General features: G+C 35.5%; 1 protein-coding gene across 2 annotated transcripts; it reads left to right on the top strand.

Annotated features, from left to right (window-relative positions):
• The first annotated feature begins 16,806 nt into the window (after nt 1-16,806).
• Nucleotides 16,807-40,029, top strand: LOC141507570 (von Willebrand factor A domain-containing protein 5A-like). 2 transcript variants are annotated; one of them, XM_074215351.1, is made up of 18 exons: nt 16,807-16,962; nt 19,827-19,878; nt 20,003-20,205; nt 20,557-20,779; nt 20,955-21,130; nt 21,425-21,539; nt 25,008-25,174; nt 25,446-25,534; nt 25,896-26,040; nt 26,986-27,065; nt 27,354-27,468; nt 28,118-28,282; nt 28,762-28,862; nt 29,080-29,324; nt 30,038-30,187; nt 36,228-36,364; nt 36,739-36,865; nt 39,247-40,029. In XM_074215351.1, exons 2-18 carry the CDS (start codon nt 19,836-19,838, stop codon nt 39,324-39,326), a joined length of 2,361 nt encoding a protein of 786 aa, XP_074071452.1. In that variant the 5' UTR covers nt 16,807-16,962; nt 19,827-19,835; the 3' UTR covers nt 39,327-40,029. The 2 variants fall into 2 exon arrangements, with proteins under 2 accessions (XP_074071452.1, XP_074071453.1); XM_074215352.1 differs by lacking the exon at nt 30,038-30,187.
• The last annotated feature ends 32,060 nt before the right edge of the window (nt 40,030-72,089 follow it).

A 72,089-nucleotide genomic window follows, 5' to 3' on the forward strand; every position in this document is an offset into this window, starting at 1 on the left:
GTGGCTGAACAAGTCCTTGGGGAGAATTGTTGGGCTAGGGTGCTCTTTGAGGTTTCTTGGATATAAAGTTTAAGAGATTTCAATTAGGGTAACTACAAGATACCTTCTTCCCCTCCTAGTTCCTATATGTCTAATAGGCCTTTACCAACTGTTATTTACCTTCAACTTCCATGGTGGTCTGAGTGATGCTTAAGTTTATTATTTATTATCCCAGACACATCCCCTCTAGAGTCTCTACTTCTGCAGTTTATTTCCCTCCAAAAGACAGATGCTTCCTGAGAACTGGATGAAACTCTAACCCCAGTCCTGGGTATGAGTGGTCAGAATGTATTGGCTGGAGAGAGGAGGGGATGAAGTGGGGTGTATATGAGGAAGAAGAGCCAAAGAGAAGAGTTGAGAGATCAATCTACCTTTGGGCAAAGCAATGGGAGTCACACTATTCATTAAGTGTATCTGTAACCTAGGATGGTTGATGGAAATACTCTTTAGAACTTAAAGATTTACATGGATAGTTCCCTATGCATAGGTTTGTTCATTTAGGAGACTAAGAAGGGAACCAAACTTGAAGGAAAAGTAGATGGGATATATGGGATCATTAATTTTTATGGACCTGTGTGAGCTAGAAGCCTTTCCAAATTTTGTCTGCCCCTTTCTCAGGTACCCTCACACTGGAACTTTGGGTTCCAAATTTATTCTCTTCTGTAACAGTGTACTAAGATGGGCCACCATCTTAAAGAGGCTCTGCTGTGGAGACAAAGCTCCAGTTGGGACCAGAGAGAAGAATAGGAACTTCTAAAAAGGAAGGCAGTGACATGGATCTGGGTTTGATCTGGTAAAGACTCTACCTTGGGGGAAAAAAAACCTTTCCGCTCATAAACTAGGAACTTACTTTTCCTTCAGGATATTACATCACTAATTTGTCTAGGGTTGGAAATGAAGGGATTGATTGCCTGATTCTTTTCTGTTACACTTTTTAGTCTTTCAGTGCAGGGGAAGGACTCACAGATAATGAGGGACCTAGAGTGGACACAAGAAGTTTGGAAATGCTTATAGAAAATGTTGTGGAATATCAAGAATTCTAGACAGCTTTGTCTTGACTCTTTTCACCTCCCTTCTGCCAGGCTTCTTAGCATTATTCCTCTTTTAGTCTCATAGATGCCTCCCAGCTATCCTAATCCTAATTCATAGGATTGTTCACTCCTCTAGTTTCAAAAAGATTATACCTCTGAAGTATTTGTGGGGTTAGGAAACATAAAAGGCAAATTTCCTGAATGAGGAAAGAAAAAATAGCATGACTCCAAGGGGCGAATATAGCATGAGTAATAAAGCATCTTCTTTTAAGCATAAGAAATGCTTAATGAATATTTGCTGGAGCTAGAAAGACTTGGGGGATGACAGAATGGGAGTAGAGGTATCTAGATAGTATAGTGGATAAAATGGTATTTCTCTTTCTAGCTTTTGCTGCTGTATCTTGCTAGTTTCAAATATATATATATATATATATATATATATATATATATATATTTAAATACTGAGGATATATATATATATATATATATATATATATATATATATTGAGGATTTATGCAGATTTATTTTATATCCTGGAACTTTGCTAAAGTTGCTAATTGTTTCTAGTAGATTTTTAGATGATTTTTTTAGGATTCTCTAGGCATACCATCATGTCATTTGCAAAAAAGTGAGAGTTTTGTTTCTTCCTTCCCAGTTTTAATTCCTTCAATTTCTTTTTTTTCCTCCTATTGCTGAAGCTAATATTTCTACTCCAATATAGAAAAGTAGTGGTGATAAAGGGCATCCTTATTTTACTCCTAATCTTATTGGGAATGCCTCTAGCTTATCCCCATACCATATAATGTTTGTTGATGGTTTCAGAAAGATATTGCTTATCACTTTAAGAAACAATGTATTTATTCCTATGCTCTCTAGTGACCCTTGGAGTTTTATTTTGAAAATAAGACCTCTTTTAAAGAGTAAGAGCAAAAACTGACCTTAGGGTCAGGAAAAACAGTTTTTGCCCTACCCTGTCATTGTGATTTTGAGAAGTTTCTTCATATGAAGAAAAAATCATTCCTCAATCAGAGATAGTGTGATAATAATATTGAGGTTTATTTTCCACATCCACAACAGCAAATTCCTACCAAGCAGGTAGAGCTGACCAATTTACCAAAGGCTTAAATAGTCTTTGTTTCTCACTGGGATCCTATCCTGTGAAATGCTCCCAGACTTAGGGAAGCTACTGAGCAGAGGGATTAATTAATTAGATGTCGCACTATAGTGGGAATTTAGAAATGAAAAAAAAACCCAATAGAACAGAAAACAGTAATCAAGACAAACATCTGGAAATGGTTTCCTAATCCTGATTCTTAAAACAGAGTTGTTGCTAGTCATTAACTCTGTGATCCAGAACTTAACCTGGTATCCAATACAGTAGGGAAATAATAAATTATTATTGACTATCTGCTCTAAAAGACTTCTATTGAAATCAGCATAAGCAATTTCTGATATTGTCTGAGCTGTCCCCATACCAAGGAAATTCTTTTTTTTTTTTGGTTTAGATTTTTGCAAGGCAAATGGGGTTAAGTAGCTTACCCAAGGCCAAGGAAATTCTTAATCATGACACTTGTAACACTTTATCAGTACATTTTAGGAGTCACACCTGATGATTTTATTTATTTATTTATTTATTTTATGCAATTATATATTTACATAGATAGTTGTACATTTATATATTTTATACGCTAGAGTCATAGATTAAGCTCTTCTCTACTGTGCAATATGGACTTTGCTGAGAATGGAAATACTTCTTGCTTTCCCTTTCTCTCCTCTCACCCCCAAGAGACCAGAAAATGTAAATCACAAAGGGAGAGGTCATTAGAGATGATGTGAAATAATAATAATTTCTTATAACTATATTGTGATAGAAGATTAATTACCTTTAGAGAATACTAAGGCTTCAGATCAGGTTACTTTGCCTTACTAGTAAGAAATTAAGCCCCTGGTGTGTTAATCACAAAATCTGGGGAGATAATGCCTAGGATGTAAGGAGACCACCCTCCCAGGAAAAGACAAAAAAGAAGAATTCAGGAAAAGAGATGAAAATGATAACTTTTGTAGATCAGTTTTGGTTAAAGATATTGAGCCAATTCCCACACATAGGCCACTAAAAATGTTAAGGATTTTTCCCATTTCCCAAATTATACAAGACTCTGCTCACTTTCTTATTTTCTTGGTGATCATCATGGGATGGTCCCCATAACCTATGGGTTTTGTTTGGTAAATCCCAGAGAATAAAACTTCATGTTTAATATATATTTTTCTGTTATGTTTGTTTTAACCCTATGTTTTGAGGTCCTTATAATTTCAATGTTCATAATTTTGGTGCCACTGATGGGATCTAGTCACATGTTTATAAAGAAAAAAAGCCTTTTCCTCTTGGCAACACTACGAGAAGGGATCCCTAGAAAACCAGGACAGAGTTTGAGCCTTGGCACAGTGGTATTATCTGAAAGTGAGGGTTTTTTTTAACTTTTCAAATTTAACTGCTTTAGTTTGAACTATTTTTGGTGGGCTTTTTTTTTTGAAGTTGAAGTTTCTCTTGGAGGTTACCTTTGGTTTCTCACAGGTTGAGAAATGTGGCTATTCCTAGTTGGGTGGTTGATGAGGACTTATTCCTAGATCTAAGTGTGGCATTTCTTTGGTGAAGTGGCCTAATAATTAGAACTCTGGCATTTTTTTGATAAAGTGCTAAAAGTTTGTCTGACAACCTTGTCATATGCCCAGTGTCTATAATATATGTTTTTGGTTTAGTATCTTATTATGCCTTTTGATGTCTGGTTTTATGTATACTTAATGCTGTTTGATTGTTTGCTGTATCTGATCATGGGAAAATCTAAATCTAGATTTAGAGAGATACAATACAAAGGACACCTACCTTCTATATGACTAAGCGTTATGACTAATGACCATGCATTTTGTTAGTAATGGTGTCAGCTAATAAATGATGATCCCAAGTTACGTTCATCAAGATGGGGATCCTTAGAAAGAGCTAAATTCAACTGTCTAAAAACAAAATAAATTTTAGAAACCAAAAAGATTTTTAATAAGACTGGAAATATTTCTATCACTGGTTTAGTGAGTTGCTACAAAGAACAAAATGCTGAAATTTCTTCACTGAGGACTCTATAAAAAGTTTTAGCTCCACCTGTTTCTTCTTTGACAACAACCCCTTCCCTTACTTAACCACCAGAGACTTCCAAACTTACTCTCTAAAAGGTCCAGCTTATTTTCATTTTTCATCTTCTGTTCCCCCTCCTTATTCATTGCCCTCTTTATCATCTAAAGATTCTGGTTTTGGGGATCCATCCCATCTGCAAACCTGGATCACAATCTAAATCCTACTAAGACCCCATTGTTATCTGTGCCCTTCTATCCTACCCTTCCTAGTCCTAAGGAATTATCTGCCTCTTTTCTTCCTCCTCCTGTTGAAAATCATCCTCATTCATCATTCACCTCTTCCTTCTCCTTTTCATTCTCGCCCTCTCTCTCATTCTTCTTCTCTTTCTTATCCTCTTAGTTTCCTTACTCTCATTTTTTGTCCTCTCCTTGTTCTAATCCCTCCTTTTCTCCTCCCTCTATTTCCCGTTATCCTTACCCCAATGGTATTCTCTCTTCTCTTTGTTCTCCAGTTTCTTCCCTTTCCTCTTCTGTTTCATCTCCTTCTTATTCCCCAAATATGAATCCCACCATTATCCCTTTTTTTTGTCCTGAAATTTCCTCTTCTTGTATTCCTATCTCATCTCCTTCTTATAGTTCTGCTTATTCTTCTATTCAGTCTTAGCCCATTTACTCTTCTTAGTCTCCTATTTCATTTCCTCCTTATTCCAACATTCCCTCTTCTTCTGACTCACCTTCTCCTTATTCCTTTTCCTCTTCATAATTTCTAGTTTATCACATTTGCACTTCCTCTTGTTTTTCTATTCCAAATCCTTTCTATGTCTTTGCTACCTCTCCTTCTTCTCTTGCTCTGAAAGATCCTGTTTCTAATGAGGTTGCCCCAGATCCAGAGAAGAACCCAAATCCTGACCCTGTAGGGATCTATCCAAGGTGACAAATTGATCATGCCCTCAGATTGTTCTAATATAGATGGAGGACAGATTATAGCTGATATTCAGTTCACAGCTCCTATCCAAAATCTACCTGTCACTAGTACACAGTCTGAGAATCAAGTAACAGGGATTTGTCATTATTGCTTGGAACCAGGCCATTGGAAGAAACAGTGAAAAAATCCAAAGCGCAATAAAAGCAGGAATTAAAAAGACTTTCTGTACAGCTTTTATGAGCTTTTAAAACTTCTCTTTCTGTTACTCTTGGACAGAACCATTTTAGCTATTGTCCTGACTGGCTCTCCTGTATTGTCCAACTCTCACATCCTATTATCTCTCATTCCACCTTCTGCTACAATTTTCACTGTGGTTGACCTATACAGTTTCTATTTTGCCATATCTGTTCATCCCAGGAGTCAATACTTTTTTGCTTTTACATGGCAAGGATAGCAATTTATGTCAATAGTCTGGTTTTTAAAACTGGTCTATTCAGTTCTTAAATTTTATTCTACTAATTTGATGCACAGCTCTCTAGCTCTCCAACTCTCTAAATCTCCAGTTGTCTATCTTCTTATCTCCCTTTATCTCATTTCACATTGGAGATTTTCTCATGGATATCCTTCAACTCTACCTTTCCTGTAAATCTAAAGACTAGCTGCTAACTGAAAGGTATTTTTATGTTTTTGTATTTGTTTTTATATAAAGAGATACTTATGTTTAACCAGATATTTTAAAGGTTCCAAATTAAGTATTATGTAAAATGTCCTGTGATCTGCAAGATAAATTGTGAATATTTTTAATTTGCATACAAATTTTATGAAACAAATACATTTTAAATCTATTTTAAGTTTTTGAAAAGTTCTTATTCTGCTTCATACATTGATGAAGTAACTTGAAAATGTTGTTTTTTGTTGTAGATTGTCCTTCATTCTCAAAGAAGACCATGATATCAGGGAGGTGATGCATGACTAACACATGAACTGAATTTGAGTGTTCTAAGTCACCGGTTTCACTTTCTTCTCCAGAGCCATCTGGATGCCATGGTCAGACATGAATCAGGACAAATAGAGATGGCTCTGGATGTGAGGAAATAAGGGTTAAACGATTTGCCTAGGATCACACAGCAGTTAGTATCAGTTGTCTGAGGTCAGATTTGAACTCTCCTCCTAACTCCAAAGTCAGTGCTCTATCCACTGAGCCACCTAGCTGCCCAACTTGAAAATATTTTGTTGCTGGGTTGTCAATAGTTTAAAGGGTTAGAAAAGGGATGTCTGAGTTATAACAAAGAAATAGTGAGAGATAAGTTTATATATTTAATAATTGATTGAATATTTAAAATTTATTTATTTATAGTTATATTTAATTATATTTACAATCTTAATATACAATATAAGGTACCTAAAGAAAATTTTCATTGACCCTAAAATCATTTTCTGACTGGTATGAATAATAATAATAATAATAATAATAATGATAATAATAATAATAATAATATTTTAAATAATCTCTCCACTGACTGGGAGAACTGAGAAGAGGTTGCTATGCTTTTCTTGGGATATGCGAGGCTAAGCCAGAACACTCAAAATCTCACAACACAGTGAGTCAATGTGCAATCTTTGTTCTACTGAGAATTGCCTGTCTTTAGAGGAAGGAAACCAAAAGAAAACAAAAAGAAAAAACCCTTTAGAATCTGATGAATACTACATTGACTTTTCAAAAAATTTCTCTTATATACTTATTTCCTTTAATCCTAATTCCTCATCAAAAATGACTGACCTGTAAACATGTTAAATATAAATATCCATGTACAATATTCACCTGATTGTTCACCACTGAGGGGAGGGGGATGGAAAGGGAGGGTGGAAGGAAATTATATGACTTAAAAATATTCATATACATATGAATGAATGTTGAAAAACTTTCATAATATGCATTTGGAAAAACTATATATTAATTTAAAATAAATTCTCCCACAAACCTGACCAATACCTTTAAATAAAGGCCCTAGACAAGACTCTAAAAAAAAAAAAAAAAAGAAAAAGAAGTTGTCTCTCTATATCTTAGAACTATATAAAAATAAAGTAATGAAACCTTTCTGGGACTATGGAACCCAGATTTGAAATGGTATAGAACTTGTTTGTGTTTGAGGTAGACTAAACCCTAGCATCATGAAACAGTCCTGGTTTAATGAGTTCTTCTGAAATAATCAAGTATTTGGGGTTAGAATAAAGAATGAAAGCTAAAAATCCTATTCTGACATTAACTGTTTTTAAGTTAGAAACTACAGAAAGAAAAGTTTTTGTTCTGTTTTGTCTTTCAGGGGGGGAAAAAAGAGTTAAATATATGTATCAGGAATTAAGGATCTGTAAATCCAGATATGATTTGATTTAATCAGAAATTTACTTCTGAAAGAAAAACGGAACAAGACTACCTAAATTAAGAAATGTATTAAAACTATATGTCAACTTTTTAATTAGATAACCATATATGGGATGATTTTCCTGTGCATTACTAATATATATATATATATATATATATATTATATATATATATATGTATGTATATAATTAACTTGGGAGGTTTTAAGTTTTAAAGTGCATAATTTAATCATGGTATATTAAGATATTCCTAAATTTTCTAATATTAAGAAATAATTAGTTAATTTAAATATTTAATGTATGATTATTCCTAGAGATAAAGTTAAGATAAAGAGAAATGTAATGAGTAAAATTTGTCATCTATCTTAAGCAATCAGGCTTTTCCATTTATAAAGACCTTTTGGCCCACTTAGAAGAAATCTCTGGGGTTTATTTATTTTTAAAGATTGGATAAGAGGTGTCTATTACTTTACAAATTCACAATTGATGTATTGTTCTTTTTTTACATCAGGAATATTTATTGTTTATTTAAAAACATAATATTGACTCAGGAAAAGACAATTTTGTACAAGTTTTTGTTAAGTGATTTGTATGTGACCTCATAATTTTCAAATCTGTGTTTGAATTTATTTCGATAATGTGATGATATTGTTTATAGCTGTCATAGAACAGTATCTATATCTTCTAACTTACTATTTGTGAAACAATTAGCTATTGAACTAATATTAAAAGCATTATGATAAGAATGCAAGTAGGAAAGATTATTTTTTAATCCTTGGCATAAGTAAGAGTTATATCGGCATTTCAAAATTATCTTGTATAAGATTAAGTTACTGAAGAATCTCATTTTCTTTTAAGATTAATATAAGTATATTTAGGTAGAATGAGGAATATCTTAAAGCACTTCCTTTCCCACCCTCTGAAGAAATATAAAGTTTTAATACCCTCTTATTCTTTTGGTCTGCAGGTGGTATTATGCAACCTAATTGACTCAATATGAGGGATTGGTATAATATTTGGTATGACTTTTTAATGCAATTTTGTAACAGTTGTTTGCATTCTAGAATAGTAGTGATTTTGTAATTATTAAGCATCTTATAAATAATTATACAAATTATATAATTATATAAATATACATTTATATAATAATTACATAATTTATTATAGATAATATTTTCAACCTGCTTATATATGTTTGGGGTTACTATACTTAAAAATATTACTTATTTTCTTTTTATATTTCTGCAATATCTAAAAACTATGATTGTGTATGTTTGTTACATTTGAAATTTGGAACACCTATAGAAATATATGCAAACCATTTAAGAATCAGTAAATGATTCTGTTTTAAAAAAGTATTTTGGAAGCAATGATTTATTGCTTATGTTTATTTGAACATGGATTACAAATGAACATATTAGTAGAGAAAATGTTTTTGTAAAATATACAATTTGAGATTATTGTATTTTTACATTTCAAATTTTTTATAAAAACACCTATGCAACATAGACTAAATTTTGTGATTTTTTTTTCTGTGATGTATTTATTATTACCGTTATAAGATTATAATCACCATATGGAATTGTCTGATTCTTTAGACTACAAAGTTTAGATCTAAGTCTCTGTCTAATTATAGGAAATTTCTATTAAACATCTCATGGTACTGAAAATTGACTTTCTATCTTGAGTCTGAAATTCAGGTATCAGTGAAGCATAGTGGGTCATAGGTTATAGAAGCCAGAAAACCCAAAAGGGGTTGAATACTAGGCTTCATGTCAGGTCAGTGTGTAAATTAAAAATCTAGGAGAACAATACTCAGAATGTAATAATACCACCCTCCCAGGAAGAGACAAGGGAAGAATTCAGGAAGAGATCCCCAAATGAAAATCTTTGTAGATCAGTTTTGGTTAGAGATATTGAGGAAATTCCTATGCATAGATGACTAAGAATGTTAAGGATTTTTCCCATTTTCCAAATGATATGACTGCTCACTTTCCTGTTTCTTGCTGATCATCATGGGATGGTCTCCATTACCTGTAAGTTTTGTTTGGTAAATATCAGACAATAAAACTTCACATCTAATTTATATTTTTCTGTATGGTTTTTAACCCTATCTTTTTGAGGTTCCTATAATTTTAGGGTTCACAGTGTCAAAGAGGGACTTGAGAAATGACAAATAAATCAGGAGTATATCTCATTTAGAGAAATAGTATAGTCTAACTCCTTAGCAGCTCCCTTGCTAATCATTTTCCTCCTAGGTCCAAGGTTGATTCAAGGCAGTAATTTTCAAACTTGATGGTCTCAGCACCCCTTTACCATTTAAAAAAAAATGATTGAGGATATCTAAGATATTTTATTTATTCAATATTTGCTGCACTTTTTAAAAATTTTCTACAAAAGTCCCAGTAACCTCATGATCAGGAGCCTCATCATCCAGAAGGAGAACATCAGTCTTAACTCTGATTGGAAAATAAAGGTTTTCTCCCCAAACCTCCATTTAAAGCAGGCATCCAGGCCAGTCAACTTCTCATTTGCCCAAAATAGATGTCTCTATCTAACCACTATTTTTTCTCCTCTTCCTCTCTTCCTTTCCCCCACCTTTCAGTTACTTAAAAAAAAAATTAGCTCCCCCTTTACTCCCTTTAGATTGTAAATGTCTTGAGGGCAGGGATTGTTTTTCAGTTAGTATCCCCTGGTCCTAAGGAAGTGGTCAGCAGGTAAAGATAGATCCTGCCCTCAAGGAGTTTGCACTATAATAGAAGAAACCATCAAAAAAGCAAATATACACAAAGCAAGCAATATTGGGGCAAATAGGAAATAATTAAAATGGAACAAGAGCTGCCCTCTTAAGTGGGGTTTGCCAAGGCTTCCTGACATTTTAATTAGGACTTGAAGTTTATAGCTTTTGAAAAGTATATTAATTCATACAAATAATAATAACAAGCCCATTAGATCTAACAAAATCTACCATTTTATGGAAATAACCATTTTCTAAAATAAAAACAATGAGAAAAGTGGTATTGTTTTGTCTTTATTTTTATATTTTTGCAAATCTCAAATATCTGATGTAATAGAAACCAGCTTCTTATATGTTCTGCATTCAATCCAGTTTAGTTTGTTTTGGTTGAAGTTTACACGACTATGTAGTTAGACAAGGAAGAAATATTGTCTAATCTGATATTCTTTAATTTGGAATTAATGTTTCTGATAAAAATTAGTCTCTTTACCATTAATTTATAAATTTCAGTGTGTAAAATATATCAGACTGCTATATAAGGCCTGTATCCTACATCCCAGATGTTGACTTGGCCTATGTGAATACTGCCTTGAAAACTTAAGGATAGTACCAATAAATTTCTTTTCTTGAATCAACAAACCTCAAGTTAAGAGACATCTTGGATGAGAAGAGAGCAATCCTATTGCTATTTGTAAACATTTACTATCCAGACTAAGTGGGATTATCATCAATAGGAATTTGAAGCAAATATTATAAGATATGATAGGATCATATTGTCAAACCTTGTCATCTATGTGAAATTTCATTGGTTACTTAGCTCAGATTTATTAAACTTTGTACATTCTGTATAAAATCTCTTGAGAGGGGCAGCTAGATAGAGCACTGGCCCTGGAGTCAGGAGTACCTGAGTTCAAATCTGGCCTCAGACACTTAAGAATTACCTAGCTGTGTGGCCTTGGGCATGCCACTTAACCCCACTGTCTTGCAAAAACTAAAAATAATTAAATTAATTAAATGCCCCAAGAATTTTGTTTCAGGGTTGGCACTCATAAGGATGCCATGGGTTTTTTGTAAGATCCTAGAAAATAAAACCTCATTCATAAAACTAACTTTATTATTTCATTTTTAGCCTAAGAAAATTATGTTTAACAAGATATATCATATATATAAAATTATATTAAAATTTTGTTTTTCCAATTTCATACAATGGTAGTTTTTAAGCAATCTTTTTTTTTTCAAGGTTTCAAATTTTTCAATTTTTCTCCCTCCTTTCCTTCCCTTCCCCCCCTCCCCTGGACAGAAAGCAATGAGATATAGGCTCTTTGTAAACATGCAAATATAGATCAAAATTTGAATGTGTTGTGAGAGAAGAATCAGATCCAAAAGGAAGAAAGTAAACATTAGAGAAAACAAAATTGCATGATATGTAAATCAACTTTTAAAAATTGAAGATAATAAGCTTTGTTCTTCATTTAAACTTCATGGTTCCTTCTCTGGAAATGGATTGTATTTTCTACCACAAGTTCCTTAAAATTGTCTGATTATTAAACTGGTGAAATGAGTAAATCCATCAAGATTGATCATCATCCCATGTTGTGTTATATACAATGTTCTTCTGGTTCTGCTCATTTCATTCAGCATCAATTCATGCAATTTCCAAGCTTTTCTGAAATCTGATCCCTTGTGATTTCTTATAAAACAATGGTGTTCTATCACATACATATACCACAATTTGTTCAACCATTCCTCAACTGATGGGCATCCCCTCAATTTCCAGTTCTTCAGGTGAGCCACTATATTGTCTTTGGTGTGGATGCAGTTTCAACTGGAACCAGAGAGATGAATGGGAACTTCTGGAGAGGAAGGCAGTAGCATGGATCTTGGCTCAATCTGGTAAGGATTCTGCCTTGGGAAACTTTTTGCTCATAAAGGAAGAGACTTACTGTTTCCTCACTGACTTTTCTAATGTTGGAGATGGAGTCTGATTGTCTGATTTCTGTCTGTTCTACCTTTTTTGGAATCACAGTGCAGAGTACATATTCACAGATAATGAGAGACATGGAGGGGACAAAAGAAAAAGTTTGGAAATGTCTATGGGAAAGGGTTCTAGGATATCAACCTTCTTCCAGGCTGCTTAGCATCATTCTTCCTTTGGTCTCACAGATGCTCCCAGGGTGAACCTAAGACTGATCTAACAGCTATGCACTCATCTGATTTCAGGAATATTGTGTCTCTGAATTGTTTGTGGGATTAGAAAAAAGAAAAGGGGAATTTAAGGGATGGAAAAAAGAGAAAGAGCATGTCTGGGTGGGGTTGGGTAGGAGTGGTACTACTTCAATACTCAATACAGTACCTTCCATTTAGCATGATAAATGTTTAATGAATGTTTATTGGAGCTAGAAATGGCTAAGGGAAGTCAAAATGGAAGTAGGTGAAACTAGACCCTGGACAAGTCATTTCCTCATAATTGACTCAGTTCTTTATCTGTAAAATGATCTAGAGAAAGAAATGGCAAGCCACTCTAGTATCTTTGCCAACAATCTCCCAAATGGCCTCACAAAGACATTACTGCAATGATTCAACAAGAAGGAAGAAAGAGTAAAGGAAGGAGGGATGAAAGGAAATAGGATATAGAATGGTGAAGCAAAACCACTTGCCTGCTTTTCCTTTTGTGTCCTTATCCATCTTCTTGTGTTTATAGATTCCTCCCTGGGTGAATGTGTCAAAGCTGTCAATGCTCTCCTGAAATCATTTGTGGATCCTGCTGTTTTTGGCCTCTGAATGTAGAAATGATTATGTTTATCTTGGGCTATTTACCCCTATGCTGCTAAAACTATGTGCCTTTCTTCTCTTCCATGGCTCATTTGCCTTAGGAATTAGTCTATCCCAATCCATTTGGTCCAGTTCAAGTATTTATATTAGTTGGACATGTACTAGAAGCTAATGCCACAATGACAAAAATGATAGAATTCTCACACAAGCAGCTTGCATTCCACTGAAGAAAACAGTAAGAGAATAAATTAGCAAATTCCAAAATTTTTACAAAATAAATAAAAATAATTTTGTGGGAGTGGGGAGAAATTGGGGGAAGAAGTAATAACTAAGAGAATCAAGAAAGTTTCTTTCAGATACACTTATACTTATAGAATGATTAATATTAATCATTCTGTGTGGTTACTGGAATCTCTCCCAATGCATTAAATCCATAAAGTTTGGTGTTGAGGAAGGCAAATATTACCCAAACTTTTCTTATACCCTCTTTAGAATATCTCAAGGCATATTCAAGAAAGAGTGGTTTCCACCTCTTTTAAAAATGAGTAAATGAAGGGCAGGAGTTGCTAGTTTGAAGTTTTTTTAGTTGATGTTTAAATAAGGTTTTTAATTGTGAGGAGAGAATGAGAATTTAAATGAAGGGAGACCATGCATCTACCATAACATATGTTATTGTGTAACAGAACAACAATAATTCATATCAGATGACTTAAACAATTCTTTTAACACTGTTTCTTGCACAATATCTGTACAAAGTTTATGAGCAAGTAAAGACCCTAGCTGTGGAAGACAGGGAATGAGTTTAACCTAACTCTGTGCCTGGAGGATAGTGTTGAGAAGAGATACTTAAACAACATGGACCATCCTGATTCTGTCTGGGAGGTCTTTATATCCTCTACTTCTACAAGCATTGATGAGCTTCCCATCCACCCATGGGAGCTGTTGGAGACCCAGAGACTTCTCTGTGACCAAGGAAGTGAATCCTATGACTGAACTGCAGGCTCTTTGCTTTTATTCCCTATTCTCTATGAACAGTAATAGAAGTAGTAGCAGTAGATAGATCTAGGACAGAAAGAAATATCTCCCTCTTTCTGAGATGAAGGAAGAGACCTTCCATAACTGTTACAATCTGGCACTTAAATCCGCCCTGGCTTTGCCATGGGTATTTCAGTTTTTAGAAACATGTTATTTGCTGCATGTATACTAATGACAAGAATAAAATGTCTATTAGTGGGTTTCTTTTTTGCTTGTTTGTTTTACTTCTACCTGGTCACAGAATCTTGGTTCTCACAACCCTAATCTGATGTCCTGATTGCCTGCTTTTCCCAATGTGCAAACTCTACCCCTTCAGCTCTTTTTCCTACTTGTTTCCAACATTCTCATCTCATAAACAGACCCCCATAATTCATACTCTAGTCTCAGATCTTCTGGGTTAGGTATACATCTGATAGAACTTCACAGGAATTCCTAGAGGAGGATGCAGTTCATGGTATTTCTAGAGGAGGAAAAAGCAATAAGATGACCTTACAACCTTAAAAATGTGCCTTAGTTCTCTGGTATTGGGAGAATATTCTCATTCTGTTAAGTGAAGGATGCACAATCCTGACTGCAGCATTTTCACCCTCCTCCTTTACTTTTCTATTGATTAGTGAGAACAGATGACCTTAAGCAATATCTTCCTCTGCCAAGAGCCTACGTTCAGTGGCTGATGGATTTTGTTTGCAAGTACTTTACAAGTCATCTGTTACAAACCATCTCAGCAAGGGTTTTTGAAAGACCATTAAACATTAGTGATTGGCCAAGCAAACCGTGGCATTAAAACATAGGTCACTTAGTAGTGGCAGCAGTGATTCCTAGGAGAAACACAAGTCCTTAACTAGAGAAAATATTTTCTTAGAAAAGGCCTAGCTAATACATAATGTAACTATCTTATAAATCAAATACAATTAACATAATCAATACATATCTAATTAATCATATATCATTTTAATTGCATTAACTAGTATAATTTATTGAAACTTGATCTCATTCTGTTTAATTCACTGAAATCCCTGATACCAATGAAATCATAATGAACTGAGCAAATACTGTTTAATTCAACCAAAGTTGTCAAAATTATCTTCACTAAAAACTTTCCTAAGACTAATATATGTGTATGTGTGTGTGTGTGTGTATATATATATATATATATATATATATATATATATATATATATATATATATATGTTTAGATTTTTGCAAGGCAAATGGGGTTAAATGACTTTCCCAAGGCCACAAAGCTAGGTAATTATTAAGTGTCTGAGACCGGATTTGAACTCAGGTACTCCTTACTCCAGGGCTGGTGCTCTATCCACTGTGCCACCTAGCCACCCAAGACTAAGTAATATGAAAGTGTTCTGAAACCTTAACTTTAAGCAAATAATTTCCCACAACAATCTTAAGAGTTGGGGACCAACTAATTATTAAATAGTATTAATCCAGAAACTATAAACAGGTCACAGAGCTAAGTGTAGTAAGGAAATGAACAAGTATAAAACAGAATATTTGCCCATGGAGGGACTTGTAGTTTTATTTGGAAAATAAGACATCTAAAGAAGAGTACTACAAAACCCCCTGACCTAGGAGACAGGAAAATGGGTTTTTAGTCCTACCCTGTCCCTATGACTTTGAGAAGTTACTTCATATAAATAAAAAATAAATCATTTATCCTTCTGTGATATGCTGATAAAAAGGTTGAGATTTATTTATTTCCCCCATCCACAGCAGGGAAGAGGACCTGCACTGTTTTACATACTGCCCAAGGTTTAAATCGTCTTGGTCTCCCTCTGGGTTCCCATCTCTTGATATAACACCAGATAAGAGTCCACTGAGCAGAGGAATTAATAAATTTGATTTCAAATATGGTTGGAATTTAGCAATGAGAAAACAATAAAGCAGAAAACAGTATTCAAGACAAACATCCCTGACAATGGAAGGTTCCTAATCCTGATTCTAAATACAAAATTGTTGCTACTTATTAACCCTGTGATCCAGAACTTAGCCTAGTGTCCAATGATGCTGCTGCTGATGTTTACCCTTTATTCTCCAAGAAGACCATAACATCAAGGAAGCATATAATACTAGACCCAACTCTCAAGAAGTTTACAATCTAATAGAACCAACAAGAAAACAAATATACAAAAAATGAAGCAAAATAGTGGATAAACAGGAAATAATTAAAAGAGGACAAGTGCTGACCTGTTAAATGGTGTTTGCCAAAGCTTTCTGTAGAAGGAAAGATTTTAGTTGAGACTTGAAATTTATAAATTTGTAAAAATAACAAGTGCATTTGATTTAACAAATTCCATCATTTTATGGAAAAAAAGTTTTTTAAAAACAAAAACAAGGAGAAAAGTGGCATTTGTTTTGCCTTTGTTTTATTTTTTGCAAGTCTCGAATGCCTGGCTTAAGGGAAGTCAGTTGAATTTTTATATCTCTATAATTATATTCAATCTAATATAATTTGATTTAGTTGAAGTTTTTGAAGAAAACCTGGCTTCAGACAATTACGTGGTTGAAGAAAGGAAAAGTATTTTAATAAGTAAATAACATCTTAGAATCATAAAAATTACAACTTTGAAAATTATAACTGAAAAGATTTTCCAGGAAACTGCCAAAGTTCCTTTGGAGAATCCTCGACTTGACTTGCTGCTTGAATGTGGAGTAAAGAACTGCAGACAGTCCCTAGAATGTTGAGAATGCAGTTTGTAGTTCCTGCCTAGGGGAGGGCTGGGCTTTCTCAGAAACCAAAACAGCTGGTTTCTTTTCTCTTTGCCGGGAAAGTAAGGAGAGGGGGAGGTACTTCTGAACTGGGAGGCAATAGATAGCTCCCCAGAGCAGAGGATATAAACAAGTGTGCCTGGGTTTCTTCCAGCCCTCATCCAAACTCTCCAGGACCAGTTGAACCCTCCAGGTAAGTCTAGCAGTTTTTCAAGTTCTGGCACTTATGGAAACAAACCCCTTCTCCTTCTGTTGGCTCATTCCCTTCTGTCAGCGCTGGGACTGAAGGTGGACAGCCTCATCCTTCCTGCTCAGTGTCTTGTGGCTGATGAAGTCTGGTCCTACTGGAGGCTCACCTACCTGAGTCATGTCTGGCCCCTCGTAGTCCTGAATGCAAGGGCCCCAGTCCAGGTTTACTCTGGCCTCCATGGCTATGGGTGTACCTTAAAGAACTGGCATCAGCAGTACTGTCACTGGTTGATTCAGACCACAAGGATTTCTTATGCAAAGAAGGGGGTTTGGGACACTAAGGCTGGACCTTAGGTTTGAGAGCTTAGAACCCGATGTCTGATATATTCGAAAACCAGAGAGCCCTCTTTCCCCTATTGCCCTCCCATTGAATGCCTTACTATCCTCCTAACTTTTTGAGGAAGGTCACTCTTTGGATGAACTCTGAGCTTGAAATCAAGATTCAGAAGACCCGAACTTGAATCCTGTTTCTGGTCATTATCTTTGTGTGACCTTGGAGGAATCATATCCCATCTCTGAGCCTCAGTTTCCTCAAATTCTTAGGGGACTTCCAGCTCTAACATTCAATCATCAGGAGAACTTTGATCTTCTTGTCTGAGCTTTGTATGTTTCAATCATTGTGGACAATCTATTTCCTGTTCTGGCCCTTTCTCTTCTTTTTTTCCTCTTGTATTATTTTGTGTGTGTTTGTATTAGGGGGTGTGGGGAGAGATAATGCTCTATCTGCTAGGCCTCCTAGCTGCCTTTTCCCTTTCTATTCTTGTGAAGAGTTCTTGTTTCTGTAAAATCTTCTCATGTTGCAGGTTGTATTATCTGGGTCTTTCTCAAGGGACATTCTCTTTTGATTCCATTTCTCTGTTTTCCCCATTCATCCTTAACTTTGTTGCTGTCCTCCTATTTAATGCTGGATGAATAAAACTGACTTGGGATGTAATGTAGAGTAATTCTGAACTTCTGTAGTGGCTGAGTTCTCAGGAAGAGCCTAGGTTTTTTGTTCTTTAAGGTATTAATTACAAGCATTTATTAATCACTTACCACAGTCCAGGACAACTAAGTGAATATAGTGCCAAGCCTGGAGATTGAAAGACTATTCATAGTGAGTTCAAGTCACCCTCAGACACTTACTAGTTTATGATCCTGGGAACATCACTTGACCCTGTTTGCCTCTCACTTGATCATTTGTAAAATGAACTGGAAAACCACTCACTTTAGAAAGAAAACCCCAAATGGGATCAAGGAAGAGTCTGATGTGGATGAACCTGAGCAATAACAACAACAAAAAAAAATGTTGCAGGCACTATGTTAAATGTCGCAGTTACAAAAAAAAAAATAAAAACATTTTCTAGTCTCAAGGCAATCTCATATCCTATGGTAAAAGAAAATATTCCAATCACTAGAAGTTTTTATTGAAAGATTTTTAAATATTAAATAATTTATTATTAAATATTAATTTTTTATTAAAATGAAGTTCAGACTGCTCTGGGAAGGCCAAAGTTTACAAATTGATAGGTATATGCTCTTCCTGTCTTCAGGAAGTATAGCTAAAATTTTAAATGACTTCCTGGTATTGAATTGTCCCTTTGGTGTTGATTAAACATTCAAGAGTTGTGTCTTCTAAGCTATTTTATTAGATTCTTTTTTTTACATAAACAACAGCAGTTGCGTTCTATAAGTTATTAGGCTGACAATGGGAAGTCATTTACAGGGGATTCCTTTTAGGATGTGAGGTCCTTAAAAGTAGGAACAATCTTGCTTGTATCACCATTCTTTGCACATAGAAAATGTTTAATAAAAGCTTTGTCATTCCTTCAACCAACCATTATTGATGACTTCAGTGCAAGACTTTACTCAGAAGTGAAATTCTTCAATGATTTTTCATCAGAAGAAAAAAGGAGAATAGCCTAAAGAAAACTCTCTGAGTATTTGGAGAACTCTTCAACTTAGATTTTTTAATAATGGTAAAGAAACTGAAAGCAAGGTCAGGTAATGAATGGTGAATTCAAAAGCTTGCCTTTGTCCTATAAGAATAATATTCAAAAGAGATTAAATATGGATTGAACTGAGACTGTTAAGTAAAGCTAAGGATGTCTTCAAAAAAGAAGTCTGTGACCTCCTCTAGGTTTTAGTTTTACAGCTTGATAAAACTTTGAGAGGATAGTTCTGCAATGACATTCTCTCTTTGGAACAACCACAGTTCCTACCTAAATAAATAAATCCATTTGTTAATTTAATAGTTCCTCTCTAATTAAAGGAGAACTGTTCACTAATGTCATTGGTCATCATTTCTCCTTTTATTGTTCCAATTCTGGAGCTGAAGTTATCATTTACCTTCTAGACTTTGTGGTCTCTATTTTATTACAGCTAATACAATTCTATCAGTAAGTAAATGATCACTATGGGTAAATAAGAGGTTCACTGAAAATGAGGTTAGGGGATTATTAGACTCTCAGATTGAATGGGGATGTGTCTGTTCTTTCTAATCCTATATTTTACACTTTTCTGCCATGTTTGCCTTCCTTCAAAGTCATAGATTGTTTCTGGCAGAGGACACTGGTTTCAGTAAAAAAAAAAAAAGTTCTGTTGACATTCAACTTAGATCAAAGTATAGAATGGAAACAAGACTAACAGACTGCCTTCTATGGGTGGTGGGGGGAGGGAAGTGAGATTAGGGGAAAAATTGTAAAATTCAAAAGTAAATAAATTTTTTAAAATTAAGTAAATGAGGAAAAAAGTGTTGACAATGGTATTTGAACAATAACTTTGGATTTCTTTGGGATTTGACTTTTGTTTTGTTTTGTTTTGAAATAGAGTGTCAGTATGGTATATACTTGTGGTCTTCTCACCCACTCCAAGCAGCCAGGTAAGTCTATTATGAGTACAAACAAAGAGGCAGACAAGGAAAGGGAACCTCAGAACTCTGTAGCCCTTCTGTGAAGTCTTCGGTACTTGAGAATTTAGGACTGATGGGCATTTCTTCCCTCCAGTGCCTCTTAAGAGCATCTCAGTATCTGTGACTATCCATGAGTTTGTGGCAGATGTGTCTGCAACCCTGGACTACAAGAATGAGGAGAAAGATCCTGTGGAAGCATTCTTTGTGTTCCCCATGGATGCAGATTCTGCTGTTTATAGTTTCCAGGCCCTGGTGAATGGGAACCATATAGTGGCAGAAATACAAAAGAAGCAACAGGTAGAAGTTATGGGATCCCAGTACTCCCTTTTCTATTCTTCATGTTACTTTGTTATGTTTTAGTGTAGTTTCAGTTGGGACACACTGAGTTGCTTTTCTTCTCATTTGAGCTCCTGTTTTATTCAGAATCTCTTTTGTAAAATGAGGGGGTTTTGCCACTCTAAATCTGTCTCTTCACTGAAACTATTGAGAAGTCAGACTGAGTAGTTATTGCTTCTACCCTCAACCCTGCTTTCTTTTCTCCAGCTAATTGCTTTCACTTTTCTTGCCTTCTCTCTCCCCAAAACCTTTTCTCCTTCTTTTGCATGTTCTTAAGACTTCCTCATTCCTGCTCTTCCTCTTGCTCCTCAGGCCCAGAAGAATTATGAGAAGGCCATCTCCGGAGGCCAGCAAGCCTTCCTTTTGGAACAGGATGAGAGCTCTGGTGACATCTTCAGCTGCAGTATAGGAAATTTGCTAGCTGGCCAGAAGGCTTCTGTGTCTCTGAGCTATGTTCAAGAACTGTCCCTGGAGGCTGATGGGGCTGTGCGTTTTTTCCTGCCAGTCATCTTGAATCCACGTTATCTTCTCCAAGGTGAGAAGCCTGGCTTCTTCTAGCAGCAAAAGGCAATTGGGGGGGGGGGAGGATCTTCTGGATAGAACAATGGGAGCATCTTTGTTCTGCCAGGATCCAGTAACCTAGGTGAGCAAAGTGACCTTAGTTCTTCCTAGGATCTCATTGTACTGAGTTATTTGATGATTCTTTGCAGAGTCAGCTACAGTAGACAACATCACTACTCAAATCCCCCAGGTTCCAGGCAAAGAACTGCCCTACTCATTTAGTGTTAATGCCAATGTTCACTCTCCCCATGGCATTGAGAAGGTCCAGTCCAACTGTTCTCTGGGTCCCCTGCAGTACTTGAAAGATGACAAGACAGTTGCCCAGGTAACTAACTAGACAGGGAGTACCATTACTTGGATTCTCCTATACTTTAAACCCTTCCTTTTTTTTCTTTCCAGTTACTGTCCAATGTTCTCAATTCACCTATAAGATGGCCATATTTTACCCTTTTCCCTCATTGTAGACCTAGACCTTTCTTTTTTCCTCCCAACTCTATCCTAGAACATCACTTCCTAATAGGAAGTTAACTCTCCTACCACTTGTTCTCATCTGGGAATCCAGAGGAAGCTCCTGGAATTTCCTATTCCTATTGATTTGCTCTGCCCCATCATCATTCAGGTTTCCTTGGCTGAAGGACATCGGTTTGATCGAGATGTTGAGATTCTGGTTTACTACAGTGAGGTGAACACACCCAGTGTCTCTGTGGAGCTGCCTCAGGCTGATGCCAAACCAGGTGAGTCTAGCTCAGGAGGTTGCTCCCCTTACTGATGATATGACTCCCAGGGATATTGAAACTTGTCCTGTATCTTACTTTATTTTGCTTCTTTTCTTGTGAAATATATATATTTCAAAGATGTATTGAAATACTTGTAGGACAGTAGGAACTGTGGTACAGATTGGGAGTCTCAGAAATGTAAAGAGGGAGATTCATTAATTTTCTAAAAGACAATGAGGAAGAATCTCATTATTATATCAAATGTATCTAGCATTTAAACAACAGAGATATGATTCTGTTAAATGTTATACTTTGATAATTTGACCAAATATAAAATTGTAATGAATAAAACCCCAGAATCCCAAAATTGGAAGACATAGCAAAAAAAAGTTTCCTAGTCTTTTTATAGAAGTTTTTGTTTAATTATAGCTTCTCTATTGTGTCCTTACAAACTTTGGTTGGTATAAACTCACATTTTATCCATCTTCAATTTAAAGTGATTTGATAGGACTCATTGTTTTAGCTGGATGAAAGAGAGCTTTTGGAAGTCTCTCTTGTGAAATGCTACCTTTCTATTCCCCTATTGGTTCAGTCATACTTTCCTGTAAATCATTGATTATAAAATATTGAACTATATAGGGTTAAAGACAGAATACCTAATACCTTCAATTAGAAAAGTCCCTAGAAATGGCTTATCATTCATAGGATTTAGAGTCAGGAGTAACCAGTCATTAATGTATCTCACTATTATTATGGAGTGCATAATTATTTTTTAGATATAGGAAACATTGAAAATCTTATTCAAACTTTGTATGGCATTCTCCTGATCTACAGGTCTATAGGTCTTTATTTCCTCTCCCATTTGTCAAAGTTTTTCAAAAATCACTGACACCAGTTTACTATCTATCTTTTAATAACTAATATGTATCATTGAATCTTAGCATTGGAAAGCATCATGGAGGTCATCAAAAACATCCATTGTGGCCCCCCTACAACAAACAATCCCAACTAATAGTTATACAAAGAGGCGGCAACAACACTGTCTCTTAGGTCAGCCTGTTCTACTTTTTTTGTCAGTTTTAGTAGAAATTGTATTTCTCTATATTGACCTGATATCCATTACTCAGAAAGTATTGCCCATTCATCCAGCCTTGTTCTGCCTTCTGATATCAAGCAGAACTTTAATCTCCAATTCTAAATCATAGCCTTTCAATTTTTGAACACAACTGTTACATTCTTTTCATCATCTTTTCACTTGTTCCTTCAGCCTGCCTTAGTAGGGCATGGTTACTAACCTCTAACCTAGAGTCAGCCAGCTGATTCAGTGGATACCTTGATAATCCATCTTCAGAAATTTATTAGCTGTGTTAACCTAGTCAAATCACAATTTCTGACTGTTACATATTCCCCAACTATAAAATGGAAATTATAATAATGGCACCTATGTCTGTGTTTTGGTAAGCCTCAAATGAGTTGCCATCCTCTTGTCATACGCTTAATTCCTTGTTTTCAGTGTCCTTTGTCTAGTGACATGCTCTCATTGATGTCACCTAGGGGCCTTCTGTGCTAAGAAAACCTCCCCCCCAAAAAAAGACTGAAATGTGTCTCCTTATCTATTGTAGACTTGAATTCAATTTCTTGCTAAGTATTTTTTTCTATTCTTCTTTCATGATCATTCAAGGAAATGGAAACAAAATAATAGTTTAATAATGAGGTCTTTTTTTCTTTTCTGTTTCTCTTTTCTCTATTTTTTTACAAATACTTAAATGTATCCAACCAGAGTAGAAGTCCCTTGGCCACTTTGAGTAATAGTAATAGTTCCTTCTTTGGTTTCAATAAAGGTTTTAAAAAATATTTCTATTTAAATGTTAACGGAATAGATAGGATGTCTCCTCATCAATTCAAAGAAAAAATGGTTGTGCTTCCAGCCTGCCCCCATGCACAGACCTTTCATACTCAGTAATTAATTGTGAGGCTTTGCAACATAAGACTATATCTCATGGTGAGAAATTTGATTGAACAGGGGCCATTGATCCTGCATTATATAGAATTCATTAGATACTATAGGATTGGATTGAGAACTCATTAGCTATCCAAAAGCCAGACCTAACTTAAGTGTTTGGGAAGCACTGGTTCCCTTTGCAATAACCTTCATTATACTGTGATAATATCAGAGATGATACTCTGACATATGACAGGACTCTTTAAATCTCCGCCATAAGGGATCACCCTTATTGTCAAAAACTGATACCACGATCTCTGTCTTGATGTCCACTGTATCATTTACCTAGGTTATTTTCCAGCTTGGGATTGATAAATGAAGTGTTAAAATTGAGCATCCCTCCTTGGGGCTCCTGCCTATTCTATCTCAGAAAAACCAGATTGTAAGGGACTTTTTTTCAACAAGTGAAAGGATTCATTCATTCTTTATTAGCCTCTATCTGGTCTGAGGCTAGAGATTAGAACTGTGATTTCATTAATGGAGGTCACTACCTGGTTAAAAAATCCAGTCTATTAATTCAGACATTATCAGAATTCCTCAAGTCCTGAGAGGTTGATTTCCCAGAGTTGTACAGTCCATATATCTCTGATCTCTGGTATTAAATTCTGATCTTCCTGATTCTGAGACCAACTCTTCATCCACAAGGCTATTCTGCCTGTATTAGTTTTGTTTTCTTTTGAAATATAATAGTCCAATTTGATACCATCTCCAAGTGTTTTTCAAAAAACTTATTTAAAAAAACTTATTTAAAACTAATATTTAGATTATCCCATGTTCCCTATGCAAAAATTTAGTCTCACGAGAATATTTATCTAGTTTGTTGAATTGATAGACTTTGTGTGGTCAGAGAAATTTGTCACCCAACAATTTTTTTACTGTCCTCTAGGAAGGAATTTATTCCCAAGTATAATGTCCAGTGTTCTTAGTTGCCTAGAGACATAATACTTCTACTACTTCTGTTAGATGGTCTTTGTAATTTTATCATTAATATTGCAAGGTAAGATGCTTTTTAATTTTGTATTTCACTAATAGTTGAACAAGGTGTCATATACTAATTGACTACTGGCAATGCTGGTATAAACCAAAGCCTGTTCATGCCTTTTCATCTTGCATGTCTCTTACCCATAGATTTTAAATCCCATCATATAATGTCTATTCATTATTTTTTAAACTTGATCTGTGACCAGCCCACATATATTAGATTTACATACCTGGTCTGAGGTACTTTACATAATGTCAAGTGATTAATAGGTATGTCCTTGATCTGGTGTCTTCTTATCCTATAAAATTCCACTTTGGAAATTTTGTAAATTGTCTTAAGTCCTTTGCAACTAAGATAAAAATTGAAAGCAAACTAAACATGCAAGATTTAATAATTAAACCCTCAAACCTCACTGAGCTTCCTTTGTACCTCATTTTATTTTCTGGGGGCCTGTGATATAAATTTTCTTTTATTCATTTTTTTAAATTTTACCTCTGGGTAGGTTCTCTGATGGGAGATCCAACTGTGATGGTGAGTTTCTACCCTAAAATATCTGAGTCTCAGGGAAAGAGCACTGGCGAATTTATCTTCCTCTTGGACTGCTCAGGGAGTATGTCCTCCCCAGTGAATAGCAAAGGAGGTGCCCAGTTGCGAATTGATAGTGCCAAGGTACCTGCTTCTTTCTTTTTACTTCCATCTTGCAAAAACTTTTTTCAAGAGTGAAAATGGAACTTCTGGGATGCAATTTATCTTGTAACATACTGACTATTTCTATATTGGGGGGCTGACTATGAATGGTACCACTTTAAGGGTAACTCACTGGGATTGGAACACTGGAAGGGAGAACAGGGTGAGACCAAGTATCACAAAGATAGAAAATGGCAGACTTTCTTTTCTTTTTCTTTTTTTGAATGTCTTCTCTACTTTTCTTCTCACTCAGGAAACTCTGGTTCTCCTGCTGAAGAGTTTGCCCCTTGGCTGTTTTTTCAATATCTATGGATTTGGATCCTCCTTTGAGTCATTCTTTCCGTGAGTCTCTGACTAGAATTAAATAGGTAGGAGGGGGATGGAGTTTAAAAGGGGAAGTTTTAAGAGAGATAGTGCAAATGATGCAGTTAAAGAATTCATGGGGGTGGCTAGGTGGCACAGTGGAGAAAGCACCTGCCCTGGAGTAAGAAGTACCTGGGTTCAAATCCGGTCTCAGACACTTAATAATTATCTAGCTGTGTGGCCTTGGGCAAGCCACTTAACCCCATTTGCCTTGCAAAAACCTAAAAAAAAAAGAATTCATGAAGCAGTTGTCTAAGATCTGTCCTTGGAGCTGGAGATTAGGAGATGAGGACATTAGAAAATGTCTCTCATGCAATGCATGTGCATGTCTATCTCTCAGAGAGAGTGTGGAGTATACACAGAAGTCCATGGAGAAGGCTGTGAAGAAAATAAAGACTCTACATGCTAACATGGGAGGTACTGAAATCTTGGAGCCACTGAAGGACATTTATAGAAAATCCTGTATACCAAACCACCCTCGACAGGTAAGGACATGGGACTGGAGAGAGGGAGATGCAATTCTTACTTTTTTTGTTGATCTCTATCACTCAATCCTGTCTGAAGTTAACAATGATCAGTTTAGCAGTGATCTAGTTAAGTGACTTACTCAGGGTCAGTTGTAAACTAGTAAGAGTCTGAGGCTGGATCTCTATTCCAGGGCCCTAGTCTAGACATTGGGCTACTTAACTACCTCAGGTCAAATTATTAGAGTCTACCCTCATGTAAGAGGTTTCTTATCTTTTGTACTAGCATTGAGACCTATTGTCAATATAATAATAATTGAAAATTCGTATAGCAATTGATGATATAAATCAGGAACTCTATAAATGATAATATATAATTTTATAATTTAATTCTTACACCAATAGTATGAAGTTGGTTCTATAGATAATATCATCTCCATTACAGCAGGGGAAACTAAGATTAGCTCAGGACCCTAGAAGCAATTAGGTGACAGAAATGATTTTAAACCCAGGTGTTTCCTGACACATAAATCTGTCATTCTTTCTATTATACCCCTCTGTCTCAACTAATCTTTTCAGGCTTCCATTGAAAGGTTCCACTCACAGAAGACCCTGATTTAAGCAGGTTAGGAAGGCTCTAAAACCTTTCAAGTGCCCTGAATGAAATTCCTCACAGTCTTCAAGAGAGTTTTTAAAGTGTCTGACACATAGTACCTGCTTCATAAATACTTATTACCTTCTCCCCTCCACACCGCCATATCCCAAGTGAGCTTATATCTAGGACACTGCTTTCAAATGGTCATTGAGCCTCCTCTTAAAGAGACCCCCACAGTAACACAGATTTGATTATTGAGGTTGCCTGCTCTACACTGGGAGGGCTGTCTTAGGTTGAGTCAGGAAGAGCCCTGGACTGAAGAACCTGATGTAGTTTTAACTTGATCTGAAGCTATTTGTCTCCCTCCACAGCTCTTCGTTTTCACAGATGGGGAAGTTGGTAATACCTGGCAGATCATTGCTGAAGTTCAACAGCACAAACAGAATCACAGGTATTGTTTTCAGGATTCTACTTCTGATATATTCTTACTCACCCATGTTTCTGGGGCTCACTTTCTTCATCAGTAAAATGAGAACTTTGGGTCAGATAATTTCTAAGATTTCTTAACTGCTCTCTATCTATGATTCTGTCATGAAGCTGAATACACAAAGATAGAATCTTATCCCTAACCAGGATTCTGCCCAGAAAAGCCTTTGTCTTCTAATTCCTCACTGAATTTACAGTTAGGAGCCTTTTCCTAAGACTTCCTTTGGCCAGCCCTTCTGTTTTCTCATTACAGGTGTTTCTCTTTTGGAATTGGAGAAGGAGCTTCCACCAGTCTTATTAAAGGCATAGCTCAGGCAGCCGAGGGCACTGCAGAGTTCATCACAGGCCTGGATAGAATGCAAGCCAAGGTGGCATGATTATCTTTTATTTTTCAAAAAGATATGCTTTGGACAGACCACCATAATAGCAACCTGAGCTAAGACAGTTCCTTGGTCCAGATCCTGTGCTTTGTCATTTTTGGTGTTTAAGATCTTGAGGAATGTACATGGGTGGGTGAAGTGGGAACTTGCCTTTCTGGGATTTGGGACTGTAAATCTGTAGAACTGAGAGCTCTTGAATGTGGGACAGGGGTAACCTCATGGCAAGTTGAAAGGGAACCAGGATGTTCCCTAGGCAAGTCTAGTCACAACAGAGAGATGCTTAAAGGAAATGAACATGAAGGATATCAAAGCTTTAGAAAGACCCGAGCAAGCCTCAGAGACTGGGACCTTTCCTTACTTCCCTGGGGTTTCTGCTTATATCATTTGGGTTTACCTTCATTTTCAGTTGTAAAAATCCATCTAATCCTAATTTTCCTATAAATGACAAATGGAATTGGAAAACAATTAGCTGTGATATATTTGGGATTTTGAAGCTTGGTTTCTCATATGAGCAAGGAGGAGGAAATATCTTAACTCTTATTTGTCCTCTCTCTTAAAGTCTCCAATCTTTCTCAAAACTCCTTTGCTAGAAGTCCTTTCCACCTCAAATTATGCAGCTTCCACCCTCTTCCTCCAGGTCCTCCAGTCCCTAAAGCGGGCTCTACAGCCAGTGGTAAAGGATGTCTCCCTGACCTGGACTCTGCCCCCTGGTCTGAAGACTACCTTGCTTTCTCCAGCTCCCACTACCATCTTCCAAGGTCAGAGGTTAATCATCTATGCCCAGTTGAAAGGGAAAACTGAGGTAAGTCCCCATTGATTCTTTTGGTCCTGTGGTTATAGTAGTTGGTGTCTAGATTACTGTCCTGGACTTTTCCTTTTCTATCAGGGGGTGGGTTTGTGAGCTTCTCTACTGAATGGCAAGTATAACAGAGAAATAAGTGCTCCAGTTTCCTTCTGTAACTGGACTTTGCTAAAGTTTTTGCTTGAACATTAGTCCATTCTTATCTAGTATGACATGTGAACAATATAATGACTCTGTCAGTCAAAGAACTTCACTTTAAAACTCACCTCATTTGCTTAAGACTTATGATCTGGGACAAATCTCTGAAATCTTTTGGGCCCCTATTCCACACTATATAAAATGAAGGAATCAGTCTTGGGGAGGGGATCCTGAGATCACTGCAAACTCTAGAGAAATGTTCTTATGCTTGGGATTTGCACCTTGACATTGCCCTCCCATGGACTGTCTACTCTCTGACCACTCTCCTTATCCTATTCTAGTCCAAAGAGACAACAAGTGAGGTATGTCTTCAATATACTACTCAAGGTAATGTCTTCAGGAACACGGTGCCATTCTCCCTGGATCCCAAAGCAGAAGACAAGTAAGAATCCTTGGTGATTCCTCTCTCCCTTTTCACATGTGTATTTTTGAGGTTTCTCTTTCTCCCCTTTTCATTAGGCTCTTTCTTATGGACTCATATATCTTTTCCTTTTATTCCCCACCTTTTTCCCCTGGTTATTGGTATAACTTAGGAATTGGGGGTTATGTCTGGTTCCCCCAAGTCCTCATTTGCAGTACAAAAGATTGTCTTATTCTAGACTTACCATTCACCGCCTGGCTGCCAAGTCTTTGATCCAGGCCCTTGAAGGAAATTTACAGGATGCTTCAAAAATGGAGAAAAAAGTGGTAGAAATAAGCCTTCAGTCAGGAGTTGTCTCCTCTCACACTGCCTATATTGCCATCAATAAGAAGCTGAATAAGCCCATTCAGGGACCCCTAACTCAGAGGGATATTCCAGGAGCTTGTCTCCTATATAGTTCTCCACCTCCAAAATCTCTTCTGGGTAAGTCAGATGTATATCCTTCACATATTTTGTTTGTTTATTTGTGCATTTATTTTTCCAATTATATGTAGATATAATTTTCAATATTCATTTTTATGAAGTATTCTCTCTCTCTCCCTTTCTTCCCTTCCACTACCCTGATATATGTTTTATATGTTCAGAGTCATATTCATGAGATAAATAGATCATATTGGTATCTTCTGATCTTTTCATATCTGGAAACCTTGGCTAGCATCTTCAGATGCTTCATTGGAGCAGCTTTCCTGTTGCATTGGGGGGAAAGCATCTCTTTGGTAAAGGGGAGATGGAAAATCATAGAGAAGAAAGAAATAAGAAAGTAGAAAGCAGAAAGTATTAAGAAGCAGAAATCATATTGTAAAGAAAGTCATACTTGCTAAAATTTTAACTAAAATATTGCTCAAAGTAAACTATGTAGTTTGGTACAATGTGTGTAGATGGATATTTTCTACCAAGAAAGTTTCTACCAAAAGACGTTTTGAGGATCCACTGATCACTGTTGTAATAATCACTTTGATGAAGGAACCAATTTAACAGCCACAGTGACACAAGCTCCTGAGAGAGGATCTTATAGTGAGAGAGAGAATTTCAGGGGCACAAACCTTGAAGAAAAGTCTTCCATCCTCTAGTCTTGCTTCCTGACCCAGGTATACAGAATCTGTTCTGATCTTAACTCCTGTCTTTCTGGGTTTCAGGTATGGCATGGCCTGCCAGGTTTCGTCTCCATAGAAGTTCTTCCAAATCCTTTAAAAAGATTAATTTCATAGACAATGATAGTTCAGGCAAGCTGCTTATGGCATCACCCAGGTGTTTCTCAGTGAGAACGTGTCCATTGGAGTCTGAAGGTGAGGTGTACTCTGGATTCTGCTATATGTCATTACCCCTTTCTGTGCCACAAACTTCTTGTTCCAAATAATCATTCCTTAGAGTTTTGCTGCTGAAAAATATTAGGCATATTTACACAATGGGCCTTGTTTGGCTGCCTTATTTCCTGGCCGTTTATATCATTTGTTCACAAAAATATAGTCTTCCTGGTGGTTGAGCATCAACTTTTTCTTCTCCTATCTTCTCTTCTCCAATCTTCAACAGACTTTATAACTCCCATCAAAAGAAAAGGAATCTTGTTTATGTAGGTTGACTCCAAATATTATTTGATCTGTAAGATTATAAGGAGTCCCTGGAGTTTATTAAGAAAGGAAGATACAGCATCAGACCTACATTTTAGGAAAATCATTTTTGCAGATGTCTGGAGGTTGGATTGGAGGTGAGGAGACCCTTAAGGCAGAGAAGTCAGTAAGGAGACAATTTAATAATCCCAGGATCTGTCAAGTAGGTTGTAGACCATGTTGGTGGATAGAAAGGGAAGAGAGTGCTGTGGGAGGTAAGCACAGTAAGTTTTGACAGCTGATTTGGCTGTGTATTGTGTATAAGAGGAATTGAGGTTGGCTGCAAGATCATAAATCTGTTGACTGAAAAGATGAGCATACTCTTAGCAGAAATAAAGAAATTGTGAAGAAGAATGGATTGTTAGAAGATGAAAACGGACATGTCGAGTTTGAGATACCTACACAGGACAGTATTTTGAAAATGTACATTGGGCATTTGGTTATGTGAGTCTGTAGCTCTAAAAGAGAGATTAGGGCTAGAAATATAGGTCTCAGTATGAGCTTTCTGGAGATGATGAAATCTATGGCATCCTGCTATTTACAAAGAGAAAATAGAAGACCCAGGGCACGAGCTTTGTATATAATCATATTTAGGGATCATGGTATGGATGATAGTGTAGAAAGGGAGATTGACAAGAGTTGGTCAAATAGAGGTCATTGTCACAAATATTGCTAAAAGTATAACCATTATTCCCGTATTCCTTAAACTACAGCTTGAAGAGTGAGTATCAAAGAAGCAAAGGGTACTTCCAGTGTTAATTGCTGATAGATTAGAAGACAATTATTTATCTGATTCAACAATTAAGAGGCCATGGGTAATTTAGAAGAGAGAAGTTTCTATTTAGTAATAAGATGCAAAACAAGCAAGATATTGGGAGGTGACATAATCAAGGAAGTAGAGACAGAATTTCTAAATAAGTTTCTGATCTTATTTCCTGAAAATCATCTGGAAACCCAAGTACTGATCTCAATCTTAATCTGATTTTTTCTTTCCATCTCTGCTTTACCTTTTTACATTCAACATGTAGCAGTGATTTTTAAAAAAGCAAAAACCAAAGAAATAACATGGCTTTGGTTCTAAGTGTTTAGTTTCTTGCTTAGTTCTTCATATTTTTCAGAAATATATTATAGGATTGTTCTGTTGGCATCCTTTGCCTCCCCATAGCATACAGAGTTGTGGAGTGCTATTCAGGTAAGATAATCTCAGGAGGTTCTCCTGTCTTGTTACTTGAATATATTTATATCTAAGAAAGACATAAATTTCAGTCAATATGAAGGCATGTATAGTATTCTAGAGGACAAAACTAAAAACTATAATTAGAAGTTGATCCACCAGGAAAGAGATCATTTGCTAAATATCCAGAGTAAAATGAGGCACAAAGAGTATATATATCCATTTCTAAAAAAGCTGCAGTAATCAGAACATTATCAGCCATTAATTTGTGCCTCATTTTTCTCTGGATATTTAGCGAATGATCTCTTTCCTGGTGAATGTACTTCATCATTCTTCCAAAGGCCAAAATACATTTTATTCAAAAGACCTAACTCTCACCATCACTTCCATGGGGATCCCAGAAGATTTATTTACACATGTTCTGCCTCTTCACTTCCTCCTTTACATTGTGCTTTCCAACTTCTTAACAAATATGTGGATTTATCTGTTCTTTAGATATTCCAAACATCTGAAACATGAAACTCTTCTTACCTTAAAAAATTCATTTTTTAAATAATATATTCAACAATTTTGGTAGCAATCAAAATAAAGGTCAGTTGACTTTAGTAAGAAGATTCTACTCTTTTCTAGAAAATCAGGGGGAAAATTTTCTAATCTCACAAGGGTCTTCCAGTTTTGTTGCTGTTTTTTTAATATTAGAATCATTTGCTTTTATATCCCCTTTCTTTCTCTATCCCCCATTCTTTGTATTATAATGAATTATAACCAAACAATGCATTAGCTGTGCTTGACAATATATGTGATATTCCAAATCTCGAGCTCTGCAAAGAAAGGAGCTGCCATTCTTTCTGAGAATGTTCCATTCTCCACGATAAGTTGAAGAGTCAAGAGGCATTCTACCCTGTATTCTCACTTTCTCTTCCATTCACCTAGTGCTTGAATCTTACTTGTTACTGGCATTAATGATAGTTGGTATATTCTCACAGATTATTGAAAAATTACAGTTTCTTTCCATTTTTGTTCATCTACCATTCCTGTTAGTATATTTTGTGGTCAGGTATTTTCATCGTGCTAGGGATTCTTTTTCTCTAATTTTTTAAAAAATTATTTCATTTTTTCCTCAATTACCTATAACTGTTTTTAACATTTAAGATAGTTTTTTTGAGTTCCAGGTTTTATTCTTCACTCCCTCTCCACTCCCCTGTCAGACAGTAAGCAAACTGATGTTATATGTGTACAATTATGTAAGACATTTCCATAGTAGTCATTTTATTCAAGAAAAAGAGACTGCAAATAAGAGGGTGGGGAAGAAACAGTTCTTTTCCTGGAGGCAGCATTTTTCATCATAAGTCTTGTGGAATTATCTTGGATCATTGTTTTGCTGAGCATGATTCTTCATTGTACAATATTACTATTACTGTGTGTAAGGTTCTCACACTGTTTACCTCATTCTCCTTCATGTAAGTCTTTTCAGGCTTTTCTTATCATTTCTTATAATAATATTCACAATAATTGATCATATATCACAACTTGTTCAGTCATTCCCCAATTTATAGTCAATCACCTCGATTTCTTATTCTTACTCTTCACAAAAAGCTAATAAAAATACTTTGTGTACAATTAAATTCTCTCCTGGTCTGCCCTTTTAAAAATATCTTTCAGAGATTTGCATAACTGGATCAAATGATATGCACAGTTTGATGGACCTTTGGACATAGTTCCAAATTACTCTCTAGAATATTTGGATCAGTTCACAACTCCACCAACAATGCAGTTTTTCCACATTCTTTCCAATATTTTTCATTTTCCTTTTTTGTCATATTAGTCAATCATTAGACATGAGGTGGTACCCCAGAGTTGTTTTATTTTATAGTTCTCTACTTAATAATGCTTTGGACCATTTTTCACATGAGAACCAATGGTTTTGTCTTTTTTTTGTCTTTTTTTTGACTCTTCAAATCCTTTGACCATTTACCTACTGGGCATTGTCTTATATTCATATATTTATAGTTTTTCTTAAGTTTGAGTTAGTTCTCTCTCTCTCTCTCTCTCTCTCTCTCTCTCTCTCTCTCTACACACACACACATACACACACACACACACACACACACACACACACACACACATATATATATATATATATATATATATATATATATGAGAAATGAGGTCTTTTAAATTTATTTTTCTTTCAGATTTTTTCCATCCATATGCACATGTATATTTTTAAGTTAAAAAATTTCCTTCCACCCTCCCTCCCCTTAGCAGTGAACAGTAAGATTAATATTGTACATACATATTTTTGATAAATATGTTTATAGATTATTCATTTTCAGTATGAGAAATTAGGATCAAGGGAAAGAGATACATATGAGATAATTTTGATAAAGTGTTCATCTGATTCTGAAGGGCTGTTTTTTTTGTCTTGTTTTTTTCTTCATCTGGATGTGGATAGCATTGTCTATTGCTGGTCTAATACAGTTGTCATACCTCTCTGAATTGCTAAGAGGAGCTGCTTCCATCAAAGTTAATCATCTCACAATGCTACTGTTAATGTGTACATTGTTCTCTTGGTTCTGCTTTCTTTGCTCAGCATCAGATCCTGTAGGTCATTCCATGCTTCTCTAGAGTCTAACTATTTATGATTTTCTTCTAGAACAATAGTATTCCATATATTCATGTACCATGACTTGTTTACCCATTCCTCAATTGTTGGGCATCCCCTTAATTTCTAGTTCTTTGCCACTACAAAAAGAACTTCTATGAATATTTAGGAACCTGTGGGACTTTTCCCAATTTTTATGATTCCTTCTGGAAATAGGCCTAGAATTGGAATTGTTAGGTCAAAGGGAATGAACATTTTTATTGCTCTTTGGGTATAGTTACACATTGCTCTCCAGAACAGTTGGATCCTTTCAAAACTCTTCCAGCAATGTATCAATGTCACAATCCTCCCACAAGCTTTCCATCCTTGATCATCTTCCCTTTTTCTCATCTTGGCCAATATGTGAGATGATACCTCTTAGTTGTTTTAATTTGCATTTCTCTAAACAATAATGATATAGAGCATTTTTTCATATGCTTTATATATAGCTTTAATTTCTTCACTTGAAAAGTGTCTATTCATATCCTTTGACTATTTATCAATTGGGGAATGACTTGTAACCTTATAAATGTGATGCAATTCTCTATTTAATTTAGAAATGAGACCTTTATCAGAACTCCTAGGTAGGAAGATACTTTCCCAGCTTTCTGTTTTCCTTCTAATTTTGGCATTGATTTTATTAGTGTAAAACCTTTCATTTAATATAGTAAAACCTTTTATTTTGCAGGTATAATGTACTCTAATTCTTTGTTTGGTTATAAATTTGTCCCCTTTCCATAAATCTGTTGGATAGAGTATTTCTTGGTCTATTAATTTATCCATGGTATCACCATTTATATCTAAATCCTGAACCCATTTTGGCCTTATTTTGATATAGGGTGTGAGATGTGGCTCTATGCCTTGTTTTTACCATACTATTTTTCAGTTTTCCCAACACATTTTTTCAGATTGTTAGTTCTTATCTCAGAAGCTGATGTCTTCAGATTTTTAAAACAGTGGACTGCTGTAGTCATTTACTACGGTTTCTTTTGTACCTATCCTAATCCATTGATCCATTAGTCTATTTCTTACCAGGCAATTTTGTTAACTGCCACTGTATAGTATAGTTTTAGATATGGTTGAAACAGGTCACCTTTCTTTATATTTTTTAATCAGTTCCCTTGTTATTCTTGACTTTTTGTTGCTCCAGATGAATTTTGTTACTATTTTTTCTAGCTCAGTAAAATAGTTATTGAGGTCTGATTGGAATGGTACTGAATAAGTAATTTAATATGGCTTGAATTGTCATTTTTATGAAATGAGATCTTTATAAAGAAACCTGGTGTAACCCCCTCACCTTCCCTGCCAGTTTTCTGTTTTCCTTCTAATTTTGGTTGTTACATTTTTGTGGGGTCAAATTTTTTCAATTTTATATAATCAAAATAATTCATTTTTTTATTTTGTAATGTTCTATGTATCTTGTTTTGTTTACACTAAATTCTTCTCTTTTCCAAACATATGACAGGTAAACTATTTCATGCTTTTAATTTGCTTATGGTATCAGTGTTTATGTACTTTTATGTGTGTCTTATTCTGAGGTCTTTCTACTGAATTTTATTAGGTCTCAGGGCCTAACTGCTGACTTGTAGTGAAAGGAGGAGTTTCCTTGCTGGTTTATATTTCAGGTGGGGTCTTGTTGCTTGCTGGATTTTGGTGGCATTGCTGCTTCTCTGCTGGGAGTCTGACCTATATGATGGCCCCAGTTGTTGGGGAAATCTTTCTCTTTGAGGCTTTTGGATAAGTATAGGAGATCTGCAACTAGGGTTGCTACAAGGAATCTTCTCCATTTCTCCCTACTATTGTGTCATACTTTGTGTCAAGCATGTAATTACAGAATGCCATTTACATTTTGCTGTCATGGGAATGTGAGTGACACTGAAATTTGCTGCTTATTCCCCCAGAGATATCCCCTCCAGAGTCTCTACTTCTGCAACTTATTTCCCTCCAGAAGGCAGATGGTTCCTGGGAACTGGATGAAGCTTTGGTCTCAGTCCTGGGTGTGACTATTCAGAGTGCATTGGCTGCATTGCCTGACCAGGTAAGAAACCACAGAGTGGAGGAGATAGAGTGGGGGAGTATATGAAGGGAAAGAGCAAGAGAGAGGGGTGAAGGATGAGCAATTCACCATTGGGAAGAGTGAAGGGAATCAATGCCCATTAGGTAGGGTCTGTGACTGAGGAGAGGTCATTGGAAATACTTTCTATAACTTAAAACTTAGCATACATATTTCATTATGTATAGGTTTTCAGTAAACATTTGTTCATTGAGTAGAGCAATTATATCAGGAAACTGGAAAGAGAAGTAGAAAATCTATCTGGAATCACTTAAACTTCTGTGGTACTGGAGCCATTCAAAAATGTGTCCTTTTTTGATACCCTGATACTGGGGTCTTGGATTATTTGCATTCTCTAGAGTAACGATGTACCCAGATGGGCTACTATCTTGGCTGTGCTATGGTTGCATAGCTCCAACTGGGACCAGAGAGATGAATGGGAACTTCTGGAAAAGAAGGCTATAGCATGGATCCAGGCTCGATCTGGTAAGGATTCTGACTTGAGATCCTTTTTCCTCATAAATTAGGATGCTTACTATTCCCTCAAGATACTATCTCATTAACTTGCCTAGAGTGGCAAATAGAGGGATTGATTGCCTGATTCCTTTCTTCCACTTTTTTGTTCCCTCAATCCAGAGAAAGAACTCACAGATCTTGAGAGACATAAAGGGTACACAATAAGAATGTTGGAAATCCCTATGGTTAAGGGTCATGGGATATCAAGAATTCTAGAGTCTTTCCTCTCTTCATCCTCCTTCTGCCAAGCTGCTTAGCATTATTCCCTCTTTAGTTTCATAGACACCCTTAAGATAAGTCTGAAACTTATCTAGTAGCTATTCACTCCTCTGATATCAAGACACATTATAGTTACAGACTGTTTGTGGGGCTAGGAGATATAAAATGGGAACTTAAGGGGAAATGATTCTTGGGTGGAGAGTATAACAATGGTTAATATACTGCCTACTGTGAAGCAAAATAAAGGCTTAATGAATTTATAGCTTTAACTAGAGCATAAAATGCTTGGGGAAGGGCAGAATGGGTACAGGAGTAACTAGTTAATACAGTGGGTAGACTTCCAGTGAAGATTTGAATTCAAATCTATTCTCAGATGCTTACTTGCTGTGTGACTCTGGTCAAGTCACTTTACCCTGTTTGGTTCAGCTCCATATATGTAAAATGAGCTAGAGAAGTAAATCTCAAACCACTAGTATATTTGCCAGTAAAATTCCAAATGGAATCATAGAGTCAGACCCTACTGAAATGATTCAACAAGAAGAGGGAGAAAGAGTAAAGCATGAGGATTAAGAAGGAATATGATACAGAATTGTGAAGCAAATTCACTTATCCTCGCTTTCTTTTTTGGCTTCTTTTTAAAATTTTATTTTATCCCCCCCCCTTTACATGCAAAAACAAGTTTCAACTTTCACTTTCAAAACCTTGAGTTCCAAATTCTCTCTCTTCCTCCACCCCAATCCGCCTCATTGAAAAACAAGTTATTTGATATAGTTAAAAATGCGTAGTCATGAAAAACACTACCATAATAGTCATGTTGTAAAAGTAAACATAACACCCCCCCCAAAAAAGAAACCTCAATAAAAAAGTAAAAAAAATGTGCTTTAAATCAATAGTCAGATACCATCAGTTGTGTCTTTGGGATGAATAATATTCTTTATCATAAGTCTTTCATAATTCTCTTGGATCACAGCATTGTTGAGAAAAAGTGAATCATTCACAGCTGATCACCTTGCAACATTGCTATTACTTTTTACATAGTACATTTCTCATTGTGTTCCCTCCAACCTCCTTTCTCTCTCTCCTTTCAGTCATTCCCTCCTCAAAAATGTTTTGCATCTCACAATCTTCTCCCTCAATCTTTCCTTCCTTCTATCACCTACCCCCACCCCCACTCAACCTTTCTCCCATCTCTTTGCTCTCCTACTTATTTCTATAGCTGTGTATGTTATTCCCTCTCTGAGTCAATCACAGATTACTTCATCTTCTCCCTCTCCCACTCCATTGCAAAAGCCTTTTCTTGCCTCTTCTATGTTAAATAACTTACCATATTCTACCTACCCCTTTCTCTTTCTCACAGTACATTCTTTTCTCACCCATTAACTCTGTTTTTAATATTTCAATATATTTAATTTGTAATAAATAAAATATGTTTATTTAATAATGCTATTAATAAGATAAACTCCCACCTGTCCCTTGTTTCTAGATGTTCCTTCTAATCAATCTAATAAATGAATAAGTTCATATGAACTTCATTTAGTACCTTATTATTTGTCTTTCCTGTTCAACTTTTTTTGATGATCAGATTTTCTGTTCAATTGGGGTTAGTTTCCCAGGAAAGTTTGAAAGTCCCTTGTTTCATTGAATGTCCATTCCCCCCCCCTAAAATATTATGTTGAGTTTTGCTGGGTAGTTGTTTCTTGGTTTTAATATAAGCTCTTTTGTCTTCTGGAATATCATATTCCAAGTCTTATAAATCCAGTTAAATCTGGTATTGTCCTAACTATGGCTCCATGATATTTGAACTGTTGCTTTATCCCTCCTTGCAATACTTTCTCCTTAATTTGAGAAGTGTGAAATTTGGCTCTAATATTCCTGTCAGTTTTCATTATGGTATCCCTTTCGGTAGATATTTTCAATATCTGTTTTTGTCTCTTCTTCTAGAATATCTACGCAATTTTCTTTGATAATTTCTTGGGAAATGATGTGTAGGCTCTTTTTATAGTCATGGCTTTCAGGTAGTCCAAAAAAATTAAAATTATTTCTCCTGGATCTATTTTTCCAATTCAGTTATTTTTTTCAACGAGACCTTTCAAATTTCTTTTTTCTTTTTATCCATCTTCTTGTGTTTTCAGATTCCTCCCTGAGTGAATGTATCAAAGCCGGCAATGCTCTCCTGAAATCATCTGTGGATCCTGCTGTCTTTGGCCTCTGAGAGTGGATATGGAAGTGTTTAAATGAGTAAATAGAGGGAAGCAGTTACTAGTTTGAAAGTTTTTAATCTATATTTAGAAAGGGCTTTCAATTTTGAGGAGAGAATGAGAAAATAGATGAAGATATAACATGCATCTACCATAACATATATTATTGTATAACAGGATGAGAATATTTGTATTAGATGACATAAATAATTCTTCTAACATTGTTTCTTGCACATTACTTGGACAAAGATGGTGAGCAAATAAGGACCACAAAAACAAAAGCTAGAAATGGAAGATGGGGATTATGCCTAGAGGATGGGGTTGGGGAGAGATACCTAAACTACATGGACCATCCTGATCCTGTCTGTGAGGTCTTTATATCCTCTACTTCTAGAAGCATTGATGAGCTCCTCATCTACCTGTAGGAGCTACTGAAGATCCAGAGACTTCACTATGATCAATGAGGTGGAATCCTATGATTGCACTGTTGGCACTTTGCTTTTATTCCCTGTTCTCTGTGAAAAATACTAAGAGTAGTAGTAATAGCAGTAGGCAGATCTATGATCGAAAGAGACATCTCCCTTTCTCTGAGATGAAGGAAGAGGACTTCCATGATATTTATGATCTGGCACTAATATCCTCCCTAGCTTTGTCATGGGAACTTAAGCTTTTCAGAAACATTATTTCCTTCAAATATAAAAAGTAACAAGAATAAAATACCTATTAGTGCTTTTTTTTTGTTTCATCTCATATTTTCTTCTACCTAGTCAAAGAATCTTGGTCCTCAAAAACCTAATCTTATGTCCTCATTGCTTGCTTTTTTCAGTGTGCAAGTTCCACCTCTTCTGTTCTTTTCCTATGTGTTTCCAACCTTCCCATTTCAAGAGCAGACCCCCATAATTAATACACTAGTCTCAGTACCTTTGGGGTTTGGATACCTCCAGTAGGACTTCACAGGAATTCCTCTTATGAGGCTGCAATTCATCGTAATTTTATCAAAGAAAAAGCAATGGAATGACCTTACATCCTTTAAAAATCTTCCTAATTCTCTGGTATTGGGAATATATTCTCAATTTGTTATGTGGAAAAATGCACAATCCTGATGGCAGCAGTTCTCACCTTTCTCCTTTTCAATTTATTATTGAGAGCAGGTGTCCCTAAGCAATTTCATCCAATATCTTCCTCTCTGACATGGACCTATGTACTTAGTGACTGAGGGATTTTATAGATATTTAGGGGGTCCCTGGGAATTTTCTTTAGAAATGTTTACTTTTGTGTTTGTGTGGATATGTATGGGTGTGGGTTGAGGGGTGGAGTTGTGGGTGTGTGTATGTTGCTGAGAGGCTCTTCTAATTGGTTATCAATTATGTCCAATTCAATTATAATCACTTATGGTTGCAGGTCCTTCATATGCCATCAGTTACAGGCCATCTCAGCAAGGTCTTTCCAAAGACCATCAATCATAAGCGATTGACCAAGCAAGTTGTAGTTTTAAAGCAAAGGTCACTTAGTATGTAGCAGCAGAGATTCCTAGGAGAAATGGGGAGTTGCAAATACAAGTCCTTAACAGTAGAGAATACATGTTGTTAGAAAACAACTCAGTTCTCAGAAAAGAACTATCTTAGAAATCAAATACAAATACAATCAATACTTGACTTATTAATCATTTCTCATTTTAATAGCATTAACCAGCTAAACTGATTGAAACTTTGTCCCATTCTGCCTAACTCACTAATCATCCCTGATACCAATTAAATCTTTTTTTTTTAGGTTTTTGCAAGGCAATGGGGTTAAGTGGCTTGCCCAAGGCCACACAGCTAGGTAATTATTAAGTGTCTGAGGTCAGATTTGAATTCAGGTACTCCTGACTCCAGGGTGGGTGCACCACCCAGCCATCTCCCAATTAAATCTTAATGAACTGAGTAAATACTGTTTAATTCAAGTAAAGTTGCCAGAATTATCTTCACTAAAAACTTTCCTAAGACTAAGTAATATGAAACTGTCTTAAAACCTTAACTTTAAGCAAGTAGTTTTCCAAAGCAAACTTAAGAATTGGGAACCAACTAAGTATTAAATAAAATTAATATAGAAACTACAGGAAAGTCACGTGATAAGTGCAATAAGGGAATGAACAAGTATAAAACAGAATATTTGTCTTTTGAGGGACTTGTAGTTTTATTTGGAAAACAAGACATCTAAGGAAGAGTAGGAACAAAACTTCTGACCTTAGGGTCAGGAAACTAGGTTTTAGTCCTCCTCTGCCACTGTGATTTTGGGAAGTTACATCATATGATTTAAAAAAATCAGCCTTCAGAGATATGCTGATAGTAATGTTAAGGTTTATTTCCCCCTTCCACAGCAGCAAATTCTTAGCAAGCAAGAGTAGCTGCACTATTTTCCATATGCCCAAGGTTTAAATGTCTTGATCTCCCTTTGGCTTTCCATCCCTTGACATGCCCCCAGATGGGGAGCCCACTGAGCAGAAGGATCAATAAACTTAATTTCAACTATGGTGAGAATTTAGAAATTAGAAAACAATACCTAAGAAACCAGTAATCTAGATAAAATCTCTGTAATGGAAGAGTCCTCATCCTGATACTAATTATAAAATTCTTGCTACTCCTCAATCCTGTGATCTAGAATTTAGCTTAGTGTCCAGTACATAGCAGTAGAATAATGCTGTTGATGATGATGATGTTTGAGCATCATTCTCAAAAAAAGACTGTGACCATCACATCAAGCAAGTGATGTCTTGATTACCATGAGAATTGGATTTGAGTGAGGGGGGTACTATATTGATCACCAGCCTCACTTTCTCCTCCAGAATCATCTGGTTTCAATGGCCAGTTATGAATCAACAAGGCTGGATAATCCTGGATGCCAGGCAATCAGGGTTAAATGACTTGCCTAAGGTCACACAACTAGTAAGAGTCAAGTGTCTTAGGCTAGAGGATTGGTGCTCTATCCTCTGTACCACCTACCTCCCCATTGGAATATTTTAAAAAATTGTTTATTGACTTTAGGTTCAATAGAGTTTAATGAAAGCAGTATAAGAAATTTCTGAATTTTCTGTCCCCATATCAAAGGCAACTGAGACCAGAAGTAGTACATAATTCATAGGATTTGTGACAGTACATAAGAGGAACTCTACCTGGTTATTTTATACAGAGAAACACATGGTAAAGTCATGAGATAAACTGCTGAACTGTGCAATTTAGGATTTGCTTGGAATGCAAATTCTCCCTGCTCTCCCCTTCTCTCCTCCCACCCCCCCAAGAGACCAGAGAATGTAAATCATAGAGGGAAAGGTTGATAGAGATCACAAAGATGAACTTAAAAAATGACAAATAGATCATGGCTCTCTCTTTTAGATAACCCTCTTTTGTTCTCTAGCCCAACTCCCTAATTTTCTATCTTGCCCATCTTCCTCCTTTTTCCAAGGTTGTCTTAAGCAAGTAGTTTACAAACTTAATAGTTTCAGTACTCCTTTACATTTAAAAAAAACATCAACTTGTGTCAAGGACTGACATTCAATAGATCACAGTGAGGGGGCTGCTCTGCTATTCATGAAATTCCAATCCTATAACAGGTCCTCTAGGAATGACTTAGCACCAGGTGCTACACAAACATGTGCTGTATTCTAGGTGAGATGCAGCCCATATTCACTGTCACTTTCTGGTCCCTGGCAACAATGGCCCTGTGTGCCAGCTCCAGACTGTGGGAAACCCCTCAATCTTGTAGAGTGGAAAGGGCCATGGCCCACTGAGGCTCCTTAGTGCTGAGATATCATCATGCTTAAATGGGATTCTGGCTTAAGAATCCCACAGATGATAGCTTCATATCATCATTGGCTCCTCAGCCAAGCACATACACCAAATGTCTAATAGACAAACAGCTCATGTTGTGAGGGAATTCAGCAGGTATAGTATACAAATAGCATCCTTGAGTAAAACAAGCTTGGCAAATGAAGACCAGCTTACTGAAGGTGGAGCTGGAAACATATTTTTCTGGAGTGGTCACAGTGAAAGGGAAAGCTGTGAAGATGGGGTAGTTTTGGAAATCAAAACTAATCTAGTCAACATTCTTGAATGCCTACTAAAAGGTGTGAATGACAGGATCATGACAACGAGATTGCTACTTCTAGCAAAATGTCATGCCACCAATATTAGCGTTTATGATCCCACCATGATGAATACTGATGAAGTTAAAGAAAAAAATTTATGAAGACCTGGATACTCTTATCATCAACATACAAAAAGTGGACAACATTATAATTCTGGGTGACTTTAATGCTAGAGTAGGCTCAAATTACCAGACATAGCAGGGATTTCTTGGGAGGTATGGAGTTGGAAACAGCAATAGCAATAGTCACCTTCTATTGAAGACTTGTGGATCTCATGACATTCTCACAAACACTGTCTTCTATTTACCTAAATGCAGTAAAACTTCTTGGATGCACCCTCATAGCAAATACTGGCATCTATTAGACTATGTGATTGTAAGGAGAAGAGATGGATAGGATGTGAGAGTGACAAAGGCAATCTGTGGTACAGAATGCTGAACTGATCACAGATTCATGCTTTCTAAACTGACTATTCATATTCAACCTAAGTGGGCAGCTTTCAGAGATTTGGTGTACAGCACTGCATTTGCTTATCTGGGTCAGAACACTAGCAAACACCAAGACTAGTTTGATGACAATGATGGGGAAATATAGAAGCTTCTAGAATTAAAAATGAGAACTCCACTGGGCTTACCAGCAGGATAGTTCATCCATTTCTATGAAGGCAGCATTTAATTCCATCAAAAGTTAAATCCAAGTGAAACTCAGAGAGATGTGAGACTCTTGGTTCAGTAAGATGGCAGATGAAATTCAATTTTATGCAGACAGTAATAAACCAAAATGTTTTTATGATGCCCTGAAGGCTATTTATGGGCAAAAGACATATGGTGAATCTCAACTACTCAGTGCTAATGACCCACATTGATTGAAGGTAGGGGCATGATTCTTGAGAGATGGGCTGAACACTCCCATAGTATTCCAAACAGATGATCATCAATTAGTGCAGAAGCCATTGACCATTTATCTCAATTTGAAGTCAACCAGTCCCTAGTTGAAACTTCAACCGAAGAAAAGGTTTTTGAATGCCATTAGGCTCCTTTTAAGTAGCAAAGAACCAGGTGCTGATTCTATTCCAATTGAGATCTACAAGAAGGGGAAGTTCATTGTTCATCCAAAAACTGACTGAAATTTTCCAGGTTATGTGGCATGAAGAGGTAATTCCCCAAGAATTAAAGGATGCTTCCATTTGTCTCTATAAAGGTAAAGGGAATAGTCTGTGACAATTTCTTTTAGTCATTGGTGGTAAGATTCATGCCAGAATCTTTCTCCATAGGATGATCCTTTATGTGGAAGTTGGTCACCTTCCTGAGAACTAGTATGGCTTCAGAAAGGGTCAAGGAATAGTCAATATGGTGGTTGCTGCTGGACAACTCTAGGAATAGAACATGAATAGAACAGAAGTCTGTATACAATATTTGTAGATCTGACCAGGATCTTTGATACCATCAGTTGTGAGCCTTAATGGAAAATTATGTCAACATAATTTGGTTGCCTGGAGAAATTCATAATTATTGTACATCAATTTTATGATGGCATGCATGCCTGAGTTCTGGATAGTGGATCAAATTCTCAAGATTTCACAGTCACCAATGGAGTAAAACAAAGATGTGTGCTTACTCCCATGGACAACCTGAAAAGATTAGACAATTGTAGATTGACATACAACTCCATCACTTTATAACCCACTGCCTCATCCGATCTTTTCAGGCTTCCATTGAAAGGTCCCACTCTCAAAAAGACTGATTAATGAGATTAGGAGTCTCTAAAACCTCCCAGGTACCCTGAATGAACTATGTACCTCACAGTTGTTGAGAGAATTTTAAAGTGTCTGACACACAGAACCTGCTTCATAAATGTTTATTTGCCTTCTCCCCCCCTACATCCCCATATCCCAGCTGAACTTGCATCCAGGATACTTCTGGCAAGTGGCCATTGAGCCTTCGCTTAAAGAGACCCCCACAGTAACACAGACTTAATTATTCAGGTAGTCTGCTCTACATTGGGAGGGCTGTCTTAGTTTGGGTCAGAAGAGCCCTGGACTGAGGAAGCTGATGTGACTATAACTTAATTTCTAGCTGTTTCTAGCAACTCTTTTTCTTCACAGATGGAGAAGTCAGTAATACCTGGCAGGTAATTGTGGAAAGTCAAAGTCACAACCAGCATCATAGGAATTGTTTTCAGGATTCAGCTTCTGACATACTTACTCACCCATGATTCTGAGGTTCAATTTCTTCATTGGTAAAATGAGGACTTTGTACCAGATAGCCTCTGAGGTTTCTTCCTCCTCTCCATCTGTGATTCTGTTATGATGATCTCTAGGGGACTGGGTACCTAAAGAAATGGTCTGATACCTAACCAGGATTGCACCCACAAAGGCCTTTGCCCTCCAATTCCCCCTGGATTGGTTAGGAGCATTTTCCAGGACTTCCTTTAGCCAACCCTTCTTTCTTCTTGTTACAGGTATTTCTCTTTTGGAATTCAAGAAGGGTTTCCATTGGTCTTATTAAAAGCATTGCTCAGCTGGGGGGGGGGGCACAGCAGAATGCATCACAGGTCTGAATAGAATGCAGCCCAAGATGGCATGCTTATCTTCTTTTTCAAAAGCATCTGTTCTAGATTGACCACCATAATAACTACCTTAGCAGGGATGGTTCCTTCATCCCATGTCCTGGCCTCTATCATTTTTGTTGTTAGGTTCTTGGGTAATATGCATGGGTGGGTGACATGGCACCTTTGCCTTTCTGGGCCATGGGATTTTAAATATGTAAAACAGAGCTCTTGAGTGTGAAGCAGGGATAATCTCAATGTATTTTAAAAGGAGTTAGCATTTTACCTAGGCACATCTCTGGTCATGACAGAGAGATGCTTAAAGGAAATGAACATTGGAGATGAAACTTTAGAAAGACCAGAGCAAGCCTCAGAGACTGGGCTCTTTCCTTGCTTCCCTGGAGATTGTACTTCTATAACTTGGGCTTACCTTTATTCTCAACTGTAAAAATCCATCTATTCCAATTTTCCTATAAATGACAAAAAGAATTGGGGGAACAAATAGCTGTGACATATTCAGGAGTTTTGAAGGCATTTGAAGCCTGGTTTCTCATGTGGAAGAGGAGGAAATGCATTAACTCTTAATTATCCTCTCCCATCAAGTCCCCAGTCTTTCTCAAAAACCCTTCTGTTCTATAGGTCCTTTCCTCCTCAAGCTCTGCAGCTTCCTCTCTGTTTCCCCAGACTCTACAGTCCCTAAAACAGGCCCTGCAGCAGTTGGTAAAGGATTTCTCCTTGACCTGGACTTTGCCCCCTGGGCTAGAGACTATCTCTTTCTCTCCATCTCCTACTGTCATCTTTCAGACTCAGAGGTTAATCATCTATAATAAGTTGAAAGTTACAGATGCATTAAGTTACCCTCCCAACTTTGGGTCCTGTGATTGTCCTGGGCTTTTCATTTTCTATCATTGGGTGGGTTTGTGAGCTGCTCTAGGTGATGGCAAGTATAAGGGAGGAACAAGTGCTCTAGTTTCTTTCTGTACCTGGATCTTGCTAAGATTTTTTTTTGTTTGAATGTTAGTCCATTCTAATGTCATGTGACATGTGGGACACTGGGGTCAAAGGAACTCTGTTCAAAACTGACCTCAGGAGCTTAAGACTTATGATCTAAGGCAAGACCCTGAGCTCCTTTGGACCTCTGTTGCCCACTATGTAAAAGGAGGGGACACACTAGAGGACTTGTGCAATCACTGCAAGCTCCAGAGCAATGTTCCTACACTTGGAATTTATACCTTGACATTGCTCTCCATGTACTGCCTACTCCTTGACTTCTCTGCTTATCCTATTCTAGTCCAAAGGGAGCAGGTGAGGTATGTCTCCATGATACTATCCAAAGTGATGACTTCAAGAACACAGTTCCATTCTCCCTGGATCCCAAAGCAGAGAACAAATAAGAATCCTTGTTGATTCCTCCCTCCTTTCTCACCTGCCTGCTCTTGAGGTTTCGCTTCCTCCCCTTTTCATTAATTTCTTTTTTATGGATCCATATATCTTTTCCTTTTATTTCCCACCTGGTTTCCCTGGTTTTGTGGATGACTTAGGAACTAGGAGTTAGATCTGATTTCCCTGATCCTCCTGGGTAGCCCAAAAGGTTGTATTGTTCCAGACTTGCCATTTACTGCCTGACTGTCAAGTCTTTGATCCAGGCCTTTGAAGGAAACTTACAGGATGCTTCAAAAGCAAAGAAAAAAGTGGTGGATATCAATCTTCAGTTAGGAGTTGTTCCCTCTTACACTGCCTATATTGCCATCAGTAAGGATCTCAATCAACCCACTGAGGGACCCTTAATTCAGTTTTTGCCATGGTGGGGCCTCACCTATGTAATGTCTGAAAGTTGGTAAGGCCAATCTGAGCCATTGACTCATATTCTGCTTTTCATTTATTTATCTATGGATTCATTTTTTCCAATTACATATAGAGATAATTTTCACAAGTTTTCTTCATCCCATGCTTCCCTTTTACTACCCTGATATATTTTCTGCATGTACAGAGTCATATTCTAGAGAAAAATAGATCATATTGGTGTCTTCTGCTTTTTTTCACATCTGGAAATCTTGGTTAGCATTTACAGATACTTTATTGGAATAGCTTTTTTGCTGCATTGGTGGGGGGAGTTAAATCTTTGGTAGAGAAAATCATAAAGAAGAAAGAAATAAAGAGAATGGAAAACAGGAAATATTAAGAAGCAGAAAACATATTGATTAATAAAATCATTCTTGTTAACTTTAGCCATTTTATTCCACTATTGCTTAAAATACAATTACATAGTTTGGTGCAAAATGTGTAGATGGGTATTTTCTACCAAGAAGTCTTGGGGATCCACTGATCACTGTTGTTCAGAACATTTTGATGGGAACCAATTTCATACCCTCAGTGATGTGAGCTCCTTGGAAAGGATGTGTGTGTGTGTGTGTGTGTGAGAGAGAGAGAGAGAGAGAGAGAGAGAGAGAGAGAGAGAGAGAGAGAGACAGAGACAGAGACAGAGACAGAGAGACAGAGAGACAGAGAGAGACCGAGAGAGACAGAGAGGAGAGAGAGATTTAGCTTCCATTATATCATTTGTTTACAAAGATGTATCCTGCCTGCTGACAGAGAATCAATTGTCTCCTCCCTCCACTCCCCTCTCCTCCCTTTCCCTTCCCTCCCCTCCCTTCCTCTCTCCTCTTTTTCTCTTCTCCTCTCCTCTCCTCTCTTCTATTATCTTCCCTTCTTCTTTTCTCTTCTCTCTTCTAATCTTCATCAGACTTTATAACTCCCAGCAAAAGGAGAGGAATCTTGTTTATGCATGTTGACTCCAAATAACCCCATCCCTTTCTAGGATTTTCTATCACAGATGTGTCTGGAAGTCTCCTTAGTATTTGATCTGTTTATTAAGTTTATTAAGAAAGGAGCATATACAATTAGGCCCACATTTTAGGAAAATCCCTATTGCAGATTTTTGGAGGGTGAACCGAAGTGAGGAGAGACTTGAGGCAGAGAGGCCAGTAAGGAAACAATCCAATAATCCCAGGGACTGTCAAGTAGGTTAAAGGTGGATAGAAAGGGAAGACAGCTCTACGCAAGGTAGGCATAGTAAGATTTGACTGCTGATTTGGCTGTGTGTGTGGTATATAAGAGGAATTGAGAACGAGTCTAAGATCATAAATCTGTTGACTGAAAGGATGACTCTACCCTAGCATAAATAAACAAATTATTAAGAAGGAAAGATTGTGGGAAGAAGAAGATGAGTTCTTTTTGTACATGTTGAGTTTGAGATGCCTACATGACACATTGATTTGAAAATGTCCAATGGGCATTTGGTTATGTGAGACTATAGCTCTAAGAGAGAGATTAAGGTCGGAAACTTAGATCTCAGCTTGAGCTTCCTTGAGATAATTAAATCTATGGAAACCTGTTATATATATAAAGAAAATAGAAGACCTAGGGCACAACCTTTGAATATAATCATGTTTAGGGATCATGGTTTGGATGATAGTCCAGGAAGGGAGACTGACAAGGGTTGGCCAGATGGAGAGCAGTGTCATAAAAATTGCTAAAATTATAATCATTATTCCTGTATCCCTTAAACTACACTTATGTTGAAGAATGAATATTCAAAAAAGAAAAGAGTACCTCCAGTGTTAATTGCTGATAGATTAGAAACATTAGTATTTGGCAGTTATCTATCTGATTTGGTAATTAAGAAGCCATGGGTAATTTAGGAGAGAAAAGTACAAAGATAGCAAGGCAAGAAAAAGATTGAGAGGTGACCTAATCAAGGAAGTAGAAATAGAATTTGTAAATAACTTTCTGTTCTTATTTCCTGACAATCATCTAGAAACCCCAAAACTAGTCTCAGTCTTAATGTCATCTTTTCCTCCCATCTCTATTTTTCCTTTGTTGCATTCAGTATGTAGCAGTAATTTTAAAGAAAGTCACAGCTGTGGTTGTAAGTGTTTTAAGTGTTTAGTTTCTTGCTCAGTTCATATTTTTCAAGAATGTAATCTAGGATTATTTGGGTGGCAATGTTTGTCTCCCACAGCACCAGGAGGGGAGGTTCTCTTGTCTTGAACAGATTTAAGTCTAAAAAAAGCCATAAAATCTTTCTATTTTCACTATATTTGAAGAAACATATAGTATTCTAGAGGACAAAGTTAAAAGCCATAATTAGAAGTTGGAAAGTCATGAATGAAAGTTTGACATAAGGAAAAAACACATTATAAGCTAGAGTTATCCAGAAGTAGAATGGGCTGCTTTGAGTTAGTATGTATCCCTTCAATAGAGATTTTTTTTAATAATGCTGAAAATATGTGATAGTGGGGATTTCTTTGGAATTATAGGGAAATATATGACTCTTTAGTTCCTTGAAATTTTGAATTTCCATGGTTTTCTAAAAATTCTGCATCAATGAGACCATTATCAACCATTAATTTGTACTTCATTTTTCTCTGGCTATTTACCAAATGATCTCATTTCTGGTGGATCTACTTTATCATTTTTCTGAAGGCCAAAATGAACTTTATTCAAAAAACCTAACTCCCACCACCACCTCCATGGGAACCCTTATCAGATTTACTTTTTCCACATGTTCTCTTTATTTCCTCCTTCTAAACTTCTAAATGAATGTAAAGTTTTACCTGTTCTTTAGATACTCCAAAACTCCTGAAACATGAAGCTCTTCTTACCTTAAAAATTCATTATTTAATAATATATTTGACAATTTTGGTAGCAATGAAAATAAAGGTCAATTGACTATAATAAGAAAATTTCACTCTTGTTTTTTCTAGAAAATGTGGAGAAAAAAAATGTCTTCCCAAGGGACTTCTAGTTTTGTTGTTATTTTTTTTAAATATTGGTGTTATTTGCTTATATATCCCTGTTCTTTCTCTATCCCCTGTCCTTTGTATTATAATTAAACATGAGCAACCAACACATTACCTGTCCCTGCTAAAGTATGCAATGTTCCAAATCCATAGTATCTCAAGCTCTGCAAAGAAAGGACTTGCTATTCTTTCTGAGAATGTTCCATTCTCCATGATAAGCTGGAGAGCCAAGAGACATTCCACCAGTACTTACACCTTCTGTTCTTTCTCTTAGTGCATGAGTATGATTTGGAACTGGCATAAATGATAGTTGGTATGTTCTCACTGGTTACTGAAAAATTACTGTTTCCTTCCATATATGTTCCTCTACCATTCCTGTTAGTATATGTCATGATCAGGGCTTTTCATTGTGCTAGTTATTCTTTTAATTTTTTTTCTCTTTTTAAAAAGTATTTTTTTCCTCAATTGTATACAACATTTTTCAGCATTTAAGATAATTTTTTTTGAGTTCCAAGTTTTAATCATCACTCCTTCCCTGTTCCCATGACAGAGAGTAAGAAAATTGATTTTATGTGTGTATGAACATGTAAAACATTCCCATGGTCATCATTTTATGCAAGAAAGAAAAGAAAGGAAAAAAAAGAAAAAAGAAACAGACAAAGAAAAGGAAAGAAAGAAAGAAAAAAGAAACAAAGAAACAAAGAAACAAAGAAAAAAGAAAGAAGGAAAAAAATTCTTGATCTTTTGTTCTTCTAGATAAATATTTTTCCAGCTCTAGAAAATAATTTTTGGTAGTTGGATTGATGTGACATTGAATAAGTAAATTAATTTTGGTAGAATTTTAATTTTAATTTTACTGGCTCAGTGTACACATGAGCAATTAATATTTTTCCTATTATTTTCATCTGACTGTTGATTTACAAAGTGTTTCAAATTTTGTTCATATAGTTTCTGAGTTTGTCTTGGCAGATGGACCTTAAATGTTTTACATTGTCCAGTATTTATTTTATTTTATTTTATATTTTCTTTGTGTTTAAATCTAATATTTATTTTTTTATACAAAAACAATTTTTGATATTTGTTTTTAACATTTTAAATTCCAAATTTTCCTTTTTCATTCCCCAAACTCTTCATTTGGAAAGCAAACAATTTGATATGCTTATAAATTGTCATTTTCAATGAAATTTCTTTTTATATATATTTTTTGCTACTGGACTTTTTGGTAATATATAGAAATTATAATGATTTATGTGGATTTATTCTGTTATTCTGTCATTTTATTAAAGTTTTTAATTATTTCAACTAATTTGTAAATTGATTTTTAGGATTCTCTTAAGTATAACATCATTCCATCTGCAGAGAGATAATTTTTGGTCTTCAGTGTGTATTCTAATTCTATTAATTTCTTTTTTCTTCATTTTTCATTACTATATCTAACATTTCTAGTACACTATTGAATAATAAAGGTAATAATGGGACATACTTGTTTCATCCTTGATTTTATTGGGAAGGCTTCTATCTTTTCTTCATTACAATAGTTCTTTCTAATAGTATTAGATAATTGTTGCCCCTCATTTTAAGAAAGAATAGGAATGCTTTTAGTTTCTTTAGGATTTTTGTATGCCAAGTAAAAATAAATACTATCAATATCAATAATGAAAGCAGTAAATTTGACACAAATAAAGCAGAAATTAAAGCTAGTATAAGGAGCTATATTGCTCATTTAGCTGCCAATAAATCTGACAAATACAAATAAACATGAATCTTTACAAAATATTCCTTGTCCAAATTAATTAAATAGGAAATAGAATATTTAAATAATCCCATTTTAGAAAAATATATTAAACATACTTTCAATGACTTCCTAAGAAAAGATGCCTATGACCAGATTCATAAGTGAATTCTACCAAACATTTAAAATAACAATTAATTCCAATACTATATAAAAATACTTGAAAATACAGGGGAAGAAGGAGACATCAAATTATAGTGATGATACCTAAAACAAGAAGAGTGAAAACTTTAGATCAATTTCCCTTTTGAATATTCATGCAAAATTTCACAGGAATTCCTAGATGAGGCTGCAATTAATGGCATTGCTAGAGGAGAAAGATAGATATGTAAAAATCTGTGTAGTTCTCTGGAATTGGGAGAATATTCTCAGTCTGTTAAGTGAAAAATATGCAAACCTGACTGTAGCATTCTCATCTTTCTCCTTTATTTATCAATTTATTAGTGAGAAAATGTGTCCCTAAATAACTGCATTCAATATGTTCCTCTCTACAAAGGACCAACATGCTCAGCGGCTGAAGGATTTTATACTTGGGGAGTTCCTAGGAAGTTTCTTTAGAAGTGTTTGTTTTGTCTGTTTGTGTGTTTGTGTGTGTGTGTGTGTGTGTCTGTGTGTTTGTATGTCTGTGTGTGTCTGTGTGTGAATGGGTATCTGAATGAGTGTGGGTGGGGTTGTAGTTGGAGGTGTATGTATGTTGCTAAGAGGTTCTAGTAATTGGTTAATGACAATGTCTAAGTCAACCATAATCACTTTTGGTTGCAGGTTCTTCATATGTCATCAACTCCAAGCCATCTCAGCAAAACCAAAACCAATGAACATTAGTCATTGACCAATCAAGTTGTGGTTTTAAAGCAAATGTCACTTAGTAGTGGCAGCAGTGATTCCCAAGAGAAATAGGTTATTATTCAGTCCTTAACAGTAGAGAATATCTGTTCTTACAAAAGGCCTTAGAAAAGAACTATTTTTATAAATCAAATACAATTAATATAATCATTACAAGAAGTAAAGTTGTCAAAATTATCTTCTTTAAAAGCTCTGGGGTGGCTAGGTGGTGCAGTGGATAAAGCAAGGGCCCTGGAGTCAGGAGTACCTGGGTTCAAATCCGACTTCAGACACTTAACAATTACCTAGCCATGTGGCCTTGGGCAAGCCACTTAACCCCATTGCCTTGAAAAATCTAAGAAAAAAAAGCTCTCCTAAGACTAAGTAATATGAAACTGTATTAAAACATTAACTTAAAGCTAGTACTTTTCCACAACAAACTTAAGATTTGAGGACCTACTAATTATTAAATAATATTGATATAGAAACTACAAGCAAGTCATGGAGGTAAGTCCAATATGGGAATGAATAAGGATAAAACAGAATATTGGTCCCTGGGGGGACTTGTAATTTTATTTGGAGACTGAGCATCTACAGAAGAGTAGTAGCAAAATCTCTGACCTTGGGGTCAGGAAAAGGGATTTTAGTGTTTCCCAGCCACTGTTATTTTGAGAAGTTACTTCATATGGATTAATGGAAATATTCATCCTACAGAAATATGCTGAAAATAATGTTGTGGTCTATTTCCTACATCCACAGTAGCAAATTCTTACCAAGCAGAAGGAGCTGTACTAGTTTTTGAGAAATGTATTTATTTATTAATCTTTTCCTTCCATATGCATATGTATGTTTTTAAGTTACAAAATTACCTTCTACCCTCCCTTTACACCCCCCTTCCCCATAGCTGTGAACATTCAGGTTAGCACTGTACATAAATATTTTGATAAATATGTTTACATATTAGGCATTCTTGTTATGACTGTTTAAGAATTAAGGGAAAGAGATACATAATCGATCATTTTTATAAAAGGTTCATCAGATTCTAAAGGGTTGGTTTTTTCTGTTCTTGTTTCATTTTGTTTTGTTTTTCTTCCTCTGGATGGGGATATCATTGTCCATAGATGGTCTAATATGATTGTCCTAGCTCTCTTAACTGCTAAGAGATCCTGCTTCCATCAAGGTTGATTTTCTAGCAATATTGTTACAATGTGTATATTGTCCTCTTGGTTCTGTTCCCTTCACTCAGCATCAGATCCTGTAACTCATTCCATGCTTCTCTAGAGTCTGACCATTTATGGTTTCTTATAAAAATTAGTATTCATGTACCATAGCTGGTTTAGCCATTCCCTAATTGATAGACATCCCATCAATTTCCAGTTCTTTGACACTGAAAAAGAACTGCTATGAATATTCAGGAACATACAGGACTTTCCCCTTTTTTATAATGTCTTCTGAATGTAGATCTAGAATTGGAATTGCTAGGTCAAGGATATGAACAATTTTATAGCTCTTTGGGCAGAGTTCCATATTGCTCTCCAGAATGGTTGGGTCCATTCACAGCTCCCCCAGCTATGCATTAATGTCCCAATCCTCCCACAACCTCTCCAACATTGATCATTTCCCCTTTTTCTCATCTTGGCCAATCTGATAGATGTGAGGTGATACATCATTGTTGTTTTAAGTTGTATTTCTCTAATCAATAATGATTTGGAGCACTTTTTCATATGATTATATATAGCTTTAATTTCTTCATTTGAAAACTGTTCATATCCTTTTACCATTTATTAATTGGGGAATGACTTGTAACCTCATAAATTTGATGCAATTCTCTATGTATTTTAGAAATAAGACCTTTATCAGAACTCCTAGTTATGAAGATTGTTTCCCAGCTTTCTGTTTTCTTTCTCATTTAGGCAACATTGATTTTATTAGTGCAAAAACTTTTAAATTTAATATAGTCGAAACCATAAATATTGCAGTTTATAATGTACTCTAATTCTTGTTTGGTCATTCCCCTTCATTTTTTATATTGAATATATATGAGAATTTATCCATTCTTCCAAAGATCCTGAAACAGGAAGTTCTTCATACCTTTAAACATTCTGAGTCCTAAAACCCATTTTGACCATATCTTGGATTAGGGTGTGAAATGTTGGTCCATGTTTCTACCACACTATCTTCCAGTTTTCCTAGCAGTTGTTATCAAAAAGTGAGTTATCTTAGAAACTGGAATTTTTGGATTTATCAAATAGTAGATTACAATAGTCATCTACTGCTGTCTATTTTGCACCTAATCTATTCCACTGATCCACCAATCTATTCTTAGCATACCAGCCAATTTTGATGATTGTTGCTTTATAACTTCAAATGCTTTATAATTTCAGATCTAGTATGGAAAGGTTATCTTTCTTTGCATTTTTGAGTAATTCCATTGTTATAATTGACCTTTTGTTCCTCCATATGAATTTTTTTAATATTTTTTTCTAGCTCACTAGAATAATTTTTTGGAAGTTTTATTGGTTTGGCACTAAATAATTTAATTTTGATAAAACTGTGATTTTATTTTTATTACATTAACTCAGCCTACCTATGATCTGATTTTATTTGTGTGAAAAGTATTTTATATGGTTATTTTCATAAAGTTTCTACGTCTGCCTTGGCAGGTAGACTCCCAAATATTTTGTGTTGGTCCAAAACAACTTTAATAGGATTTCTCTTTCTTTCTCTTGCTCCTTTATCTCGTAATAATATATAGAAATGCTGAGGATGGAAGTGAGTATATTTTATATCCTGCAATTTTGCCAAAGCTGCTAAATTTGTCCAGTAGTTTTTTGGATTTTCTAGGGTTCTCTAAGGTATACCATCATATCATCTGGAAAGAGTGAGTGTTTTGTTTCTTCATTACCAATACTAACTGCTTCAGTTTCTTTTTCTTCTATTATTGCTAAAGTTAGCATGTTTAATATGATATTGAATAATTGTGGTGATATTGGACATCCTTGTCTCACTCTGATCTTATCAGGAATGCTTCTAGCTTATCCACTTTATGTATAATGCTTGTTAATGGTTTCACATAGATAATGATTATCATTTTATTTTTTAAAGTTTACTTATTTATTTTGAATTTTACAATTTCCCCTAATCTCACTTCCCTCCCCCCATACCCATCCTCCCCACAGAAGGCAGTCTGTTAGTCTTTACATTGTTTCCATAGTATACATTGATCTAAGTTGAATGTGATAGGAGAGAAATCATACCCTTAAGGAAAAAAAAAATAAAGTACAAGAGATAGCAAAATTATATAAGTTAGTGTTTTTTTCTTTAATTAAAAGTAATACCTTTGGTCTTTGTTCAAACTCCACAATACTTTCTCTGGATACAGATGGTATTCTCCATCACAGATAGCCCAAAATTGTGCCTGATTGTTGAACTGATGAAATGAGTAAGTCCATTAAGGTCGACTATCAACCCTATGTTGCTGTTAGGCTACCACTTCACACACATTTTTTTCCCTTTGGGTGTAATTCCAAATTGCTCTCCAGAAAGACTGGATGAGTTCAGAATTCCACCAACAATATATTAGTGCCCCAGATTTACCACATCCCTTCCAACATTGATCATTGTCCTTTCTGTTCACATTGGCCAGTCTGAGAGGTGTGAGGTGGTAACTCAGAGATGCTTTAATTTACATTTCTCTAATAAGTAGTGATTTAGAGCAATTTTTCATATGACTATGGATTGCTTTGATTTCTTCATTTGTAAATTGCCTTTGCATATTCTTTGACTATTTGTCAATTGGAGAATGATGGGGTTTTTTTTTTTGAAAATTTGACTCAGTTCTCTGTATATTTTACAAATGAGCCCTTTGTCAGAAATACTAATTGTAAAAATTGTTTCCCAATTTATTACATTTCTTTTGATCTTGGTTTCAGTAGTTTTGTCTGTGCAAAAGATTTTAATTTAACATAATCGAAATTATCTAGTTTTTTCCTAATGATGTCCTCCATCTTTACCTTTGTCATAAACTGCTTCCCTTTCCATAGATCTGACAGGTAAACCATTCTTTGATCTCCTAGTTTGTTTATAATATTGTTTTAATGTCTGAATCCTGTATAAATTTAGATCTTATCTTGGTACAGGGTGTGAGGTGTTGGTCTAATCCAAATTTCTTCCATACTAAATTCCAATTTTCCCAATAGTTTTTATCAAAGGGAGAATTTTTATCCCAATAGCTAGACTCTTTAGGTTTATCAAACAGCAGATTAAAATAATCATTTCCTGTTATTTCATGCACACTATTCCACTGATCCACCATTCCATTTCTTAGCCATTACCAGATAGTTTTGATGACTGATGCTTCATAATATAATTTTAGATCTGGTAGGGCTAAGCTACCTTCTTTTGCACTTTTTTTTTCATTGTCCCTGGAAATTCTCAACTTTTTTATTTCTCCATATGAATATAATTAACATTTTTTTCTATCTCATTAAAGTAATTTTTTTTGGAATTTTGATTGATAGGCCACTAAAGAAATAGTTTAAGTAGTTTAATTTTGATAGAATTGTTATTTTTATAATATTAGCTCAGCTTATCCATGAGCAGTTGATGTTTGCTCAGTTATTTTAATCTGATTTTATTTGTGTGATAAGTATTTTGGAATTGTTTTCAAAAAAGTTTCTGAGTCTTGCTTTGGCAGGTAGACTCCCAGTTATTTTATATTGTCTGAAGTTGCTTTGAATGGGATTTCTCTTTCTAGCTCTTGCTGCTGCATCTTGTTAGCCATATATAGAATTACTGTATATTTAGGAGGGTTTATTTTATTTCCTGCAACTTTTCTAAAATTGCTACTTGTTTCTAATAGTTTTTTAGATGACTTTTTTGGATTCTCTAGGTATACCATCATGTCATTTGCAAAGAGTGAGAGTTTTGTCTCTTCCTTCCAAATTCTAATTCCTTCAAATTCCTTTTCTTCTCTTATTGCTGAAGCTAACATTTCTAATACAATATTGAATAGTAGTGGTGATAATGGGCATCCTTGTTTCACCCCTGATCTTATTGGGAACATCTCTAGCCTATCCCCATTTCATATAATGTTTATTGATGGTTTCAGATAGATACTGCTTATTATTCTAAGGAACAGTCCATTTATTCCTACACTCTCTAGTGTTTTTAGTAGGAATGGGTGCTGCATTTTGTCAATAGCTTTTTCAGCATCTATTGATGCTGAATTGTATGATTTCTGATAGGTTTGTTATCAATATAATAACAATTTTCCTAATATTGAACAAACCCTGCATTCCTGTGATAAATCCTACTTGATCATATATTTTATCCTAGTGATAACTTGTTGTAATCATTTTGCTAAGAATTTATTTAAGATTTTTGCATCTATGTTCATCAGGGAAATAGATCTATTATATTCTTTCTCTGTTTTAACTCTTCCTGGTTTAGGTATCAGCACCATATTGGTGTCATACAAAGAATTAGGCAGAATACCATCTTGACCTATTTTTTTAAAGAATTCATGTAGAATTGGAACCACTTGTTCCTTAAATGTTTGATAGAATTCACTTGTGAATCCATCTGGCCCTGGAGATTTTTTCTTAGGGAGTTCAATATTGGCTCATTGAATTTCTTTTTCTGAGATATGGATAATTAGGCATTTAATTTCCTCTTCATTTAACCTGGGCAATTTATATTTTTTTGTAAATATTCATTCATTTCACTTAGATTATCAAATTTATTGGCATAGAGTTGGGCAAAATAATTCCAAATTATTACTTTAATAGACTCCTCATTGGTGGTTAGTTCACCTTTTTCATTTATGATACCAGCAATTTGGTTTTCTTCTTTCTTTTTTTTAATCAGATTAACCAGAGGCTTACTAATTTTTTTTTCATAAAACTATCTCATGGTTTTATTCATTAGTTCAATAGTTTCCTTGCTTTTGATTTTATTAATTTCTCCTTTAATGTTTAGAATTTCTAATTTGATTTTAATTGTTTTTTATTTGTTCGTTCTCTAATTTTTAGTACATATTTGGTTCATTGATTTCCTCTTTCTCTAATTTATTCATATAAGTATTTAAAGATATAGTATACACCCTGACAGCTGCCTTGGCTATATCCATTAGGTTTTGGTATGTTGTTTCATTATTGTCATTATCTAGGATGAAATAATTAATTCTTTCTATAATTTGTTGTTTGGTCCACTCATTCTTTTTTTTAGGTTTTTGGAAGGTAAATGGGGTAAAGTGGCTTGCCTAAGGCCACACAGCTAGGTAATTATAAAGTGTCTGAGGCCGGATTAGAATTCAGGTACTTCTGACTCCAGGGATGGTGCTCTATCCACTGCACCACCTAATCCCCCCCCCCCCCGACTCATTATTTAAAATGATGTTATTTAGTTTCCAATTACTTTTGGGTCTATATCTCCCTGGCCCATTATTGCATGTGAATTTTATTGCTTTATATTCTAAGAAGGATGTATTCACTATTTCTGCCTTTCTTCAATTGATTATTAGATTTTTATTCTCTAGTACATGGTCAGTTTTTGTGTAAGTGCCATGTACTGCAGGAAAAAAAAAGCACTATATTCCCTTCTATCCTCATTCAATTTCCTCCATAGGTCTATTATGCCTAGGATTTTTAAATAATCTATTTACAAGGGGTGCCTAGGTGGCATAGTGGATAAAGCACCGGCCTTGGAGTCAGGAGTACCTGGGTTCAAATCTGGTCTCAGACACTTAATAATTACCTAGCTGTGTGGCCTTGGGCAAGCCACTTAACCCCATTTGCCTTGCAAAAAAAAAAACTTAAAAAATAATCTATTTACTTCTTTAACTTCCTTATATTAATTTTTTGGTTAGATTTATCTAAATCTGAGAGAGTGCGAAGTTGAGGTCTTCCACTATTAGAGTTTTGCTGTCTATGTCTGCCTATAATTCCTTCAACTTCTCCTGTAAGAATTTGTATGCTATACCATTGGGTGCATACATATTTAGTGTTGAAATTTCTTTATTGTCTATAGTACCTTTTAGGAGAATATTGTTTCCTTTTTTATCTCTCTTAATGATATCTGTTTTTGCAGCTGCTTTGTCTGATGATTGCTGCCCCTGCTTTTTTTTATTTTAGCTGAAGCAAAATACATGTTGCTCCAACTTTTTACCTTTACTCTATATGTATCTCTCTGCTTCAAATGAGTTTCTTGTTAGCAACATTTTGTAGGATTCTGGTTTTTAACCCAGACTACTATTTGTTTATGTTTTATGAAAGAGTTAATCCCATTCACATTCAAAGTTATAATTACTCTTTATTGCCCTCTATGCTATCTTCCCTCTGTTAGTCTTTTTTCCTATTTTTTCACTTTATCCATATTTCCCAGTGTTTTTTTTCTGAATACCACCGCCTTCAGTGCATTTGCCCTCCTATATCCAATGCCCCCTTCATTCCCCTTTCCATTTGCCCCTTCTTCCTTCCCTTACTTCTGTTAGTTTTCCTTTTCCTCCCCCTCCCCTTTTCCCCTTTTCCCTTTTTAATACCGGAAAGCTAAGATAAGTTTCTTAACTTAACTGAGCATATGATATTAACTTTAAGTCAAACCTGATGAAAGTAAGATTCAGGCAGTTTTCTTCCCCTCTATTGCAACAGGTCCTTTGTACCTCTTAATGTAATGAGATTTACCCCATTCAATCACCTTCATCCTCCCTTCTCTTCATTGTTCCCCCTTTTAAGGAGGTATTGTTTTTAAATCATTCTATTTGAGTCACAGAAAAGTCATGAGTTCCTTTTTTAACCTTTTCATTTGGCTCTTGATTCTCCTCTTTGAAGTCAAAATTTTCCATTAAGCTTTGGTCTTTTCATCAAGAAGTTGGCAGTCTCCTATTTCATTAAATGTCCATTTTTTCCCCTGGAAGAGAAGGCCTATATTTGTCAGATAGTAAATTCTTGGGTGCATTCCAAGCTCCCTTGATTTTTGGAATATTGCATTCCAGTCCCTTCAATTCATTAATGTTGATGCAGCAGGTCCTGTGTAATCCTTACTGTGGCTCCTTATTATCTAAATTGTTTCTTTCTGGCTGCTTGCAGGATATTCTCTTTTATCTGATAATTCTTGAATTTGGCCACAATATTCCTTGGCATTTTCATTTTGGGATCCCTTTCTGGAGGCAATTGATATATTCTTTCAATAACTATTTTCCCCTCTGGTTCCATGACATCAGGGCACTTTTCCTTCACTAAATCCTGTAATATCAGGTTCATTCTTTTGTCTCTTCTATGTTTTCAGGAAGCCCAATGAATTTTTGTTTTTCTCTCCTGGTTCTATTTTCAAGGTCAGTGGTGTTTGCTGATGAGGCATTTAGCATTTTCTTCTTCTTTTGTTTTTTTTTGCTTTTTTGGTTTTGTTTTACAGATTCTTCTTGTCTCATGAAGTCATTAGTTTCCACCGATTTCATTCCTTTTTTTAAGAGAAGAATTTTCTACATTTTGCTTTTTCAACTCCTTTTCCAATTGGTCAATTGTATTTTTGAAAGAGTTTTCCATTTTCCCATTTGAGGTTTTGAGAGAATTATTTCCTTTTTGCATTTGTCCAATTGTATTTTCCAAGGATTTGTTTTCTTGTTGCAAGGTGTAATTTTTCTCTCCCAAATTTTACCATTGATTTTTTTTGTTTTTGCAAGGCAAATGAGGTTACGGGACTTGCCCAAGGCCACACAGCTTAGTAATTATTAAGTGCCCGAGGCCGCATTTGAACCCAGGTGCTCCTGACTCCAGGGCCAGTGCTCTATCTACTGCACCACCTAGCCCCAATAGATTTTTAAACACCTTCTTGATTTATTCAAGTAAGTCTTTCTGGAGAGCAAATCATATTCTCCTCAGAGGTTCTAGATCTCTCTGAGTTACTTTCTTTGTCTTTGAAGTAACTTTCAATGGACACTCTTTTTGCTGGTCTTTCTTCATTTTCCTGAGGTTTAGTGTTGAGGATGGGACTGGTTCACAGACGTTTGGTGTTGAGATCCTTTACTCACTGAATTTATTAACTCCAAGTGGGCCATCCAGTAGGGTGTGCTGATTTCTTTCTCTGAAGTGTCTGTGACTTCAATTTAAGGCCCTTTCCCTTGGTCTGGAGTGTTTCGGTGGTGCTGCTTTTATCCTTGAACAATGTGGGCCATATGCTGGGGCAACATAATTACTCTCCCTGTTCAGCTGAGGGAGCTCTGTCCATAAATTTTGGCATGGTATTTCATTGTTGCTATTCTTTTTAATGAAATTTTTGGTAGTTTCTGTATTTTATTCTTTGATTCACTTATTCTTTTGGATTATATTATTTAGTTTCCAATTAATTCTTAATCTATTTTTCACTGCCTTGTATTAAATGTTATTTTCATAGCCTTATGATATGAAAATATATATTTAATATTTTTGCTTTTCTGCATATGGTTGTGAGGTTTTTATACTCTAATACAGGATCAATTTTTGTATAGATGACATGTAATGATGAGGCAAATTTAAATTCTTTTCTATACAAATTTCTCCAGAAATTTGACTTATTAAACTTTTTCTAGAATTCTATTTATCTTAACTTTTTAATAATCTATTTTGTGGCTCAATTGGCCTAGCTCTGGAAGAAGGAAGTTGAACTCCACTAATATACCTTTACTATCCATTTCCACCTTTATCTCATTCAAATTCTCTTTCAAAAATTTAGATGCTTTACCATTTGGTCTTTAGCATTGACATTGTTTATATTGGTGTTGCTTCTTTGTCTGTGGTATCTTTCAGCCCATTATAGTTTCCTTCCTTATGTGTCAATTAGGTCTATTTTTTCACTTTGACTTTGAAATCATGATTGTTTCCCCAACTTTGTTTTCAGACTCAGCTGAAGCATATTAGATTCTGCTCCAGTCCCTTACCTTAACTCTATGTGTCTCTGTTACAAATCTGTTTCTTCTTAACAGCCTATTTATGCTATCCACTTTGTTTAATGAGCTAGTGCATCCCATTCATGTTTTTAAGAATATTAACTGTGTATTTCCCTCCCTCCTTTTCTAGACTTGTTTATTCTTCTTTCTCTATCCTTTTCACCCTGTGTCACCTTACAGGGATTTTCTTCTGATCACTGCTTCTTCCAACCCACTCTCCCTTCTAGCAGTCCTACTCCTCCTCTTATCCTCACTGCTCTTTATTTCCTCATAGGATAGAAATGATTTCAATATCCAAACGACTATGCTATTCCCTCTTTGAACCAAATCTGATGGGAATGAGGTTTAAGCTTTGCTTGCCCCCCTCCCAATCTTCCCCTGCATTTTTTTCTTCCCCTGCATTCTAATAGCTCTTTTGTGACCCTATTCTGTTCCCTCTTCCCTTTTCTCCTACTACAATATTCCTTCTCACTTCTTAACTTGGATATTTTTGAATACCATAACATCATTGTCATCTCATACCAATATCATCGTCTATGAATACTCCTAACTGACTTTAGAGTGATAAGTTCTTAGGAGTTGCAAATATCATCTTGTCATATAGGAATTTAAAAAGTTGCATCTTAGTGAATCTTTTATATCTACTCTTTCTTGCTTATTTTCTTTTTTATGCTTCTTTCAAATCTTGTATTTGAAGATCAATTTTTTAAAATTCATCAATGGTCTTTTATTAGAAAAGCTTGAAAATCCTCTATTTCATTAATTATCTATTTTCCTCCCCAAAGGATTATACTTGATTTTGCTGAGCAGGTGATACTTAGTTATAATCTTACCTTCTTTGCCTTCCAGAATATCATATTGCAAGCATACTTTTTCTTTTATGTAGAAGCTACTAAATTCAGTGTAATCCTGACTGTGCCTCTACAATATTTGAATTATTTCTTTTTATCTGCTTGCAATAATTTTTCTTTGACTTGGAAGCTCTCAAATTTGACCATGACATTCCTTGAAGTTTTTATTTTGGGATCTGTTTCAGGTGTTCCTCAATGCTTCTTTCCATTTCTATTTTATTCTCTGGTTCTATCTAATATCAGGGAAATTTTCTTTGATAATTTCTTCAAATATGATGTCCAGGCCTTTTTTGATCATAGCTTTCTGGCAGTCAAATAATTGTTTAATTATCTCTCCAAGATTTCTATGTCATTATTTTCAATTAGAAATTTTACATTTTCAATTTTTTGTTCCTTTAATTTGTTTTGTAACTCTTTGTCTCATGAAATCCTTAGATTTCACATACACAATTCTAATTTCTAAGGAATTTTTTTCTTCAGTGAAATTTCATATCTTTTTTTATTCAGTAACTTCTATTTTTAAGGAGTTATTTTCTTTGTTTAATTTTTGTCTATCTTCTTTAATTTTTTTGTGTTTCATAAAGTTGTTGACTTTTCCATGTTAATTCTGTGTTGCTCATTTCTCTTCCTATTTTTATCTTCCATTTCTCTAATTTCTCTTTAAAGTCCAATTGAAGTCTTGAATAAATGAATATAAAAATATCTTGACATATAATTGTGAAAATATTTTAAAAATTAATCTTTAGTGAGAAAATAAATAAAAAGTCTTTTGTATTAAGATCAATTTAATTTTGTTTTGAGGCTTTGCAATCAATCATTTTGAAACTGTTATTCTTATCTAAATCTGGGCCTTGGTCCTCTCCATAATCACAATAGTGTTATTAGTTAATTTTTTTGTTTTTGCTCATTTTTCTGCCTTTTATATGACTTTCTACTTTTATGTGAGTGTTTTTCTCTGCTTATGCACTGTCCATAGCTCTTGTGCCCAGCATCTGTGGCCTTTCTACTGACTTTTATTGGATTTCAGTGCCTAGCTGCTGACTTGCACTGAAAAGGAGGAGCCTCCTTACTGGCTTGTATTTCAGGTGGGGTCTTGCTGCAGGCTGGTTGATGGTGGCATTGCTGCTTGTCAACTATTGGGATATGAACTAGTTTATAACTATCAGAAAACCTTGGGGACAGTTGTTGGAGAATCCTGCTATCTGCGGTTCTTGGAAATGAAGTAAAGGATATCCTAAACTAGGATTGCTGCAAAGAATCTTCTCCACTTCCCTCTCCTAATGTTTCATACTTTGTATCTAATATGTATTTACAGAATGACATTTACCTTCTACTGCCTTGTGAGTGACACTGACGTTTGTTATTTATTTTCCCCACTTCTACAACTTATTTCCCTTGAGAAGGCAGGTGACTCCTTGGAAGGGGATGAAAATCTGGCCTCATTCCTGGGTATTAGTGTTTAGAGTGCATTGACTGCATTACCTGATGAGATGAGATACCACAGAGAAGAGGGGTTAAAATGGGATGTATATGAAGGGAAAGCAAGAGAGTCAGGTGAAGGAAGAGTAATTCACCATTGGGAAGAGTGATAAGAGCTATTGCCCTTTAGGTAAGGCCTATGACTGAGGAGAAATGATTGGAAATACTTTCTAGGCCTTAAAGCTTAACATAAATATTCCATTATATATAGGTGCTCAGTAAACATTTGTTCATTGAGAAGAGCAATAAGGTCAGGGAATTGGAAGGAGAAGTAGACAGTCTATCTGGAATCAGTTATTTCTGTGATTTTCTGTGATCTAGGAGCCATTCAAAGGTGTGGTGTTTTTGTAATACCTGGTTAAAAGGGCCTTGGGTTCTATTTATTCACTGCAGTAAAGATGTACCAAGGTGAGTACTTTCTTGGCTGTATTGTGGATGCATAGCTCTAGCTGGGACCAGAGAGATGAATGGGAACTTCTAGAATGGAAGGTCATGGCTTGGATCTGGGCTCATTCTGCTAACAACTCTGACTTGTGATCAATTTTCCTCATAAATTAGGATGTTTACTATTCCCTCAGTTTACTACTTAATTAACTTGTCTAGAGTGGGAGATGGAGGGATTGGTTGCCTGATTCCTTTGTTCTACTTTTTAGGTCCCTCACACCAAAGAAAGGATTCACAGATATTAAGGGTAGAGTAAGAATGTTAGAAATGCCTCTGGGTAAGGGTTGTGGCATATCAAGAATTCTAGACAGTCTTTTTCTCTCTTCAACTTCCTCCAGCCAGGCTGCTTAGCAACATTCCTCCTTTAGTTTCATAGATGCCCCCCGGTGAATCTGAAACTATTCTTGTAGCTATTTGCTCCTCTGCTATTGAGAACATTGTACCTACAGATTATTTGTAGGACTAGAACTATAAAAGGAGAATTTAAGGGAAGATGACTCTTGGGGTGGGTGGTATAGAAATGTCTAATACACTACCTACTCTTATCAAAATAAATGCTTATTGAATATTTGTGGGAGCTATAAATGACTGGGGGAGGACAGAATGGGTGTAGGTAATATAGCAGCTAATACAGTGGATAGACTTTCATTGAAGATTTGAGTTCACATCCATATTCAGTTGGTTACTTTCTGGGCAAGTCACTTCATCCTGTTTGCTTCAGTTCCTCATCTGTAAAATGAACTAGAGAAATAAATGGCATACCTACCACTCTAGTGTCATTGTCAACAAAATCCCAAATGGCATCAGAGTCAGAACTTACTGAAATGATATAACAAGAAGGGGAGAGGGTCAGCTAGGTGACACAGTGGATAGTGCACCAGCCCTGGAGTCAGGAGGACCTGAGTTCAAATCTGACCTCAGACACTTAATATTTACCTAGCTGTGTGGCCTTGGGCAAGCTACTTAACCCCATTTGCTTTGAAAAATCCAAAAAAAAAAACCAAGAAGGGGAGAAAGAGTAAAGCAGGAGGAGTAATAGAGAATAGGATGCGGAATTGTGAAGCAAATTCACTTCTCTACTTTTTCCTTTGGTCTTCTTTTCTATTTTATCTTGGCCCCTGCCCCCTCCATATGCAAAAGAAAGTTTCAACTTTCATTTTTAAAGCTTTGAGTTCCAAATCCTCCCTTCCACCCACCCCAATCCCCCTCATTGAAAAAGCAATTTATTTGATAAAGTTAAAAACATGCAGCCATGAAAAACATTACTCTAACAGTACTGTTGTAAAAGTAAATATAACATCCTCATCCAAAAAAAGAAACCTCAACACAAATAAGTTTTTAAAAAATGATTCAATCTATATTCAGGCACAATCAGCTGCTCTTTTCAGTTCTCCTAATTCTGTTTTGCAAAATTTTAAAAAGCATTTAGACAGAGAGAGTTGAGAGTAGATTGTGAAAAAAAGAGTAGGGAAAGGAAGTAAAGGAAACATAAATGAATAAATAAATAAATAAAATATATCCCATAGAGAAGAAACATGCACACTATAAAAGAAATGAACTAAAACTGATATTTAGTAGACTGTGTATATTTATCAAGTTATTTCTGTCTATAAACCCTTGACTGAGAAGGAACTTAACTGTTTTGGAGAGAATCCTAGAATGAGTGATGAGTTCACACTCCTCCCATTTCCTCCACCCTTATCTCTATGGAAAAAAGAAGACCCATTACTGTTAAATTTCTCTGTTCTTTAAGTCTACTATAATGTTGGATTTCATTTGTATTTTTGAAAGCATTTTGTCTTGACATAAAACTTCTATGAATTGCATTGTGATGCATGGCTGTATGTTAAATATCAAAGAAGTCAAATCAAACACATAGACTTCAACCTAATCAGAGATCTAAACATTGAAGTGATGTTGCAGAATTTTATGAACTATGTATGAGAAGATCTTAAGCTTTTTTATTATTAATAAACCATATTTGCAAGCTCCTACAATATTATAAAGAAACCCTCAGTTCATGAAACCAAATCATCACTAAGTTAAGGTCAAACAATTAATTTTTTCCCTTAGTTATGTTACTTTAACTAAAACTGCCTTAGTCAAATTTTCTGGTAAAAATAAAGGGTGAGAAAGAGCAAGAACTAAGGGAGAATCATGCTCAGGGTCACCCAGTGGGAAGAGAAAAGTATGGCAATAATCTTTATCTCTTCTTTTCTATTTGGAATATGAAATAAGAAACAGGTGAGGTTTTTTTTTCCTACTTTTGGTTTCACTTTTTGCCTAACCTCCCAAATATTGCTCCACGAAGATATTTGCTGTTTATAGCTATGCACCAACCTTTCAAATTGTTAAAGAAAAAATAAACAAAACAAATGTTTGTTAATACTCTTTACTCCAACCTGTCTTCAGTTTTTTCACTGTTCCTAATATGACATGAATTCTAGTCTCTTCATCATGTTTGCTCATCTTCCTCTTTGGAAGCATTCTAGTTTCTTAAACTCCCCTTAAACACAGTACCCATAATACTATCTAGATGCTTAATATATATTTATTAACTACTATCAGCTTAATCATTTCCTTAAATTGAGAAAATTATTAAAAAAACAGAAATTAATGATAGCAATTAAATTGAAATGGAAGTTTCGTTACTTAGACTGAGATGGTAAGAGTTAAGTAAACAGTGAGCAAAGTGAATGGGGATTTTGAGTTCAGGACTGATGGATTTCACAAAAGGTAACTAGAGCTTGGAGGCACCAGGTACTACCCATTTCCAATAATATTTTTTTTCTGTTTCAGCATTGGTTTTGCCCAAGGGATGGATGTCTGATAAGAAGAGAGAAACTTTGAACTAATTGTTTCCTCAGAAGATATGCTGAATCCATCATGTCCCAAGAGTTGTATTAGGGCATCAAAAGATATTTCTGGCTTTTGGAGCCTCTGAGGAAGCAATTCTGAAGGGGGTATATCTTGCTTATAAAATCCTTCTGAGACCCTCTCACTGATTAAATAATAACATTATTAGGGCACCCCTAATGGGAGTACAACCTTCCCTACTCTCAGTAACTACAAATTAGTGAATGTTAGTTTAGATGATAGTTTTAAATTACCAGATGGAGGAAACAATCCTCCACCAAGACCTGCCACATTCACACATGAACAGTAAGTACCTAGACTGGTTGTCCATCTGTCTTCCCTGCTTTCATATCGACTGAAGAAAGGAGATGAACAGGATTTTTAGATGATCCTGGAGAGTCTTCTTCCTACTGGGAAGTCCACTGAAATAGAGCTAAGTCACAGATCTATTAAAGTGAACAAAAAATTGGGTCCTAAAAATGTGGAGTAAGGACTTAAATTCCATGGTCCTCACCATAATAAGGAGGGATAAACAAACAATCCTTACCTCTTCTACCTCATATTAGAATTTTATCTTAGATATCCTGATCTATAAAATCTCATTATTCCCCCACCCCCATTCTCTGGATTAAATATAATGAAGGATGCCCTCTAAATAATCTTTACATGAAATCATAAAGTTTTAAACCCTAATTCTCTTATAGCTTTAAAATTAATAATGACATCTTGTATTTGTTTAATATTGTGCTTTCCTCACAACACTGTCAGGTAGATTGTACTAAATTAATCATTCCCATTTTACAGACTCTAAAATTGATCTCAGAAAAAGAAAGTATCAGAGCTAGGAATCAAATCAAAGTCATGTCCAACTGCAAGAACCTTCTCTATAATTCTGCTCTGCTTTTACTCATTAGTAATGCAGTAAATATGAAAAATATATGTTTATTTTCTCAAGGAGGAGAACTCATAACATGGGAATTAATCTACTCTAATATAGCTTACAGACAATTTATGACTTAGTAATAATAAAAATCTTTTAATCCACTTAATTGCTCCTTATTATTTTATTTTTTCATTGATGTTTATAGCCGAGGAAACAGCAGCTTAGAGATTTTCCATGATTGGACTTGATTGGCAAAGTTTTTAGGGATCTGAGAGAAGATTCAAAATTAAGTTTCCAAAACTCAATTTACTCTACCATGCTTCTTTGCGAGGAGATAAGTCTTAGATTTGCTTAAGGTCTATAGCAACTCATTGTCTGAATAATGAGTAAATGTCTATGATGGAAGTTTTTTCCTTCCCTTGAAGTAGTTTTACTGTGCACTAAGGGTGACATGCAAATGATGGCAAAACCTTTGGCAAAGAATAATAATGAGAGCACATTTTCATAGTTTCTCAAGACTTTCAGTAACTCCATAACATATGTAGTACAAATATCCACATTTTCCAGATGAAGAAACTAAGACTCAATGAAGGGGTTCCACATGTCAGAGGAATAATTGAATCCATGTCTTCCTAACTCCAAATTCAACACAGTACTCTAAAAAAATAATGATAACCAGAATTTCATATTTTATCTCTTTGTAAGGAACACAAAGATTAGAGGAAATTGGGAGATATGCATCTGGATTATTTCTTGGAGAAAGTAGTATTTGAACCAGATTTTGATGTATTTCTGGACTTTCAAGAGGCTGTGACATCTTGGAGTCCTGAGGGTGGTTGTGCTTCAAAATGTGGACATACATTGAACCAAACTGCTCTGTGTATGTATCTTTGCTTGAAATGGCTTATAATTATACTGAAAACAATTGTGTACAGCTGAATACTTCAAGGTTGCAATGTTTGAGTCATCTCTTACATAGGAGTTCGAGCCATCTCTTATACAGCTACATTACAGCTACTTTGAGTTAGAATTGGAGTTCATTGCCCAAGGAAATCAGCATTGGGATGAACATAAAACTAAACCTTATGTATGTTTAAATGGATATAAAGCCTGAGAGAAATCAGGAGGTATTTCCATGAGAAGTGGAATTCTTAATTTTTCTTGAGAGTCTCTGGGGTAAAAACCATGGAGTATATTTGCAATCAGCAAATGATTGTTGGATTTAGAACTGAGGTAATCAATAGGATACATCTGGTCCACCTTAACCAAATAAAGAGCATATAGTTTACCTGTCTTCAGCAATTCAGAGAATGTTTTAATAAGATGCTTTGGTAGGAAGAGGGTGTAGTCAACTTTAAATAGTACTAGTTGTGATTTCAGAAGTGTTCTCTGTTCCAATGTCTACTGCTATACTAACCATTTGTACAACCTTGACCAAGATCTCTCACTTCTCTGAGTCTCAGTTTCTTCATCTGGAAAATATGAATTCTTATACTACTTACCTCAAGGAGCTATTGAATACCTTGAGAAAAATGAAATTTTTTAGCAATTATTATTATTATTATTATTATTGGTATAAGATTTTGCCATCATTTTACTATTGAGTGAATAGAAATGCCATCCTTAATGCATAGTCAGATCAGACCAAAGGAAGAAAAAATTCTCCATCATAGCATCATAAACATTTATACATTATTGAAGCAATAAGTTATTATGAAATAATTTAGTTTTCAGTACATTATGGAAATTCAGACAGGTTGATAAGAAGATGTGTATGCCAGCAAACTAAGGATCAACTGAATCTTTGAAATTAAGCTGGTTGCTAATAATGAAAGTGACTATCAGCTAGAGGCCCATTGAGCACAAAGGGAAATCATTAGCATCTTGTCCCCATAGTTGTATGGTCAGGTACTTTAAATTATTCACCAATCAGGATTGGGGAAATAGATGTCTGCTAACCTAGTTTAAAATACATTGATTTAAAAATGAGAATGACAATATTGTTTTATTAGCAAATATACTAATACCTCATTTTCTTATGAAAAGATTTGTTGTTGTATAGTTATTTTCAGTCATTTCCAACTCTTTGTGACAAAGATACAGCAATGGTTTGCCCTTTTCTTTTCCAGCTCATTTTACAGATGAGGAACTGAGGTAAATAGGGTTAAGTGACTTATCCAGGGTCATATAAGTAATGAGTGTCTGAGGCCATGAGTCTTCTTGTCTCCAGACGCAGCTTTCTATCCATTCTGTCAC

The sequence above is a fragment of the Macrotis lagotis genome, chromosome 1 (assembly GCF_037893015.1).
Source record: "Macrotis lagotis isolate mMagLag1 chromosome 1, bilby.v1.9.chrom.fasta, whole genome shotgun sequence".
Lineage (NCBI taxonomy): Eukaryota > Metazoa > Chordata > Mammalia > Peramelemorphia > Peramelidae > Macrotis > Macrotis lagotis.

Excerpts from the sequence above, each read along its gene's own strand:
- LOC141507570 (XM_074215351.1), top strand. The coding sequence starts at position 19,836 with ATGGTATATACTTGTGGTCTTCTCACCCACTCCAAGCAGCCAG. Across the intron at positions 26,041-26,985 it reads TACCAAACCACCCTCGACAG|CTCTTCGTTTTCACAGATGG; the intron begins GTAAGGACATGG and ends CTCCCTCCACAG. Across the intron at positions 28,283-28,761 it reads AGTTGAAAGGGAAAACTGAG|TCCAAAGAGACAACAAGTGA; the intron begins GTAAGTCCCCAT and ends ATCCTATTCTAG.